This window comes from Anastrepha ludens, chromosome 6 (genome assembly GCF_028408465.1).
Source record: "Anastrepha ludens isolate Willacy chromosome 6, idAnaLude1.1, whole genome shotgun sequence".
NCBI lineage: Eukaryota > Metazoa > Arthropoda > Insecta > Diptera > Tephritidae > Anastrepha > Anastrepha ludens.
In genome coordinates this window covers 117,395,688-117,467,776 of record NC_071502.1, presented here as the reverse complement: position 1 = coordinate 117,467,776, position 72,089 = coordinate 117,395,688, and the positions used below count along the sequence as shown (strand labels likewise).

The 72,089-nt window shown below is 34.8% G+C and overlaps 1 protein-coding gene and 3 non-coding genes across 4 annotated transcripts; all 4 read right to left on the bottom strand.

Annotated features, from left to right (window-relative positions):
* Nucleotides 1-24,761: 24,761 nt before the first annotated feature.
* LOC128867264 (uncharacterized) lies at nt 24,762-25,637 on the bottom strand. Its single transcript, XM_054108374.1, has one exon. The coding sequence runs from the start codon at nt 25,635-25,637 to the stop codon at nt 24,762-24,764; it is 876 nt and encodes a 291-aa protein (XP_053964349.1).
* Nucleotides 25,638-51,125: 25,488 nt separating this feature from the next.
* Trnae-uuc (transfer RNA glutamic acid (anticodon UUC)) lies at nt 51,126-51,197 on the bottom strand. Its single transcript has one exon. It is a non-coding gene; the product is annotated as a tRNA-Glu (tRNA).
* An 8,662-nt stretch (nt 51,198-59,859) lies between these two features.
* On the bottom strand, nt 59,860-59,931 carry Trnae-cuc (transfer RNA glutamic acid (anticodon CUC)). Its single transcript has one exon. It is a non-coding gene; the product is annotated as a tRNA-Glu (tRNA).
* A 7,105-nt stretch (nt 59,932-67,036) lies between these two features.
* LOC128868986 (small nucleolar RNA U3) lies at nt 67,037-67,250 on the bottom strand. The gene has a single exon (XR_008455192.1). It is a non-coding gene; the product is annotated as a small nucleolar RNA U3 (small nucleolar RNA).
* Nucleotides 67,251-72,089: the final 4,839 nt, after the last annotated feature.

The window sequence follows — 72,089 nt, the reverse complement described above, 5'->3', positions numbered from 1 at the left end:
GTGGACGATATGTGGTTTCAACAGAACGGTGGCACTTGTCACACAGGCTCTTTTGCGCGAAAAATTTGATGGCCGAATAATCTCACGTCGCGGCGATGTCAATTGGCCGCCAAGATCATGTAATTTGACACCGTTGGACTTCTTTCTTTGGGGTTATTTTAAAGAACAGGTGTACGTCGATAAGCCAGCAACAGTTCAAGAGCTAAAGGATCAGATAATTCGGCATATTAACGGCATAGAACCTCAGTTATGTCTCAGCGTCATCGAAAATTTGGACCATTGGATGGAGGTGTGCCGTCGAGGCCGCGGTAGCCATTTGGCCGATATTTTGATGCATACGTAATTGAGCCATACCTATATTATCATAATAAAGAGAAACAACAACAATTTCCTAAAAGAGTTGTATTTTATTCAAAATCAACACCGGTCCTTGAAACTTTACCACCCTTTAGTATAAAATGTATATTTGTATATTACAAAAAATAAGAAAAAATTGCCTTGAAAAATATAAAATGTAATAAATTTGTCTAATGCTGTATAAGATTTTAAACCTTTACATTTTTTTCAAAAACTATTAAAATATTAAAAATATTTCGAATATTGTATATCAAAACTTTCTTAACTCACTGTATGTCTTGTCGAAAACAATTTTTACCTGTTGTGGTGTCTGGAAGACTCATAATACATTTTTGAGGCTTATAGAAATCAGGTCTTTCGAACTTCCTTATAATTTATTTATTTATAGTACAAAACACAAAAGTAGTCGGTAAGAACTTTAGTAAGAACTGATTTAGTGCTAAAACAACTGGTTCGAGTTTCTAAATAAAATGGCTAAGACTAAAATACAACTTTTTCAATAAAATCATAAATGTATTAGAGAATAATTTAGAAAATGAAAAATCGAATGAAGTGAAATTCGGGAAAAGCACAAGTAATAGATGCACTGTGCCGGAATTGCCTTTGTTTGAATATCGTTTTGAACTACAGACTTCATTGAAGACATATTTTGTGCCTCAACTCTGAAACAATCTGGCGTATTTTAAACCGTAAATCTGAACTATTATACAACAAGAAAAATCTTTCATCTTCATCTTCTATATTAGAGCACTATGTTAGTCTAACTACTTGATCACAAAATGTATAATCGTTTACTTTTACCCAAAATAGACAAAATTCGCTACCTACCAAAATTCACCTATGAAATTTATACTCATAAAGCACCTACATATAAAAAATTTAATCTCTTTATCTGTTTATTTTATTTCATAAATTTGCTGCCTCACTCCATTGCAACATGTCTGTGAGGCAAGCAGACATAAATGAGACATGTACGCATTGCCATGTGGCAAGTGCTTCTGCCACATTTGCCATTTTCACTGTCAAGTTTGCCAGTGTCAGTGTCGGGATATACTCGAAAGTCATGTAAAGGTGCATTTAAATTTGTTGTATTTGCTATATATGCACTCGTCGGTGTACTTGTATATGTGTCATGTACATATAAGCGCATTTGTACCGTCATCACTGTCGTGTGTCGGATGGAGTCGTCTGTTGCAATATGCAAAATGTCGTACACCATAAAATGTGCCATATTACAGAGTGCATGTGCTTGCATAACATTGGCGGCGAGCTCATGTGTCCGTTGAGGACATAAATATTACAAGAGGAAGCATATTTATGTATAGGAAAAATTTAATGCTCTTACAAGCGTCAAAATATTTAACAAAAATGGGAGAAAAATAAATTTAAGTGCGTATAACTTAAGTTGTTATGCATTGTCTTTTTTTTAAATAAGAAATGGAGGAATAAAATGTAGAAATGTAAGATTGCAGTGCAGAATGGAATAGTTGATGTGTAAAAGTAAAAATCCACCGAGGAGTAATGATTGGAAGGGTATTCACATATGTTTTAAAATTTTTGGCTTGCACTCGGCATTACTTTTTTTTAATTGTGAACTTCATTTTTGGCTCTCTTTTGTTAGCTTGGCAAATGAGGCTTCGCAAAATGCAAAGTAAATGCAACAGTAAGGCTATTCACACTTACTGCGATACTTTTTAGTTCGTATTCGATAATTTTTGCAGCTTTAAATTTATTTTCTGTCTTATTTTTGTTAACCATTGCAAACGTCGTTGTGTAAATCAAAAGGAAAGCAACTCAGTAGGGGTATTCACACACATTGAGATACTTTACTTGGTAGTCTATATATTTTTTTAACTCTGTATGCTCTTTCTGGCTTATTTTTGTGATCTTGAAAAATAGAATTTTGCAAAAGTAAAAAAGAAATGAGGTTTTTACTCACGCTTGAATGCTTGAAGGGTAGAAAGTGAAATATGTTATAGGAAAATGATTGGAAAGAAAGACGAATTTGCAGTTATTTCATACTTATACTATGTTACACTTAAATAAAATGAACGAAAGTAAATTCTGAGCAAGAAGCTCAATATTCTAATGAAAATTTTAAGAATTTTTTTTAAGTTTTGGACAAGTTTTAAACTTCGAATTATGCGACTTTTACAGAAAAAATTATATTTTTATGCAAAATTAGCAGAATTAAAGTTGAATAGTTAATATTAGCATGAAAATAGCATATAATTTCTTTATATTTTTTTTAGTTAATTTAGAAAAAAAACACTGTACCTGAACTTTTTTGACTGACTGTATGCAAAAAATGTTTTCCCTTAAAATTGATTTTAGAAATTATTTCAATACTATTATTTCAGTAATATTTTATAAAAAGCCTATTTCAGGCCGAATTAACGGCAGCTAAACAGCCCACTTTTCGGCTTTCGTTAATGAGCGACCCATTACACCGTGCAATAGTAAAAGTTACCCAGGTAAAATTGGATATGCACTTGAAACTAAAGATTTTAAGTGGTAACCCTGCATACTCAGTTTTTTTTATTTTGAGATCAAATAAATTTTTTAACCTTCTATTGAGCACCCGGGTTTGACTTGACTGGCTTTTTCGACTTTCGACGTGAATTTAACTATAAAAATTTAATTTTCTATTGATTTATAAATATAACCTTTTGAAAAAAATCTTCGAACAGAAAAAAAGGCCAGAGCCGCATGCCCAACAGGTTAAGGGGTTACGAGTAGTCAGAGGCCCGAAAAAGTGATATTTATCAATAATTTTTTTTTTTTGCTAGTCAACTTCCTTATTTTACAAAAATAAAAACAAAGCATTAATACATCATGTTTCGACTTGAAAAAAAAAATTATTAATTGTAAAAGTTATCGCTGTTTGTGTGGAGCGTGTTTCTCCAGAAGTCCCTTGCGGTGATCATCACAAGTCCTTGGAGATTCATCTAAAATCAATCGGACGAGAGAAATTAGTTTTTTTAATGGATAATCTTGTGCCTGATCGAAGTTTTTTTTCAGGAAAAAATTTCAGGCCTCAGGAAATATTTTTCAGATTTTCGAGAAAAAAACCAACAAATAATTGTTAAAAAAAATTGAAACTTTTGAGAAAAAAAATCTTTCGATCGGGCACGAGTTTTTTATGTTTTTCAAAAGCAGTATATATTTTATTGAAATCTTCCAAGCGGTTTTTAAGTTACAGTGATCACCAGTTCAAGAAACATAGTTTTGAGAAAAACGCATTTAAAGGTTCGCTATCGATTCCGGAGCGCCCGAGCGCCCTTTGTTAATTGTTAAATAACTCGAAAAGTATTTGTCGGATTCACTTCAAATTGTCACACAATTTATACTTTAAGAAAATGCAAAACAAAATCAAATTTTTTAAAATTCTGACTACCCCTAAGCTTCAAATGTTAAAAGAACAAAATTTTCAAAAAATAGTTTGAAGTACTTACGCTCACTCTAAGAAATCAATACGAATATCAAACGAAAAAGTTTATATCAAGCTTTTAGAAAAAAAAATTATTTACTTTACTATACCGAAAAGAGTGCCCGATATTTTTTTATATGTGAACGACTTGCATTTTACTATATCAAAATTTAATGAGCTATGAAACTGCATACCCGAAAATTTTCACAAAATTCTGAATACAAAATAAAATTTGGATGAAAGTATATTGGTTTTTTTTATTTTATTTTTTTTCATTTTGTACAAAAACTGAAACTTTCAGCTATAGGATTTTGGGAGAAAAATGAGCTATATTTTTGTCAAAATATATAAAAAATTAAAAAACAAAATTTCAAGACTTTGCAATATGTCACGCTACTATTATTGTGAACACAGGTGTACTTATAAGCACATAAGTAAATAATCTTCCAACTTCCATATTCACTTGAGTACACCTCATTTACGCCATAATGCATGTCCTTGCACTTGCCGTTTAATGCAATAAATTCTAATTGGATATCTGTGCGTGTGGGTGTGGGCGCTGTCATCCCCTCGATAATCATTCGTAAGCGCATAACTAACTACATAAATGCATATGCCTGTCTGTCTGTCTGCCTACCACTACCAGCCAATAAGTGCCTAATGCAATAAATATTTTATACAATTTATTTTTATAAATTAAATTATGACTTGTAATGCGCGCTGCGAGCAGACTCTCTAAGTGCGACGCTGGTAATGTGCGGTTTGTCGACGATCGCTGCCGCTGCACGCAGCAACCCTCGCCGGCGCAGTAAAACTTGCGCTATCGCTGTCTCTGAGCTGTAAATACTCTTATCTGCCACTTGTAAGTCTCAAACGATTGTGTGGTCTCATCGCATTTACTATACAACTGCATACTAAATAACTTTCGAGGGATTGAAGCTGTACCCTCGACCCTGCCGACGCTGGGTGTAATGCGCGTAAATGCGTTACGGCTGCATGGCTTTGATGTTTCTTGTTGTTACCTCCATTGCCGCTCGCTTTTCACCCTCGCGTACGCATTCTCATTCGCTCACTTGAGGCAGGGTTGTTGCGCCTTCAAGTATGCACTGGTGTATTGTTAGTTTTGATATATTGCGTGGTATGCCGTTATTCAGCCGCCGCGGCTGCTGCTGCTGTTGCTGCTACATGCACTTGCCACATGTGAATACACATGAGCGTATTCCAATTTTTGCAATATTGCAAATTACTAAATGTGCCGTTACTTGTATTAAAAGTGTAAAGCGCAATGTTGTTTGACGATGAGCGAAAAAAAAAGACGAAAACAATAAATAAAACTCGCACAGATGTTGTAAATGGCCGTGAAAGTGCACTCATATGAGTGTGCGGTATTTTTCTGGTATGTTCAACCTTTTCTGATTTTGTTATTGAACTCGAGCGCCGACTGTGGCAGAACTTCCCTTACATCACAGTTGTGATACCCCAGCTATTTGTCATCCTCTAGTCTTATGCATTATTAAATATTAGATTAGATTTCATAGGCATATTGCATAAGTGTGCGTGTTACTGTGTTGGTGTTGTAAATGCAGCGAAATACGTAATTTTGGCAAAATGCATGTGATTTTCATAAAGAAAATAAGATTTGAAGCGGAAAGGATAATAAAAGTTGCTAAGTTTCGTTAATTTAATTGCATTAGGCTCAAAAAGATGTATTATTCAGAACTTGAGCTTTTAATATAATGAAAGCTAAAATATTCATCCGCCCCAAAGTATGCTTCCTTTGATTTATTTGTGCCTTTCTGAGTAGCCATTCACTTCCCTGTCCAACCTTGTAACGCATAGCTCGATTAAAAACTGGGACCTCTCAAAGAAACTTAGCACACATTGCGCTCTTGGAGTTAGGAGGGCTGTGGAAGAAGATTTTAGCCACAAAATAGACTTAGAGTAAAAAAGTCAATGCAGTATCAAAGTAATTGCTGATAGGCGGAAGTCTATTTTAAGGGAGCAGTCTACTAAAAGACATTAAAAAATTAATTTGCTCTTACCTAAGCTATACTTTTAAAATATAAAAGAGATGTTTAAAAAAATATATAATAATAAAAACAAAAATTAAAATAAAAATAAAAAAAACCGATTTTCTCGCTTGATTCGATTCGAAGTTTAATTAAAATCGGCTGATTATTTCTAAAAGCTCTTCACCACATTGGATTCGCCATTTTAAATTTTGAAAAACTAAGTAAGTAAATTAAAAAAAATAAATTTTTTAAAAGCAGTTAAACAAAAGCGTTTAATATTTAAAGTTTTTTTTTAATTTTTTTTCTTTTTAATATATATAAATTCAGGTTCTTAATCAGGAATTCAGATTCTGGTTTTTCAAAAAGAAACCAGTAATGGATCAGCCTGTACAGCGATGAAATTATGAAAATGCTAAGTAAGTTAAACATTTTTTTGTTAAAGAATTAAAAAGAAAAATTTAATATATATTATATTTTTTTTTTTTTTCATTTCTAAAAATTCATATTCATAAACAGCGGCTTCAGTAACTCCCATACGTAGAAAATTGAGTTTTATAATTTTTTTTTAATTTTCAAAAGTAAACCTTTATATGGATCCCCCTACACGGTGCTGAATTATACAATTTTGGGTCATAGTGTCTATCTTTGAATCACGTTCCGTGTTTTTTAGTTTCCTTGGTTGGTATTTTTTTTTAATTTAATTAATTATAAAAGTATAATTCTATCCACCCTTTTACATTATCTATACTATAAAGGTGAATGTCTGTACGCGCATCACTACGAAACGACAACACCAAATGACGAAAAAAATTTTATACATTCATATTTTCACCCAATGAAGGTTATAGGCATGTTTCCCTTCCCACAGCCCCCAGACCGCCCCACCACTCTCATTCGTCACTAATAATCGAATATTTGCTTAAATTTAATCTAAGAAATCTTAGTTTTTCGTATTTCCCACTATTTATAGCCCACTCTAGACTCCATAATCCGCATAAGCTGTTCAACTATGACCCAAATGCAAAGCTCAAAAACGGTTTGAGATAAAAAAATGAATAAAAATAATTTTGCTTGATATTTTTCTGATTGGTTTTTTTGATTTTATTCAACGAGGCATAGCAACGGATGCCGGGTATTGTAATATTATGGTTATTAATAGGACTATGAATAAGTTCGTTACGGTTTTACAACAGATGGCGTAACTTGATTATTATTCCATCGATCCACATTTCCAAACATTCATTGGAGAGCTACTGTCGTAAGGCACAAACGTCAGTATAAGTTTTTTATTTGAAGCGTAAACAACAATATTTTTACCACACTTGAAAATGTCGAATTTCGTGCCAAATAATGTGTTTTTGCGGGGAATTCTTCTTCATTATTTTAATATGAAGAAAAAAGCAGCCGAAAGTCATCGTATCTTGGTGGAAGTTTATGGTGAGCATGCTCTATCTGAGCGAACGTGCCAGAAGTGGTTTGCACGCTTTAAAAGTGGTGATTTTGGCTTGGAAGACGAAGAACGCGAGGGTGCGCCGCCAAAGTTCATGGATACCGAATTGGAGGAATTGCTCGATCAAGATCCGGCTCAAACGCAAGAAGAGGTTGCAAAAACTTTGGGAGTTGATCAATCAACCATTTCCAAACGTTTAAAAGCCATGGGAATGATCCGAAAGGTAGGCCATTGGGTGCCGTATGAATTGAAGCCAAGAGACGTTGAACGCCGTTTTATGGCATGCGAACAACTGCTTCAACGGCACAAAAGAAAGGGTTTTTTGCATCGAATTGTGACTGGCGATGAAAAGTGGGTCCATTACGACAATCCAAAACGTCGGGCAACGTATGGATACCCTGGCCATGCTTCAACATCGACGTCGGAGCAGAATATTCATGGCCTGAAGGTTATGCTGTGTATCTGGTGGGACCAGCTGGGTGTTGTGTATTATGAGCTACTGAAACCGAATGAAACGATTACGGGGGATGTCTACCGACGACAATTGATGCGTTTGAGCCGAGCACTGCGAGAAAAACGGCCGCAATACGCCGATAGACACGACAAAGTTATTTTGCAACATGACAATGCTCGGCCACATGTTGCACAAGTGGTCAAAACATACTTAGAAACGCTCAAATGGGATGTCCTACCCCACCCGCCGTATAGTCCAGACCTTGCGCCATCCGATTACTATCTCTTCCGATCGATGCAACATGGCCTGGCTGACCAGCACTTCCGTAATTACGATGAAGTCAAAAAATGGATCGATTCGTGGATTGCGGCAAAACCGACCGAATTTTTCACAAAGGGAATCCGTGAATTGCCAGAAAGATGGGAAAAAGTAGTAGTAAGCGATGGACAATATTTTGAATATTAAATTTGTAACCATTTTACGTCAATAAAGTTTCAAATTTCGAAAAAAAACCGCACGAACTTATTCATAGTCCTATTAATAAAAAATTATTTTCTATTAAATGATTGTTTGTAGTTCTTTTATATACTCGAGCGGGGCCGCGGGTTAAGCTAGTGTTTTTATAAATTCAAATTCGTAATTACCGACACGCAAAATAGCCCTGTTGAAGTTTTTTTATCTATTTGTATTCATTTTTTTTTATTTTGAGTTCCGATTCGTAATCAGCGTTCTCAAAAATCTCTTTATGAAAAGTTTCATTAAAATTAGCGAATGGTTTGATATTTTTGCCACTTTTGGAGGGCTTCTGGCGCATTTTCATTTAATTTGTATACATTTTTTTTTTTTAATTTTCAAAAATTTTGTTTTTTTATTATTTTTTTGCGCTATCGCTGTTTATTTAGAATCTCAGATTCGTATTCAGCGTTCTTTTGAGCGAAATTCCGTTTCATTTTTATAAAATTTTTTATTTATTATTTTCGTTTTTTTTAATATTTTATTTTCTTATGTTTTTTATTTTAATTTTTACAAACTTTTTTTTATTTATTATTTTTTTTATTTTTCATAAATTTTTATTTTAAATTTTTTATAAATTTAGACTCGTAATCAGCGTTCTCAAAAAGCTCTTTATGCAAAGTTTGTTTAAAATCGACGAATAGGTTGATATTTTCGCCAGTTTTGAAGGATTTCTGACGCATTTTTATTTCATTTTTAAATTTTTTGTTTGTTTAATATTTAATATATTATTTCGATAAATTTTTCTATTTTAATTTTTACAATTTTTTTTTGTTTTTATAATATTATTTTATTGACAATCTCAAAAAGACCTTTAAGTGAAGGTTCATAAAAATCAATGTTATTTTCGCTTCTGGTGCATTTTGAGTTCATTTTTATACCTTTTTTTATTATTACTATTTTTTTTTAATTTTTTCAAATTTTTGTATATGACTTCTTTATAATATTTTTATTTTTTTTATTTTTTATAAATTCAGATAATCAGTGACCTCAAAACCTCTTTAAGCAAAGTTTCATTAAAATCGACGAATAGGTTGATATTTCCGACACTTTTCAAAGGCTTCTCGCGCATTTTCATTTCATTTTTATAATTTTTTTATTTATTTATTTTTTCTATTGTACAATTCTTTTTTTTTAATTTTTCCTATTTTTTTCTGATATGCATTTTTGACATGCCTTTAACATGATTTTTTTTCATAAATTTTTTCTATTTTTCGCTTTTGAAGAGCTTCTGGTGCATTGGTAAAATATATAATCAAAACCAGACTATAAATATAATTCATTAAAAGTATTTCGATGCCTCCGCCACCTGGAGAATAACATTTTCAGACTAAAAAGCTTCTTATGACCAGTTTAAAAAATTTCTCCATCTTTCAGTGAAAGTCCCATCAAATCCAGATCATCCGTTCCGGAGGTTGCCACGTTCCAATACTCCAAACGACTGACAAAGCCTTTAGAAATGGTCTTACTTTATACTTTACACTCCATACATCATCCATAGTATTTTTTTCACATTTCCAATAAATACCTTTCATTATATATAAATACATCTTCAATATACAAATATACTCATAAGCACGTCGGCCCTACAATTTTTATGCAGTCGAGATTTTTCGAAAAATTTTACTTTTTAGAAGCTCTAAAAACAGCATTTAACGTTGTCCCAAAAAATGCCTCCCTCACACACGATTTTTTTTCCAAACTTCAATAAATGGTAGCACAAGTAGCGCATACTCTTCTGAAAATATGTATATCAACCAACTACATGAAACTCTAAATGAGTATTTTTCTTCTCGAGTTACTTCATTCAATTTTGAACAGGCGCTACAAAACATGGTTGCACGTATCGAAAAGGCCGTTATATCAACACAGCGCAAGCATTTCGAAAGCAATATTGTCGGCTATTTCAGTCATTACAGCATAATAATCTTTCTAGTAAAAATTTACGACAATAGTCTGGCCTTCCGGTTTACTTCCAAACTTCCTTCTTGTGCCGCATAAAACTTAACGAGTCCACAGGCCTGTTGCCGCAAAAAACCAAAAAAAATTAAATGATAAGCGCTGTTACGAGGGTCGATGGTGAAAATTTTATTGCAAAAACATTTACAAGAACTACTTAAACTACGCATGTGTGCGTGTAAAAATGTACGCACGTAAGTATTTTCATGGAAAAGGGTTGAATGACTCGTTGCTACCGCTTGACTTATGGTCTACTTTAGCGCTGCTTGGAATAACAAATCGCAGAAAATACTTTATGATAGACTTTATTAAAGCAAAATTCCCCCATTTAATTTATACTAAATATAGCAGTGCATAGACGTAATAAAACTAAAGGTTACGCAGTGTAGCCAGTACAAGTTGATTGTGAGCTTTATGTTTGAATATATTTTCTTTTATGCGCAGCATTAAATGCGATTATTTGTATGTAAGAGAAGCATATACATATATATTAGAAGAGTAGCGCATAAAAAATTTAATCTACATAGTTTTCGCTAGCATTAAACCTGTTAATTTTGTTCATTTAGTTAAATATTAATTTCACGTTTTTTGTTGTTTTCTTCCATTTCAGTGGCAGCTGTAAAAAGTGGCCATAAACAGATATTTTAACGAGAGGTTAAATGATTTTTAGTGTAACATGAAAATGCACAGTTAAAGCAACAATAAACCCTGCACGATATGCTATGCAATTATATATTTATATGACATTAAAGTGCGAAAATTGCTGTAAATGCCTTGCAATGTAAGAAAGCGGCGCATGCTAGAGAGGGGAGCCTGTGTGTAAAAAACTATTATATAATCAACATAAAACTTCAACTGAAAAATATATATAATTTATGGAACATTTGTGCGCTGGAAGGTCTTTTACTAAATTATGCACCGTAATTGTTGGAAAGCTCCTGAAAGTGTGCTATAAAGAATACTCTGTTAGATGCATAAGAACATTTGTGTGCTGAATATGCTGTGGGTTAGAGAAAATTTGATCTTCTTTTGGGCGCTAATCAAGAATTCCAAAAAAATGTATAAATTGAGGAAAACAATAAGAAATTGTTTAGGTTTTGTTAAAACTATTTCTAAACAAATTTCTAGATACTTACTTAAGTAAAAAAAGTTACTCCCTCAATGAAATCAAATAAAAAAAAAAAGTATTTTTTGATTAGGTTTACGTTTTAGGTTTAGGTTTGGCAACCGCATCGCACATAGAGAAAACGAGGCCACTTAGACCACGAAATGGGTCCGTTGTGAGCCGCGGGGGCTGGGCTACATTTCCCTTCCATATTAAACCATCCTGAGCTTTTGACAAAGCGTAAAAGGTTGTAGATACCTAAAATGTATAGATTATCTATATTCTTTAAGAAGTAGGATTTTAAAAATCGGTTCCTGCTTTGGCTAGAGCATGAGCATGGGCAAAAAAGGTCTTGAATTTTTTTCCAGTTCCTCCTCATTTCTGCAGCTAGGACCGAAATCATGCGTGTAAACGCCTAATCTCCTTACATGATTTCCTATGAGACAATGTCCTGTGAGGGCCCCTACTAAGGTCCTGATTTGAAGTCTACTTAATTTTGTAAAGCTCTTGGACAGACGTAATTTAGCCTTGGCCATGTTTCCCTAGCAATTTCATACACTAATCCATCTTTGATTTGCAGAACTGATGAGAAGCTTACAAGTTGCGAGAGGTATCTCCATAAAATTACTTATGTATGGCATACAGGTACCTTCTCTTGCAAGTTGGTCTGCCCTACAGTTCCCTGGTATATCTCTGTGGCCTGGAACCCAACATAAAATTATACGATACACACTCCTTGACATTTTTTGGAATGCATCCAGGGCTCTTAGGGCAGCTTAGCAGTCTGATAGAATGCAGATATCCGTTGATGATATTCTGTTTATCTTTAACCATTTTAAAGCTTCATGAATAGCGTTTATTTCCGCTTGAAAAACACTACAGTGATCCGGTAGTTTAAAGGATTCGCTAATAGAAAGCTCTTCGCAAAATAACCCTGATCCTACACCGGTGTCCATTTTAAACCCGTCCGTGTAGATCTTAATGGGTGTCTTGGGTGTTGGATCTTCTTCAAGCCATTCCAGCCTAGAAGGGATTTTCATTAGGAAATTCCTTTCGAAGCAAAGAATGGGAGGGCGACAATCACAGTCAGTGGGTATCTCCGTGTAGATGTCTAAGAAGGTTGAATGTCCATATGTGACACTCCTCCATTGTGAGCTCGCTTTGTGCCTTAAAGCGGAGCAGGCCGCTGAGTATTTGCAGAAGAGATCTAGGGGTGGCAGATGTAGCATGATATCCAAAGCCATGGATGGCGTGGTTTTCATGACGCCACATATTACTAATTTCGCTGATCTCTGCACCTTATTCAATAAATTAGAATAGGTTCTTTTCTGCATAGCACACCACCAGACAACAATTTCAGGCATTATTTAATAAATAAAAAATAAAAAGAGCAATAAGGAAACCTAAGTTTTTGCTGAAAGAGAATTTATTTAATATTTTATATTCAATATTTGGTGGGCTGAGGGTATGCTTTTCATTGAACTTAGCTGAGTATATGAAAACTTTTGTGCGCTGAGCATTAGAAAATTAATAAGTACTTTCAGGCATTCTTTAATGAACTCAAAAAAAAGAAAATAAAATAATATAAAGAAACCCTAGTTTTTACTGAAAGCTGCTTTATTCCGTATTTAACGATATTGTGATCTTTAATTTTTATAAAGTAACTAAAAATATGCTCTCTATTCATCTAGGATGTACTTATAATAATATTTGGGCCATACTCGAAGGCTTGAAGAGATAGGAGTTCATAAATAAGAGAAAATATTCTATTTATTTTGTATTAAACACCTTTCATTCAACTCTCTGTCAATAAAATAGTTCAAAAATTAAAACAAAATTTTTGACAGGATAATACTTAGGCCCTGAGGGGCTAATCTCGATTGAAGACACTGTAAATATCTCCTTATTTTTCTTAGAGGCGACAGAATTCTCCAATTATATCTCTATTATCTCTGCTAGCCTATCGTGGAAATGTTACATATATTTAAATCAATCAAAAACTCCAGGTATACAATTTTATAGTTCATTAAATTTTGGTATAATAAATTGCAAGTCTAAAGTGGTTAAAAACTCGGATTTATTTATTTATTTATTTTGTTTTTTTTTTGGTAGCGGACTTGCGCATTTTCTCCACATAAAAATATTTCGAACATTCGTTATGTGGAAGAAAATTGATAACATCGTCAAAAATAAAATTATGAAAAATCAACGCAAATCAAATTTTTAGGCACCTAAATCACAATTTAATGGCCTACAAAACTACATAGTCACAATTTTTTGTAAATTCTAACCAAAAATTTAAAATTTTTATGAACATTTTTTGAATTGTTTAGAGTTTTGAACAAAGTTTGAAACATTGAGTTTCGTGGTACTTGTTTTTTGAAGTGAAACTTCTTAGGCGGCGATGAACGAGCGAGAATGGAGACTAAAATTTCAAGGCCATGCAAGGTTTTGGGCATTTTCGTTTCGCGAGAGAGATAAAAGATATAACATAGAGGAAATGGAGAGAGAGAGCTTTACCTTATATATATCTGAGATACTCTTTAGGCTATTTTTCCTGAGTTTTTCCTTGTGGTTGCTAATTTCTAGTGACAAATAACACTGCCTACTTGTTGGCGCTTGTTTGTTGGTGCAAACTTGTAGGAAATATATTTTTGGTGCCTACTGTTTGGGGCGTTTTTTGGTCCCAATTTTTTTGGTGCCTACTTTTTGGCGTTATATTTCCTTGGTGCCTACTGTTTGGGGCGTTTTTTGGTCCCAGTGTTTTTTTTTTTTGGCGTTTATTTTCGTGTCCTGGCTAGTGCTTGTGCGTATTATAAAGTGCTATCCATTCCGGAGTCGGATTTATTGGTATTACCTTGCGGTATTTTGAGCCGTTGCTGTGGTCCTGGAATCGCTGCGTTTGTGTGGGTGATAAACGCTCCGAGTAGTGCGCGTTGTTGCCACGGTTTGTATACGGCGTTTACCTACACCGGTCGACCCTTCTCCGTCTTCTTCTGTTATGTTTACTACGTTGCACGCACTTGTTTTTTGTATTTTGAACTGCATCTCTATATAAAAAATATATGGATAAAAATGCATAACCCGTCAACAAAAAAATTATCAAAAATCAACGCGAAACTTAATCGACTTTAAACGGACACATTCTAACCAAAAAGTTTGAAATTCGATTTGATTTGATTTTTTTGTAATTTCATCCACAGTTTTCGTTAAGATGTAAGTTGTAATTAGTAGTAAATAAAAATTTTATAAAAAATAAATGAATAGTCAAAAATTTGCAACATCTCACGCTGCCATTCTTGTGAACGCAAGTGTACATATATGCAAGCACAACGCCTGCCGAAAAAATGCAATTGGCTGCGAAATTAAATACAGCCTGCTGCCGGGATGATCATTAACAATCCTGAAAATAATTGTCCAGCCAATTCCCCTACACAAATTTGTGTTCTCCGTTCCAAACAATTTTTGAAAATTTACAAAAGATTTTTTTTTAAATAGCCTGTCTATTCAGTGCAGTTACGTGCATACAAATATAGGTGCATGGAAGTTTAGTGGTATTCCAAGCCCAATTCTACATCTCTTTACTCGTACAACTGAGTCGCGGAGCCACATCAATAGGCCGCCCCTCTTGCCTCCACCACCCTTCGCCGCCATGTCAGCCAAAAACCACACATACAGCCCGTGGTTCCAAAAGCACTACTTCTCACACCAAAGCACTACTGAAACTTGCCAATATTTGTATCTACAAAAAAATAACAATAACAACAAAAATAAATGTAATGAAACACAAAAGCCGGAAAAACGACACCCAATCAATTTATCCAACAGCTTCAATTCACAGTATGCAAGTTTTTTGTTTAATTCGTGGCACTATTTTTTTTCTTGTTTTTTTCATTTCCTTTTCTCTATTTTTTTTCATTTCTGCTTTTTATTTACCATGATTTTTGACTGCAGCAAACATTTAGCTGCTGTTGTCTGTTAATGCACACATTTGTTGCTCTTACTTTCTTTATTTCTTTGCCACTCTCAGTTGGCAATGAAAATGTTTGCCGGTTGGCCATTCGTTCCTCTATTTGCCATTTGTGCTCGATTGTCTGCGTTGTCTGTGAATTTGCACTCTGCCTGTGCGTTTTATGCTTGTCTGTCCGCATAATTTGCCTGCCAGCTAAAGCTGAACGCGCTTTGTCTGTTCACTGTTCTCTGTTCTCTGTGCCTATCTGTCTGCGTGTCTGCGTGCCTGCCTTGCCAGCCCTTTGCCTGTGTTTGAGTGAATTGGCCTTTTTTGGGCATATCAATGTGAACACATTGTTTGCACCGCCGCCAATGAAGTGCACCACTCATTGCACTCACCGCTTATCTCTTTGCCAATTATTTCAGTTGAATGAATTTGCCAGATTTGGTATTTTATTTCCTTTTTTCCCCCTTTTCTTCCGGTACTTGGGCGGCTGGAAATTTGCAATTTGTGTGCCCTGAAACGTATACCAACACATATTTATAAGGAATAGTGGAATATGTGCGAGTATTTGTGGGAAGAGCAATGCCGATCAAGGAAGTAAGAATTTCAGAAATCATCCGAGAGAGTTCTTGGTCTTTCGCATTTTGATAGAATATTCGTAGTATTTATCCTATATTAACTTAAAGTATACCAAAACCAGGAGGAGATGATTGGAGAAAGACAATCGGTATAGGCAAAATAACTTGGCGCGGCATTGAATAATTTTTTTTTACTAGCAAGGTAGTTGAAGGTATTTTTGTATTTTTTTTTTTTTTCAATACTCGTAATTAATTTATTTTACTTCCTTTTATTTTATTCTTTCCTTTTATTTCATTTAGAGGGGTTGGAGCTTCAGATCTTACTTAGATTCGCAAAAGAGGCAGGCTTATTACAAGAAGCCTACTACAAGAAAACGTAAGGGTCTAGCTCCATCTGATACCACTAAGGACCAATAGGACTATGTGATGGCTTTCAGCCACCCGGTCAACCTAACCTTACCTAACCTTTATTCCAGGTTATTTCAGGATTTTGGTACATACCAAAGACATTATGGACAATTTTTATTTTATTTTTATTTTTTATAATATACTCTTTGCTTTTATTCTTTTATTTTATTTTATTCTTAAATTTTTGCATATTTTTTATTCACGGACGTTTTTTGTTTTAATCCTGTTTCTCTTTTCTTTTATTATGTTTTATTGTAATATATATTTATTTAATTTATTTCATTTTTCATTATTTTAATTTAATATACGTTCTTTTAGTTTTTAATATTTATTAATATATAATAATTAAAAGGAAGAACCAAACCAATTTAGTTCAAATATTTAAAGAATTTGCATTTATTTTCAAACAAAAAAAAATATTTAGAGTACTTCGCAAATAAAATCACATCATCCCAATATCGAAACACGAAATTAAGAATAAAACATTTGATACTCCGAATACCAGCGACGCCAAAAGTGTTGTTTTAAGAATTCAACCATACGCCACCGACTTAATCCAGAAGTAGCGAAATCAAGTAAGTTTTCATCAGGAATATTAAGAGTTGGTTCTACAATTAAAAAATGTCCTGGTGTAAGTGCGTCGCAGTTTTCCTCATCTTCATTGAGCGGGCAAAGAGGACGCGAAATCAGGAAAGCTTCTATTTGATATAAAAGTGTAATCAACTCTTTGAAATTCAAAGCGCGGTCTTGCAAGACACGCTTAAGGTGAGATTTTTTGGATTTTATCCCAGCTTCCCATAAACCACCGAAGTGTGGAGAGGCTGGCGGATTAAATTCCAAGTTGTGCCTTCGCTAGCAAAAAATGCTCTGAGGTTTTCCGGTATTGATGCTGTGTTGCGCTGATGCATGGTGTGCAGTAAACCGCTGGCACCAACGAAGTTTATCCCACATTCTGAGTATAGTTGCGTACATTTTCCTCTACGTGAAACGAAGCGCCGAAAAGCTGTGATAAAGGCCTCGGTAGATAAACTGGAGGCACTTTCCAAGTGGACTGCTTTTGATACCATACACAGGAATATACAAATATGCCCCTTTGATGTTTTAGCATTACGAAGAGCCGATTGGCGTACGTCAATTGGACCAGCAAAATCGACGCCGCTATGCAAGAATGGTCGCGCTGGAATCAATCGCAACGCTGGAATTTGTCCCATAAGTTGTTCTGCTACTTTCGCTGTATATGTAAAGAATATCTGAGCGAGATAATTTTATAATATGTTGTGACATGAACACTTTTTATTATACATTTTTAAGCCTTTTTAAAAAATTTATATTTTCTTTTATACTATTTTGCATAATATAATTTTAATAGTTTTATTTTACTTAATTTTAATTTTTTTTTTTTAATTTTTAATTATTTTTATATTTTATATTAATATAAGTTATTTTATTTTTTATTTGCATGTTGAATTTTTTTATCTACAGTCTGTGTCAGAAAAAAGGAACCGTCTTTATTCATGAAGTATAAAAGATATATATTCAAAATTTTTTTACATGAAAGTATGCACAAAACTACGAGTCGTAATTACTCAATAATCCGTGTAGTCTTCGTCCTTGCCGAGTATAGCCTGGCATCTTCTTCATGCTTTGAACCAGTTTTTCTGCGTAGCTCAGCGACAAACAGAACTAGATTTTGCGAACTTGACGCACGAGTTGCTTTAAGTCATGGACTGGCCTTCCGCATCTAGGCGTTTTCATTGTTCCCCACGCATTCTCAATGGGGTTGGCGTCTGGGGACTGGTAAGGCCAGTCCAATACTGTGATACCATTTTCTTGTTTTGTTGTTTCTCAATGTGTTTTTCTGAGAGTAGTGGTTTTTACTATGTGAGATGGTAGGATGTGTTCGTCGTTTGATGGTGTTGATACTCACATCTATTCCTTTTTTAGCAAGAACTGATCGTGCTTGGCGTAGTCACAAAGAAGGGTCCCGCTTAAAAAGATGGAGGATCACTTTATCCTGCTTTTTTGTCGTCACTCGCTTCAAGCCGCGCTCGGAAAAGTCATCAACATTTTTGTACACTTTATACCGCTGATTCCACATCCCAGCAAACTTTTTTGATTGTTTAATTACTTTTGCAGGCGCGGCGTAAGATAATTTCGGCCCTTTCGAATGCCTGCATAAAAATACCGCCTCAAACGCTTTGTGTACTTCTCACTCATTTTTGTTTGGTTGCGTTTACGGGAAAGCTTCGAACGACATTAACCTGAGTTAGCAGCACTGGCGTCGCAGCCCTTGAGTGGAACTATTATGCAGCAAAAAGCAGAACGAAATATATCTTGAAGTTACAAGAAAAATACCAGTTATTTTCTTCTGACACAGATTGTATGTAATTTTACCTTAATTTAATTTAATTTACATCTTTCTAGTTTTTGAAATTTGTATAGTTTTTTGTAAAAATCATTTGTTTTTTATTTTAACCTTTTACAATTTTTACAGTTTTTTCTTTTTAAATTTTAATTAAGTCATTTTATAAAAAATAGTTTTGTTAGTTTTTACTTGATTATTTGATTTTAATTTTTTTATTTAGAATTTTTTATATTAAATTACTATGCCATTTTTTATTTATTTGCTTAATACTTTTGTATTTATATCTTAAGTGTACTTTATTTGAATTAATTTAAATTATTTTAATTTATTTAAATTAAGTTCTTAAATTTGTTTTATTTTTCTTATGATTATTTTTTTGTTATGTTTTTTAAACTTTTTTTAATTTTAATTCTTTTGCTTTTTATTATATTTAGATTATTTTATAAAACATCATTTTGTTATTTTTTCTTTTTAATGTTTTATTTGCATATTTGAACTTTTTTCTTTTCATTATCTTTTGTTTAATTCATTTATTAATAATAATAATGATTTCTTTTTAATTCTTATATGTTTTTGAAAACTTCATTTTTTTATTAAATTATTTTATTTTAAGCTAGTATGATATTTTCTATTTGTTTTTAATATATTTAAAATATTTTTAAAAGTTTTATTTGCGTGTCTTAAATGTACTTTATCTTATTGTAGTATATTTCATTTCTGTTTTTGAAATTCTTTTCTTTTCTTATGATAATTTTTTTCTTTTGTTTTCAATTTTTTTTAATTTTTGATCTTTTTTTGTTGTATTTTGTCCATTTTATATAACATCATTTTGTTATTTTTTAAATTTGTTAATGTTTTTATTTGCATATTTTAATTGAATGTATTTTATTTAGTTTTTAAAATTTTTATATTTTTTTATTATAATTTTTTGTTGTTGTTTTTTGGCAATTACTACCGTCATTATGTTTCTGTTTTTTTGTTTATTTGCGCATTTTAAGTTTTTTTATTTTATTTCATTTCACTTTATTTCAATTTAATATTTTGCATATAAACATGTCATCAAAACAATTTTTTTTAATTGTTTAAATTAAAAAAAATGGCGAGTATTTTTTATGTTTTTGACTAAAATTGCTTTTATTATATAATTTTGTTATCTATTTATTTTTCTCAAATATTATTCAATTTTTGTATATTTTATTTGCATTTTGTAATTGTGTTTTATTTTACGTTATTTTAATTGAATTTATTCGATTTTAATTATTAAAATTTTTATATTTTTTAATATAATTTTGTTGTTGTTTTTGTTTTGGTTTATTTAAATTATTTCATTATCATTGTGTTTTTCTCTTTATGCGTTGATTATTTGTATGCATATTTTAATTTTAATTCATTATATTTTATTTCAATTTAATTTATTACATATAAAAATTTAATCAAAAACTTAATTTTTTATTATGAATTTTTTTTTTTAGTTTTTAAAATTTTTGATTTTTTTTATATGTTTTATATTTATATGTTTATTATTTTATTTTTATATGTTTATTATATATTTTTGTTACTTATTTATTTTTTATATCTAAGTTTTTTTAATATTTTTTGGTTGCATTTTTTTATATTATTTTATTTTCGGCTATTAAATTTGTTTACTTTATTTCAATAATTAATTATAACTGTTTATTACCTAAGTACACATTGTGATATATTTTACGGTCAATTTAATTTCATATAAATTATTTCTCCGACTGTCTCTCCACTCCATTTGGTTGAAAATTTATATGCCCCATTACTCAAGCAGGCAACAAATTGCTCAGCCACCCTCTGAATACAAATTACTACTAAGTATTAGTATTGCTATTTTTTAATATCATAGAATTCCACACATGCATACATGAATATAATTGCATAGCACTCATGTATGTGTGTGTGTGTGAATTGGTTTTGCTATTGAAGCCGCAGACACATTTATATTAATTTAGTTAAATGCATTTACGCTTAATGCTGTTGTTGTTGTTGTTCTTAGTGAGTATAAATGATTATTGTAATTAGAAGCTTAAATAAATAAATTTGTCAAGACTGCAAAATAAAGAGTGATGGAAAAGTGTTTGCACTTCATGGAGGTAAATAATACTTTCGGGAAATAAAATGTAAAAATTTAAATTATAAATTAGTGTGCGAGAGTGCTTTAGATTTAAATATTAATATGTGCAATAACCTGAGTATTTTACTAGAAATGAAAATAAATGCCTGAAAATGCTGCAAAAGCTACAGCAGCTGGAAAAGCTCTACCATAACAAATTTTGACAACTCAGCTTAGGGAATAACCGAAAATCTCAACCGTCGCATTTGGAGTGCCTGCAACCAGATACTTATTTATATGAACTCGCACACATGTCGGAATATTTATATGCAGTAGGGATGCATGTGTGTGTGTATGTCTGCCTGCATTTTCTTTTGCACACAAAGCACCAACGGCTGCATAAGCAAAACAGTGGTGTTTGAAAACTTTTTTGCGATAGTTGTGCTTGTGCGGCTGTCAAAACAGTGCAGCCTAGACAGACACAACAAATGTTTTCCCTCATTTATCATAAATAACGGCTTTTTGTGTTAATTTTTTTTATTTCAAATTTTGCTTTTATTGTTGGTTTTTACTTTATTTGTAACGAATGTCATGGTCAACATGCCTGACATTGTTTGGTGATTTAAAAAAAAAAAAATGTTATGTATTTTTTTTTTATAAATTTTTTTTTGCCACACATGACATTGCTTGGTTTTATGGCCTTTGCTCTCTACGTTGAGAGGAGCTGCAAATATGTTCGGTAGAAATGAGATAAAATAAAATAAATAAATGAAATACAAAGCGGATTAAAGCAGAGCAGCTAATAAAAATTAAAATTTTTGGTCTTTACGTGAGAATTTGGGAAAAGGAGATTTTTATAATTAAAATTTTTGTTTATTTTTATTTATGTATATTTAGATTTTGCTGTGTTTTATTTTAAGAATATTAAATTTACGTTTTATTAACACGCGCTCGATCCAATAAGAAAAAGTACATTGAAAAAGAAGTAAGTCAAAATGGCGGTTTCAGCCAGTAGCACGGCGTTGCCATAGCTCATGCCAGTAGTACGGCGTTGCCATAACAAAATTAATAATTTGTGAGTTCGCCACATTACTCCCCCCTTAGAAGCATCGCAGCAACAAAAGCAGGCTTAAGACGATCGATGGTAGTTTTGACGTGTTTGCTTCCTATTTGAATTGTATAATATTTCGGCGTTCGACGTAGGACTTTATAGGGGCCCTTGTACGGCGATGAAAGTGATGGTCGAATTGAATCATCTCTGATAAAGACTTGCTCGCAGGACTTCAGTGATGGATGGATGAAGACTTTGGGTGTGGAGTGGCATGCGGAGTCAACAGGTTTCAAATTCTGCATGACTAGGCGAAGCTCAGACAGCATCTCGTGTTCGTTATTCGAAGGTTTGCTGTCTACCCAAAATTCCGAAGGTAGCCGAAGTGTCGTTCCGTAAACAAGCTCGGCAGGGGTAGCCTCTATGTCATCCTTGAAAACTGATCGTAGTCCTAGTAAGATTAAGGGCAGGTACGCCGTCCATCTCTCATGATTATGGCATAAAATCGCTGATTTCAGAGTACGGTGCCATCTCTCAACCATACCGTTTGCTTGAGGATGGTACGGCGTTGTTCGCAGGTGGTTAACTCCCAGGCGTTTTAGAAGTTCTTGAAAAAGAGCGCTTTCAAACTGTCTACCCAAGTCAGATGTTATATTCACAGGAATACCAAAGCGCGAGATCCATACGTTTAGCAAGGCTTTTGTCACCGTCGATGCTGAGATGTCAGGCATGGGAATGGCTTCTGGCCACCTCGTGAATCTGTCGATTATCGTAAGGCAATAACGATTGCCATTGGATAGAGGAAAGGGTCCAACAATATCGATGTGCAAATGTGAAAAACGTTGTGTTGGTGTTGTAATGCGTTGTAGTGCTGCTCTGTTGTGACGAATAACCTTCGATCGTTGACACTGAATGCAATTTCTGGCAAATTGTCTGCTGTCGCGCTGGATGGAAGGCCACACGAAACGTTCAGACATAAGACGTGCAGTAGCTCTTATGCCTGGATGTGCCAAATCGTGTATAGCATGTAAAACGTTTGATCTGAACTTGCTTGTGATGAATGGACGTATTTTGTTGGTGGACGAATCGCAGTATACTTTCCGCAAACTAGAAGGGACAGCAAATTTCGTTAGTTTAAGAGAATGAGTCTTATTACCTGACAGCAGGGACAGAAGCTCATCATCCGTAATCTGGTCTTCAGCTAGACGGTTATAGTCAATTGGTGAGTAGTCGATCGAATTGATTCGCGACATCAAATCAGCGGCGGCGTTATTTTCACCCTCAACGTGACGAATATCTGTCGTTATTTGTGAAATGAAGTCGAGCTGTCTTACTTGCCGGTCCGATGCCTTATCCAGACGCTGATGAAATGCGTACACCAACGGCTTGTGGTCGGTGTAGATGTGGCACATTCTGCCTTCTACCATGTAGCGAAAATGGCGTAGTGACATGTACAAAGCTGTCAGCTCACGGTCGTATGTGCTGTATCGCGTCTCAGCCTTCGTGAATCTCCTCGAGAAAAAACCCAGCGGCTGAATATCACCATCCACCACTTGATTCAGCACGGCACCCGCGGCGAAATTTAAGGCGTCGACCCATAAAGATAATTCCGCATTGGATACGGGGTGTGCCAGCATTGCACACTTCGCCAGCTGTTCCTTGCAGGCTTCAAAATAACTTGAAGTTTCGTCGGACCAAGATAGAGGAGTAGAATCGTTGCGCTTGTTTGCGCCTATCATGTCGAAGAGAAACCTTTGAGTTTCCATTGCATGCGGCAGGAACCTTCGATAGAAGTTTAGCATTGCTAGAAACCGCTTCAACTCCTTTGCGACGGTGGGTCGTTTAAAGTTACGAAGGGCTTCTACGCGACTTTCTAGGGGTCGAATGCCATCCTTGGTAATAGAGTGTCCCAAAAACTCAAGTTTCGTAACCCCAAGCTCGGATTTCGCTGCGTTGATAGTTAAATTATGATCTCGCAATCGTTTAAATACCTGCTGAAGATGTTTTCGATGCTCTTCGAATGATTTCGATGCAACACATACGTCGTCGAGGTACGTAAAAACAAAATCAAGACCACGAAAAACTTCGTTTATTATGCGTTGAAACGTCTGGGCTGCATTTCGTAGACCGAAAGTCATCTTTGTGAATTCGTATAGCCCGAAGGGTGTAGTGATGGCCGTTTTACAGACGTCGTCGGGATGTACAGGGACTTGATGGAACGCCTTCTGCAAATCAATTTTCGAAAAAACTGTGTTACCTGCCAAGACATTTGCGAAATCCTGCAGAAACGGGAGTGGGTAACGATCCGGCACGGTTTGCGCATTGAGCGAGCGATAATCCCCGCAGGGTCTCCACGATCCGTCAGCTTTGCGCACCATATGTAGCGGACTCGCCCAACTGCTGCTTGATGGCCGGCAGATTCCTAATTTCAAGAGTGAGTCGAATTCAGCGCGGGCAGCTGCTAATTTTTCGGGCGAAAGTCGTCGTGGGCGCGAAAAGACAGGCTGACCTTGCGTTATAATTCGATGAACTACATTGGAATTCGTCGTTGTACCCATTGGTAGTGGCCGGGTGATATCAACAAATTCTTGCAGAATGTCAGCGAAATTTGATTCCGCGTTGACAGTTTTTACACTCACCGAAGGTGTCATATGAATTGCGCAAACAGATTTTAATTCGGTTTTACTATCTCGTAAGCATTTCCGCTTGAGGTCGACCAAAATTCCAAAATTACTTAAAAAATCAGCGCCGATGATAGCATGAGAAACGTCGGCAATCAAAAAATTCCAAACGAATTCGCGGCGTAAATTTAAATTTAATTTTAAAATGACTTCACCATACACTCTAATAGGTGAACCATTCGCGGCAAACAATTTTAACCCGGTTGAATTAGCTCTAGCTGCCCTCGTATGTGACGGTATTACTGACACATCAGCGCCCGTATCAATAAGAAAATTAATTTTCGACGAAGAGTCAAAGATACGAAGCCGGTAATTGTTAACGATCTCAGGTTGTTTGCTGGTACCTGAAATCGCTGCAGCTGAGCAGCATTATTGAGATGATTGTTTTTGGGAAAACGCACATGGCTTGCGACACTTCGTTGCTTTGTCGGTAAATGTCCGATGATACCAACAATAAAGTCCCGAAGTGGCATGTCGGTTGTCGCGCCGTACGCTCCTTGCTCGAGAAGGTGACCTTGATCGAAGAGGACGGTCCTTCAAGGTTAAATACTTTTGCATGTTTCGAGTTAATTCTGCGATCTCGCTTTTGAGGTTAGAAATTTCGTTGTGTGTAGACACAACATCCACATGACCGTTTTGCCAATCAATGGATTCAACGATGGAATCAGCAATTTTAGTCTTTTCGTCGAGGGGCACTTTTGCTACTATCACAGCTGCTTGCACATACGGTGGAAGACGCGTTACCCACAAGTCGTGCAATAGGCTGTCGTTGAGCGTGGTGCCAGCAACGCGCTTCATCTCGCTGAAAAGTTCGCTTGGTTTACGGTCGCCAAGCGGCATGTCTTTGAGCACCTTCTGCAGGCGCCGTTGCTGACTATCAGTGAAATGATCCGTTACCTTCTGCTTAATGTACCGATATTTTCCGGTTGCCGGCGCTGTCTCGATGATCGACCTAAGCTCAAGTAGTTTAGGCGGCGAAAGGTTTGCTAAAACGATATGGAATTTTCTGGAGTCTGAATATATGAGCGAAGCTTGAAACCAGAATTCTAAGGCGTAAAAGTAGGCCTCAATGTTCTCTTCACTCATTTGCGGCAGTGGAATTCGTGGTACTGTGCTGTAATTCTCGGTATGCACAGCATCCGGACCGCTATTACCATGAGGGTTTCTTGGTGCTGTGGTATAATTTTCGTTGTGCGCAGCATCCGCGCCGCTATTGCTAATTGCCATGCTGTCGTTCAGAGACATGGTGTGCAAATATTCCACGAAGTCCCACGAAAAGTGTGGTTATGTGGATTTTCGATGTGCGCACTTGCAAACGAGCGGCAGCAATTCCAAGTAAACGGCGAAAATTCAATATAATGTACAAAAATTTGTACGATAGCTTTTTTAAAACGTTCGGGGTCACCAATTTAGATTTTGCTGTGTTTTATTTTAAGAATATTAAATTTACGTTTTATTAACACGCGCTCGATCCAATAAGAAAAAGTACATTGAAAAAGAAGTAAGTCAAAATGGCGGTTTCAGCCAGTAGCACGGCGTTGCCATAGCTCATGCCAGTAGTACGGCGTTGCCATAACAAAATTAATAATTTGTGGGTTCGCCACATATATATCAAGGATTTCTAATTAAAGTCCAACAATTTTTTTTTTTTAATAACAAAAATATATCTTTAAATAATACTAAATAAGCCGACCTGCCAAAATCTCAATTTTAGAAATGCAAAAATTAAAAATTTTGCAAAATAAATCTCTACCCAAACGACAAAATTTTTCATCGAAATTCAGGGTTAAGATAAAAAAATATCCGTTTCCACGGCAGTCGGTTCTACGTGCCCGAAACGACCCGGATTTATATCCGGCCAAGGACTGTCACTTCAGCGGGATTCCCCGTATGTAAGTATGAGGAATCTTTATGCTGCTACAACAACAACAACAGTCAAAAATATCATTAGAAAATACTTTTTAACAAAAAATTACTTCAAAATCTTAAAAAGTTGCAAACTATTGTATTTAAAAAATTCACAGAGGGATTATAAAAATTCAACATGGTTAGACTTTAAAAAAAAATATTACCTGAGCATTAACGGATATTTAAGAGAGCAAATTGGTCGCAAAGGGTAAAGTTTGTAGAAAAAAGGCAATGATTTTGTGCATTGTTAAATGGCTGGCGCGCTTTGTCAAGCCAAAATGACACAGGCGGTTAGGGCGCCAGTCAAGACGAAGAAAAAGAAGGTCGCTGCTGGTGCACAAATTCGGCAAATTCGGTAGTTTTCCAAAAAGTCAGCTCGTATAATTCCTCCCCCACTGTTTACGCTTGACATGGTCTTGACTAAATTTTTTCTCTTTCCAGTAGTCAAACTAACACTTTGAAGCAGCCCATTTTAGTTGACAGAAGGCATGAAAGAGAATTTTTTGCATTTTTTTATAAATTTTTTTTACACATTTTTTTATATTTTTTTTATAATTTTTTTTATCTATTTCTTTTAATTTTTTTATAATTTTTTCTTTCCACACAATAAGAGACACGCTTAGGATGCACTTCCAATGCAAACTCATTCGATTAGCTTCCTTTTTCGTTTTCGGTTTTCCAAATTATCGAGCAGTGAGCTCGTAGCTCTTCAAGGAGAATCACAAAATCCATGGTGCAATAGTTTTTGGCTTTTATTTTTAATTTATTTTTGACCTTAGGCCCGATTTACATGATTCAAGCACTTGAAAGAAAATTTATCGTAATAAAAATTTCGTACTTTCTGTTTACTTTCAAGTTTCAGTTGTTACTGAACGTAAGTTTTAAGTTTCGTTTAAATTTTCAATTGCGGAAAGGAGTTGTTAAAAGCAGGCAAAGAAATACGAAACAACTCAAAAGGTATATTCAACATTCCCTGCTCAGCTTACCCGGCTCGCCTATAATAAAACTTTTTTTATATTTTAGTGCAAGCCTTGAAGGCACGGAGTTTTGGGCAAGAATAATATTTTCTCAAATAAATCTGAGCTACTTAAAGCATATTTTCGAAGGTATTTTACACGGAAAAAAGCGCTCAACATACTAGTAGGCAAGAAAAATTGTCAAAACTCAACGCGTTTTCCGGGTGCCTTCAAGTTTGCACTTCATCGCACTAAAATTAATTGGATTAGAAAACTGCATACCCAAAAAAAATTTAGAAATTCTAATTAAAAAATACAAAGTTTAGCACTTCCTTTTATAAGGTTTTCGCTACACAATAAACTCTGTTTTCGAGAAAAAAATAACGAAGAACTCTAGCATAAAAAATATTGCGAGTGTTGTGAAAAGATCAAAGGAGGTAAGATACTTCTCTAACAGAGTCCTGCAATATAAATCTGACGAGGGAATTAATTTGTATAGAGTAGCTGGAGGAGTCCCACAAGGCTCTGTGATGGGCCCACTTCTCTGCGCAATAGTGGTTTGTGCCTTGCAAACCATAAAACGGAAGCAGTTCTTATTAGTAGCAGGAAAATAGTTGAGACGGCAAATATTACAGTAGGCAACCACGCACTGGAGTCTAAGCTGTACATCAAATATCTTGGAGTAATGATTGAGCGAACGTTGAGCTTTAAGCAGCCCCTAACATAATATACACCAGCGGTAAAGAAGCGAAGGCTGTAACTGCATTAACCCAGCTTATGATGTACACGAGAGGTCCGAAGCATTGGTACGTGGCAGGAAGAGTGGAAGAACTCTATGAACGGACGATGTACGCACCGATTGATTCCGAATATCTCCAAATAGACGAATCGAAAATGTGGACAGATAGACTTCTCCCTGACCTAAGTACTTAGTGTTCATGGATGCTTTCATCCTTATCTGCATAGACTTAAGCAGGAAGACGACCCGTACTGCACCTTTTGTGTCAATATAGCTGACCTGGTTTTGTGTTCGAAAGTGAAGAATTGAGTATTAAGTAACCTAGAAGTTGGGATTTAACCTTCTGGATATTATGCTAGACTCAGAAGAGCATCGTTCCGCTGTCAGTGATATGAGAAAAATAGTAATTACGAAATTGCGCCGCGCTGAACAACAGCGCAGATCTTCATGAAGAGGCAATAGGCCACCACTCCTCCCTGAAATAATACTTAACGGTTGTCTAGCGATGGAGAAACTGAGCTGGGGTGGGTTTTTAGTGGGTAAGTCGCAAGATAATTCTCACATTTTTCGGCTTTCAATGCTTTTTGCCACCTCCATAAAAGAATAAAAAACCTCTGTAGGTATTTAGCAAACGTAATTTAATAATTTTTTAAATATTGTATTTTTTTTTTTTTGTACTTTTCATATTCAAGAACGATTTAACAATAAAGGAACAAACTAAACTTATTTTTGTTTTTATTTTTGGATATTTCGAACAAAAATACAAGTCATCTTCATAGGTAGTAACTTTGGCTTTGCCTGATGGATTTTAATTTATAACAAATGAAAGTGAAGAATTTCAGATTTCTAATAATGCAAGCAAGAAACGCGTTATTTTTACCAGTTTTGACTACTTTTTTTAGTCTTATTTTTATTTTTAAAAAAATTGTATAAAAAATATAGCTCATTCTACCGCAAATATCATATTAATTAAAGATTCAATTCCTTTAATTCTCAAAGTTTTCATTGATTTTTAATAAGTTTTCCCCAGCCAGCGTTGCCTATTTTATCCATATAACGAATGCACGACATTTTTGTTATAATTAAAAGGTGGAATAACAAAGAAAAATTACATGTTTCTAGTGGTTTGATATTAAAAATATCGCAGAGTCTTGTTCGAACGTGTTCTTCTTTATTTGAACAACCAGGAAGTGAAAAAATGTGTATTTAATGAATTGACATAAATGACATTAAGTCTAAGTAATATGGGTGATGCCAGATTTGTGATATATTATCCATTTCAACACTTTCCCTCAAATCTGTCATCGCTTACAAATTTATTTTATAAATACTCAAGTGTGTTAAATTAGTAATTAAATTAAGTACATATTCCCGAAATATAAATCTTAAATCAGTTTCATTCCGAGATTTTGTATACAATGAATGTGCTTGGTTGCTGACAAACTTTTTGTCAAAACGTCCGCTGGCATCTCTTCAGTGCTAATATATTTTATAATAATGTCTTTTCTATCAACAGCTTCACGGACAAAGTGATGACGTATATCGACGTGCTTGGTGCGGTTATGGAAAATCGGATTTTTGCTTAGCTTACCGGCGCCTTGGTTGTCATTGTAGATGATTACTGTTCTGTCTTCGCCGGTTATTTCTCTAACTAACCTCTTCAGGTGTATTGCTTCTTTGGTTGAATCAGAAAGCGCCATGTACTCAGCTTCGGTGCTTGACATAGCCACTGTACGCTGTTTTCTGGACTCCCAACTTATGTCGTCAATATTTGACCCCCCGTCAATATTTGACCCCCAATCGGCATCGGCGAATCCCCTTAAAGTGCTGTTTTTGGTTGAAGTGAAAGTCATTCCAAGATTCGGTGTACCTTTTAAATAGCGCAATACTCGCTTTGCTGCCACCCAGTGTGCACTTCCTTAGTTGGTGTTAAATTGACTCAATACGCTTACGATGTGTGCGATGTCTGGCCTTGTTGAAACAGCCAAGTACATTACTGAGCCAACTAGATTCTGGAATGGCAGTTTGCTTGCAGAATTACGTTCTTCTTCGGTTTTCGGAGACATTGCCTTAGACAGCTTTATGCTTGCGTTTGCAGGTGTGGCGACCGGTTTGCATTCTTCCATGTTAAATTTTTTCAGTAATTGACTTACGTATTTCGATTGACACATTGTAATAGTTTTTGTGTTTATACATTGATTAAATTCAATTCCGAGGCAAAACTTTATCGGGCCTAAATCCTTCATTTCAAAAGTAGATGCCAGTTCATTTTTTATTTCTTCTAATTTTTGCTTGTTGTTCGACGCTACGATTATGTCGTCAACATATATGGCAATAAGAGCAATAGTGCTTTTGCTTCTGTACATATATAAACACGGATCACATTTCGATGCTGTCATGTTCATATTTTGTAGCTTCTGATCTAGCTTTTGGTACCACAATCTACCTGACTGCTTTAAGCCATAGATTGCTTTTTTCAATAAACAGGCGTTGTCTTTCGTGTATTGAGATGCTTCATCATCGCTCAATATCTCATGCAAATCGCTGGACAAAGTCATGTATATTTCGTTTTCTACAGTTCCGTTTAAATATGCGCTTACAAAATCAAGCTGGTGGACCTCTAAATCCATTTCTGCTGAAAAAGCCATTAGCAGCCGTATAGTGTTTAGCCTGGCGACAGGTACAAAGGTTTCATTATAATCAATTCCAGCCCTTCGAGTGAATCCTTTTGCTCCCAGTCTAGCTTTTCTGGTGTCAACACTGCCATCTGATTTGTATTTAGTTCGAAAAGCCCACTTAGATTGGACAATCTTGTTCCCAACCGGTCGATCTACGATTTCCCAAGTATTATTTGACATAAGCGTTCGGTATTCTTTTATCATGGCTTTCTTCCATTCGGTTGCTTCAGGACTTGAGAGGGCTTCTTTACTGGTTTCTGGGTCGGTACTATGGGCTAATGCTGTACTGTGATGTTCATCTTCGAGAACCGCTTCCGGATCACTGGTGGAATTTTCGTCGCTTGTTGACATTTCGAAAACTGGTACCATATTGTATTCCAACCGTGGTGTACCGCGGGACTTGTTCTTTATTTTCTTTCGGCGGCCTCTACCTCGTTTAAGAGCTCGTGGCGCTTGAACGCCCAAATCTCCAGTTGTTTGGGGTTGTTGTTTGGTTTTCGGGAAAATTTACCGGTGCCTTTCCTTTCGTTTGTTCCAACTGCGAATGTATTTCGGTGTCTTTCATTAAAAATTCTTCGTATGTGTTTATATTCTGTTGCGGGACAAACACGACGTCTCTACTTCGACGTATTTTTCTGGCCACGGGGTCCCAAAGGCGGTAACCCTTCGACGTGTCGCAATAACCTACAAATATGCATTTTATGGACTTCGAATTGAATTTACACTTACTTGCAGTTTTGTCTAACATGTACGCTGTGCAGCCGAACTTTTGTAAATAGCTGACATGTGGAGTCCTTCCCATCCATATTTGGTAGGGAACTTCACCATTTAAACTTTGTGACGGACAGCGATTGCGTAAATAGTTTGCGGTATTGATAGCTTCTGCCCAGTATGCTGGAGGAAGTCCCGATTGTATGAGCATGCATCTGGCCATTTCTACGATGGTTCGGTTTTTCCATTCGGCTACTCCATTTTGCTGTGGAGTGTATTCGATGGTAAACTCTTGTCGTATACCTTCGGCTTTGAGGAAACTTCTCATAGCATTGCTTGTGTATTCAGTTCCATTGTCACTTCGCAGACATTTAATTTTCTTACCAGATTGATTTTCCATTAAACGTTTTTATTCTTTGAACTTTTCTAAAACTTCGCTTTTATGTTTTAAAAAGTAAATTTCGCACCATCGACTCTTGTCATCAATGAATGTGAGAAAGTAACGTGAGCCAGCAAAAGATTGCGTTTTCATCGGCCCGCATACGTCACTGTGTACTAACTCTAAAATGTCCATGGCTTCACGAGTCGACTTCTGGAATGGTTTCTGTGTCTGCTTTCCCTGAATACAAGTACTGCATGAAGTTAAGTTTGTTTTCGTATTTGCGTTTATTCCAATAACTTTTTTCTTGTCAATAACTGCCTTTAGATCTTTTTCGTTTAAATGGCCAAAAGCTTCGTGCCAATCTTGAAGTGATGTTGGTTTCAAGTTGGCGATCGCTGTAAATTCAAAGGGTTCTTCAACGTAATACAGATTCTCTTTTCGCTCCGCAACGAAGATTCTTGCGCCTGTCGAAGCATTTTTTACAATAGCTTTGTTTCCGGTAAATGTCACTTCAAGAGCATGCTGAGTCATTTTTGGCACTGACAACAAATTTGTTCGGAGGTCCGACACATACAATGTTTCGTTAAGTGTAACATTACAACCGGTATTCGATTTGATTTCCACTATTCCGCGCCCTTCTATTTTCGTAAAGCTCTCATTCGCTAACGCTAACGTTTTGCCGTTTAAGGTTTTAAAATGTCGAAATTTTTCACGCAATGCACACATGTGCGACGATGCCCCTGAATCTAGACACCATCTGCCACTCATATTTACGCTGCTTGCACCTAAAACGATTTCTTCAACTTTGCACGACGAATGGTTTTGTTCTTGCCTCTGTTGTGGCTTTCTGTGCTTGAAATTTTTGGATTTACAATCTCTTGCTTTGTGGCCTATCTTTCCGCATGTGTGACAAGCGTATTTGAAAGATTGTTTCTGTTGATCTTCCCTTACTGTGTTTGGTGGTCGACCTCTGTTTTTATTTAAGTTACGTCTATTCGCATACAATACGTCTTCGGGATCTGCTTCTTCATTTCGTTTCCGTGCTTCGAACTCCTCTAATAATTTCACTTTCAGCATTTCTAGTTTCGGTAGTTTTTCTTGCGTCTCAATTGCAATTCTGAACGTTTCGTATTCGTTAGGAATACTATACAATAGCAGGATGGTCAATAGTTCATCTATGACGACCATATCCATTTCTACAAGCTTATCAACAATGTCGAAAAATTTTCGCAAGTGTTCGTGCATATCATCACCGGGTGTCATTTTGTGCAATATGAGCGATTTGAGCAACATTGCTTGACGTGCTGGTCCGCGGGATTGATATACCGAATGAAGTTTACCCCAAATATCCTTCGATGTACGACATTGTTTAATTTGCTGTAATTCGGTTGGAGAGATTGATAATACCAAATCTGACCTTGCTTTGGCATCGCTATCTATCCATTCGTTCACTGCTTCGGGTGGCGCTTCTGCCATTCACGTATTTCCACGTCCCATTTTTTATTAAAATGGCCTCAACCTGTATTTTCCAGGTATCAAAATTTTCCTTATTCAGACGTTCAATATTAATTGCTGAAAAACTCATTTTTCAGTTTGCACTTCACTTTTTTTTCGTTTCTATGGATTTCTATTTTCTTCTGTTGTCAAGTCTTTTCTTTGTTTCGCAGTTGTGGTTAAATGGGAACTATCCAGGCGCAGTGGAAGCGTGCTGGGCCCATAACCTATTAAAGATATCGCAGAGTCTTGTTCGAACGTGTTCCTCTTTATTTGAACAACCAGGAAGTGAAAAAATGTGTATTTAATGAATTGACATAAATGACATTAAGTCTAAGTAATACGGGTGATGCCAGATTTGTGATATATTATCCATTTCGACATTTGAATTTTTCATTCATTTTTAATATTTTTCCCCCTGACAGCGTTGCCTATTTTCTCCATAAGAGGAACGCACGACATTTTTGTTATATTATAATTAAAAAGCTGAATAACAAAGAAAAATTAGATGTTTGTAGTGGTTTGATTTTGTCATTGATTTTTAATCATTTTTTCCCTGGCAGCGATACCTAATTTCTCCCTATAATAAAAGCACGGCATTTTTGTTATGATTAAAAAATTAAAAAAGCAAAGAAAAATAGTCAGAGCTACTCAAAATAGCACGTTTCTAATTAGCTGACCAAAAGCATAAATATATATGCACATTTTTTTAGTAAAAAAAAGTTGGTAAAACTTTTTTTTTTTTTTTAATTTTAGGTGACTATTGCCCTCGTTACTATACACGGCAGACTTGCTTTTCCTACACTTTTAATAAAAAAAAAACATGTCTATTACTCACAAACATTAAAAACATTCACACGCACACACACTACCAGGCCAGCAAAGACAACTTGGCTGCAAAAAGAAAAACAAAATATTACCAAAGAAATTTTAATTAAATTGTCTGTTGGGGACATTTTCATTCCAGCCAGTCAGCCAGAGCCAGCAAACCAGTAAAAATATTGCACAACACTTGCAACTTCAACACCAAACTAACTGCCCACAAATAAGCGAACATATGTACGTACATCGGTGTGAACATAGTTATGTAGCATCCAAACAAAAAGCATCCGTGTAGCAATTTTTTTCTTTCAAAAGTAGCTGCACCCCCACGCCCACTCTCCCCATACCAACGCCTGCATTGCACAAAATTTAATTCGACTGTAGTGTATTCTAAATGAAAATGTGCATGCATGCATATACAATAAATACATGCACACACACACACATGCGCATACATAAGTGCACTGATTCACATGCAAGGGGCAGTGTGGGCATTAAAGTCAACCAAAGCAAGTGGACATTGTTTTTATATTCATTTGAAAGCATGTATGAATGTATGTATGTATGTGTGTTTGTATGGATGTATGTACGCATGCATGTATGGGGAAGTGTACAAGTATATGTGCCCTTTTGTTGTGCCCGCTGTACTCACACTAGTAAGCTGATTTACAGCAACACTGCGTGAAAGTGTGAGTAACGAGACACGCCTTAGTCATTTATAATGGCAAACTTTTTGGACAAGCGACACAGCACCAAAACACTACACACAAATATCTGTAAGCCACATAAAAAAACTGCAAAAAAGTAATCGTTCATTTGCACACATCCTTTAGATTTAAATCCGGTAACTCTAGACATTTAGCTTTATGTCAACTTGTCTATAGAAATTAAAAAAAAACGTAAATGTATTGTAAGAAATATACTCTTCCGTATCCATGTATAGAGGCCATACATTTCCAACCATGTGGAAAAATCCTCTGGTTCTGAGCGCATACCATTTTAGGCAACTTTCACCGTAGTTGGCAAGCTCTCATATGGAGCTTTGGCGCAGTGAAAGCTTACTCATAATAGGACTATGAATAAGTTCGTGCGGTTTTACAACAGATGGCGTAACTTGATTATTATTCCATCGATCCACATTTCCAAACATTCATTGGAGAGCTACTGTCGTAAGGCACAAACGTCAGTATAAGTTTTTTATTTGAAGCGTAAACAACAATATTTTTACCACACTTGAAAATGTCGAATTTCGTGCCAAATAATGTGTTTTTGCGGGGAATTCTTCTTCATTATTTTAATATGAAGAAAAAAGCAGCCGAAAGTCATCGTATCTTGGTGGAAGTTTATGGTGAGCATGCTCTATCTGAGCGAACGTGCCAGAAGTGGTTTGCACGCTTTAAAAGTGGTGATTTTGGCTTGGAAGACGAAGAACGCGAGGGTGCGCCGCCAAAGTTCATGGATACCGAATTGGAGGAATTGCTCGATCAAGATCCGGCTCAAACGCAAGAAGAGGTTGCAAAAACTTTGGGAGTTGATCAATCAACCATTTCCAAACGTTTAAAAGCCATGGGAATGATCCGAAAGGTAGGCCATTGGGTGCCGTATGAATTGAAGCCAAGAGACGTTGAACGCCGTTTTATGGCATGCGAACAACTGCTTCAACGGCACAAAAGAAAGGGTTTTTTGCATCGAATTGTGACTGGCGATGAAAAGTGGGTCCATTACGACAATCCAAAACGTCGGGCAACGTATGGATACCCTGGCCATGCTTCAACATCGACGTCGGCGCAGAATATTCATGGCCTGAAGGTTATGCTGTGTATCTGGTGGGACCAGCTGGGTGTTGTGTATTATGAGCTACTGAAACCGAATGAAACGATTACGGGGGATGTCTACCGACGACAATTGATGCGTTTGAGCCGAGCACTGCGAGAAAAACGGCCGCAATACGCCGATAGACACGACAAAGTTATTTTGCAACATGACAATGCTCGGCCACATGTTGCACAAGTGGTCAAAACATACTTAGAAACGCTCAAATGGGATGTCCTACCCCACCCGCCGTATAGTCCAGACCTTGCGCCATCCGATTACTATCTCTTCCGATCGATGCAACATGGCCTGGCTGACCAGCACTTCCGTAATTACGATGAAGTCAAAAAATGGATCGATTCGTGGATTGCGGCAAAACCGACCGAATTTTTCACAAAGGGAATCCGTGAATTGCCAGAAAGATGGGAAAAAGTAGTAGTAAGCGATGGACAATATTTTGAATATTAAATTTGTAACCATTTTACGTCAATAAAGTTTCAAATTTCGAAAAAAAACCGCACGAACTTATTCATAGTCCTATTATTTTCATATTTCTCATATGAATTTTTTCAGCAATCTTTCATAAGTGATTTGAGTATGTGAAAGCTCCAGCAGAAAAGGGAACAGCAAATTTATAATTTAAATAAAATTATAATAAGTAAAATTTTTTTTTTTTTTTTTTTTATTATTTCTTCCATAAAATATTACACCTGTCGTTAGACAATAAGTAATTTGATTTACAAAAAGATGGAATGAGAGTGATATTGAAGGGTCAATGCCCCCAAGCTCATTTAGAAGAAATATATACATATTATTTAAAAACAAGTGGTTAACAATGACATATACGATTAGTTGACAATTGATTACATGGATTTTGCAAGATCTGTTGGTGTTTGACGGTTAAGCCGACTTTGGGTAGATTTTTCTTTATTTGGTAGTCTTCTCATTATAGGATTTGTGTGCGTTAATAATCTATTTATGTGTCTTCTGCTAGCGCTTTGTATTGTTTCATCAATAGTATCGATGTCAAGGTCGCGATGAATATCTGCGTTAAGTATGTACCAAGGTGCATTAGTTAAGGTCCTAAGTATTTTAGACTGGACTCGTTGAAGTATACTTAGATTACTTTTTGCAGCAGTGCCCCAAATCTCAATTCCATATTTCCAGATCGGAGCAATTATCGTTCGATAAATAAGTACTTTATTTTGCAATGATAGATTGGACTGAGGTCCAAGTAGCCAGTACAATTTCTTAAAACGATTTTTAACTTCATTTCGCTTTTTCTCTATATGCTCCTGCCAGTTTAATTTCGAGTCGATCGTAATACCCAGGTATTTCGCTTTGGTGTCAATATTCACGTCAGAATTACCAACGCTAACTGGTTCAATGATTGTCCTTCGGTTTGTGTAGTTTACTTGTATTGTTTTGTCAGCGTTAATTTCGATGTTCCATTTTTTGAACCAGTTTAATGTCACACTTAATTCGTTTTGTAAATTTTGTTTTGCGACTTTTGTATCTTTATGAGATACCATGAGGACTGTGTCATCTGCAAATGTTGCAATCATGCTGTTTTCTGACTTCGGTTCCGGTAGATCAGCCGTGTACAATAGATACAATGTTGGTCCTAAGACACTGCCTTGGGGAATGCCTGCGTTCATAGGTTGAATGTCTGAACATGCGTCGTTATATTTAACATAGAATTTCCTGCCTTGGATGTAACTCTTAAGCATAAGGTAAAAGTCATTAGGTAGTTGTGTTTTTACTTTATGGAGTAACCCAGGGTGCCACACTTTGTCAAAAGCTTTAGCTACGTCGAGGTATATGGACATGCACACTCTTTTTTTATTCAGGTCGTCATTTATTTTGTGAACTACTCTATGAATCTGTTGGATTGTTGAATGGTTTTTCCTAAATCCAAATTGGTGTTGGGGTATCAGATTCATGCTTGTTATAATAGGATTTATCTGGTCAAATAATATTTTCTCGAAAATTTTTGATATTGTCGGTAGTAGACTGATTGGTTTTCGGGATCGCTATAATTTCAGCTACTTTCCAGGTACTAGGGAAATATTTGAGACTTATAGCAGCGTTGAAAATATTTCTTAGATAAATTATTGCCTTGTCAGGCATATGCTTCATAATTGTTCCCGAAATTTGATCGTATCCAGGCGATTTATTGTTCTTTAGAGTTTTTATTAATTGTTTTATCTCCGTAAGTGTGATTTTTTTAATTTGCTGCTTATTCTCGTTTGCTGCATAAGTAAGATTTATGTCGTTATTATTATTTTCAAAAGTATCTTTAAAATGTTGAGCTAAGACCGTTGCTTTTTCTGAAGAGGTTCGGGCCCATTTCTTTAGTTGTTTTTATTGGTGGTAAATGTATTGTGGCGCCCACCACATTTTTTGTCGCCTTCCAAAGTGTGTGGTTTGAGGATTTTGTTGCGTCAATATTTTTGAGATAATTGCTAAGTTTTTTGTCTTTTTCCTTTTGAAGTAGGTCTCTTATGTCTTTTCCCAATTTGTTTAGCTTTTTCTTGTCGTCTGGAAATCTTGTTGTCTGACATTTCTTCCTTAGCTTTCTTTTTTGTTTTAGTTTCTTTTTTATCGTATCAGGTATGTAGTCATTCTTTACTTTAGTTGGTGAAGAGGGTGTAGATTTACTAACTGCCTTAATAGTTTTGTCGTTAAAAAAAGCTATAGCTGTCTCAATTTCATCGCCTGTTTTCAAAGATACTTTTGTGTCTAAATATGATTCCAAAAGCTCAGTAAACACATTCCAGTCTGTACGATGAAGTGGTGGATTTAAGTTTTGTTGCGGTGGTTGTTGGGTTCTTGGTATAATTGGCGAGTGATCAGAAGAGAGCTCAAGACAAGATTCAATTGTCAGTACGTTTGGATTAATTGATTTCATGATAAAAAAGTCAAGTAAGTCAGGTACTTTCTTAATGTCAGAGGGCCAGTAAGTGGGTTCTCCGGTACTTATATAATTACAATTACGCGCTCTGATGGCTTCAAGTAATGCTTTTCCTTTCGTGTTTGTTAATCTTGAACCCCACATCATATTTTTTGCGTTATAATCTCCTCCGGCAATAAATCTGCTTCCAAGTGTTTCAAGGTAGTTAGCGTATTGTGTTGTTTTGTTGTTGTGTTTCGGAGGGCAGTAAGCAACTGATATGGTAAGCTGGCCTAGAGTGTCATTTATTTGTATCGTCGTTGCTTGCAGATGGTCCATTTGATATTCTTCCATTTTGTTAAACATAATATTTTGTCTCAGTATAATAGCTGTTCCGCCGTGTGCTCTGTTGTCAGGGTGGTTGGTGCATATTATTTTGTAGCCGGGAATACTAATGTAGCTTTTGTCATTAAAATGAGTTTCTGACACCAATAGTATATTATGTCAATGTTGTATTGGTCTATAGAAGTTTTAGTTTCAAGAATATGTTGATTTAGTCCGTTTTCATTCCATAAGGCTATTGTCATTTTACTTTGCTTGTCCATCGAATTTGGTGACCAGTAGTGTGATTATATTCATCATGTTAGTCATTTGATTGATGAGCTGGCTCATCATTTTTTTAAGTTCTTGAATATCATCATTTTGAGGGTTAGGCATACCTGTTTTATTATTTGTAGCTTGTGCTGCTACTTGTGCATAGGTTGATAACCCGATTCTAGCGGGTTCGACTGTGTTTTCTTGTTGCGGCGGGTTCAGTATCGGAGTCTGGAGCTTTTTGCGTAAAGCTGGAAAGTTAAATTTAAAAATTAAAAATTTTAAAAAGCTTACTATTTTCATGCAGATTTAGTTAAAATACGTGGTAACTACGTACTTCATTTCAGAATTCTGGAAGTGGAGGCTATTCTAGAAAGAGAAATAAATAGTAGTAAAACAAGAGAGAGAGTGATGAGATTGAGAATGATTAAATGCAGATTCAGTTAAAATTAGTACGTGAGAACCGTACCAGAAACTCCATTTCACTGAGATGAAAGCTCGCTTTTGAAATTTTTTAGCAATATTCCAGGAAGAAAAGCTTTCTCAATTAGCTTTGATTTAATAACATCTATGTACGCTGATATATTATAAAAACGCTTTTCCACTTACATGAATACTCAATTTCAAAGCAGTGGTAAGCAGATCTAATTTATTAGATTTAAAAAATAATTCCGATGCTCCAGTTTAAAAAGAGATACATTTTTCTGAGAAGCAAAAGCTTAGAAATTATAAACTTACGCCATTTTCGAATATTTAAAGTGTTTAATTGGAGTTTCTCATATAAATTTTTGGGGAAGGTTTCGCAGGTGAACTAAGGAAGTGAAAGCTATTTTAGGAAAAGGAAAAGAAAAAGTTTTCCATTATTTTTAATAAAGAAAAATAAATCCAAATGAAAGTCTTTTTTTGCAATTTTAGTTAATGTTAATGATAAATGTCTTAAAATATTTTCTCAAAAGCTTCTTAATACACCTTTAGTTTATTTACACTCGCCTGTCCACTGAAAATTAAACTCTTTTTCAGTTGGATGAAATCTTTATGTTGAATTTATATCAACTGAAAGAATGTCTTCCGACATTCTTTGCTGTATAATTTTTTAAGTTGCTTATAAGTTTTTTAGCTCTTTTTTTTTTAATGAAGTTTCTATACACAGCTTCCCAGCAAAAATGCGTTGGAGCTGGAATGGTATAATGAGGCGATATGCAGATGTCAGTGAAACTCTAATAGAGCTGAGCCTACTTGCATATACTACATTAGTAAGTCATCGGTGGTCACTGTGTTCAAACCCTGCTTCAGGTGGGTAGCATAAAAATCTTAGAAAAATGAGTAAAGCGCTTTTGTAGAGGAAAGAAAAACTTCCAAACGTATGTCTACCATTGAAAGATTCCCATAAAACGTATACAGATTCAAAATGGAAATCAATAGAATTTGACCAAAGTTCAGCTTAAAATTTTTAAATTCATACTTTTCCTTCTATTACTGCTAATTTAGTTATGTATGAGATGATAATTATTAAAGCTCTTCTTCATTGAAATGAAAGCTTTTTTTATGTTCCATAAGAGAACTCTCTCTCACCGTTTCAGCAACTTAGTAAAAATTTTGATACTGCTTTTCAAATTACTAGACTTTTTCGAAGTAAAACTCAGTGTGAAAGTTCTTTGGTACAAATTGTGGTAGTACTGAAAGCTCTTTTGTTTCAGTTTTTGGTTCAAGTTCTTGCCCAGCTAAAGCATTTGTAATAAATTTGGTTAGCCTTAATATCAAACAAGTAGTCTCAAAACGAAAGTATTTGAAACAGTTCTGATGTGAAGAAAAGTATAAATGAAATGTTTGTGACAAGAATGCGGGCTCGTGGAAAATTTTGAAAAGAGGGTTGTTTTACAATTTTACAAGATTCCTACCAAATTTAATTTCTTATTTTGATTAAGAATTCATTAAATATTTTTATAAAAAAAATAAAAAATAAAATAAAAAAACGAATATATAAAAAAATTAAAAAAAAAACGAATATAATAATAAAAATATTTAACGAATTCTTAATCAAAATACGCAATTAATTTTTTTTTTATAAAAATATTTAATAAATTCTTTCAAGTTTAAATTAGACTTTTTTTATTTCTTATTCTTATTATTTTTAACTCGTTAAGGCAAAACTCATAATACCTTTTGTTTTCATTCAAGTCACAAACTCACACAAGCTCGTGCAAATCAAAGTACAGTGAACAGGCCTACACTTATGTTCACAATAATAGCAGCGCGACATATTGCCACGTTTTGACTATATAATTATTTTTTATTTACTTTATTTCAATTTTGATTTTTAAATGATTAGTTTTTTTTTTGTATTTATTATTGTTTTTTATAAAAAAAACCAAACAATTCAAAATTTCAGAGTTTGTACGATTTTTTAAAAATTTAACAAATTTCCTTCAAAATTTTAAAAAATTTTCAGAATTTCTAAAAAAATTCTAAGAACACAATTTTATTATTTTTCTTTAATTTATATTGAATTTATTATTTTTATTTAATTTATTTGTAACCGGTGCTTTTTTAGCTATTATCATTTTAAACAGTGGTTTAAACGGCTGACGCACGTTTCGTGTTTTGCTTCATTGTCAAACATCTTCAGTTTGGTCTACAATTTAACCATGAATCGTCTTACAAACGAACAACGCTTGCAAATCATTGAATTTTATTGTATTATAAAAATGCCTGTTCTGTTAAGAAAGTTTATCGCGCGCTTCTTCCATTTTACAGGTATGGTCAGTTTAATCGACCCACTGAAGCGGCTATTCGAGCTATTGTGACTAAATTTTGAACCAAATTTACATTATTGGACATCAAACCACCAACCCGCTTATGTAGAGTGCGAACTGAAGAAAATATCGCAGCACTATCGGCCAGTGTTAATGATGACCATCAGTTTTCGATTCGTCGCCGTTCGCAGCAATAGGGCCTCTGTTACTCAACAACGTGGAAGATTTTGCGAAAGGATTTAGGTGTGAAGCCTATCAAAATATAGCTGGTGCAAGAATTGAAGCCGAACGACCTACTGCTACCCAGAATTTTTGGTGACTGGGCTCTTGGAAAGTTGGCTGAAGATCCACTTTTTTATCGAAAAATTGTGTTCAGCGACGAAGCTCATTTTTGGATCAATGGGTACGTAACTAAGCAGAATTGTCGATTTTGGAGTGAAGATCAGCCAGAAGAATTGCAAGAGCTACCAATGTATCCATAAAAGGTCAGAGTTTGGCGCGGTTTATGGGCTGGAGGTATCATTGGACCGTACTTCTTCAAAGATGCTGCGAATCGTAACGTAACTGTGAATGGTGAGCGCTACCATGAAATGATATCCAACTTTTTTTTGCCCAAAATGCAAGAGCTTGACTTGCATGACATGTGGTTTCAGCAAGATGGTGCCACATGCCACATAGCACGCGTAACAATGGACTTGTTGAGAGGCGAGTTCGGTGCAAATTTTATTTCACGTTCGGGACCTGTCAATCCGTCAACTGGCCACCCAGATCGTGCGATATAAGGCCTTTGGATTATTTTTTGTGGGGCTATGTTAAAGCTCATGTCTATTCAGACAAGCCTGCTTCAATTAACGCATTGGAAGACAACATTAAAGCATTTATATGAGAGATACTGGCCGAAACATTGGAAAGAGTATGCCAAAATTGGACTAAGCGGATGGACCATTTGAAGCGCAGTCGCGGTCAAAATTTGCATGAAATAATCTTCAAACATTCAATTATATGGACTGTACAATCGATTTAAATAAAAATTTCATACATTTTTTTTAATTGTACGTGTGTTTTTTGAAAAACTTTTCTATAGCTCTTAAAAAAACACCCATTATATTTTTTTTTATAAAAAATATAGTTCGTACAACAACAACAAACATATATTTCAAAGATTCAGACTTTGTGCGAATTTCAAAAAATTTAACAAATTTCCATCAAAATTTCAAACTTTTTCAGATTTTCTAAAAAAATCCTAAGTAAATATTTTTCTTTATTATTTTAAACTTATTTTTATTTACTCTATTTTTTTATTGTTTTTTATAAAAATATATTTCATGCAACAACAAAAGCCATACAATCCAAAATTTCTGACTTTGCACGAATTTTAAAAAATTTAACAAATTTCCATCAAAATTGCAAACTTTTTCAGAATATCTAAAAAATATTACATTTGGTATACTAAAGTGCAGTTTCAAGTGGCTCTAAAATCGCGTTGATTTTTGATAATTTTTTGTTTGTTTTTTTTTTTTGATGGCGGTCGTGCGCATTTTTCCCTCAGAAAAAAATTAACTCGAAGCATTCATTATATAGAAGAAAATACGTAACACCGTTAAAAAAAAAGTGTTTAAGTCAGTTTAAAAAAAATATTTTGTATGAAATTTGAAACTTTCAGTTACATGGTTTTTGACGTAATATGTACTTTTCTGAAATTCTAACCAAAAAGTGTGAAATTTTTGAATAAATTTTTTTATTATTTTTTTTTAATTTTGTACACATTTTCAAACTTTCATGCTTAATGGATTCGCTTGTAATATGAACTACATTTTTATAAAAATTAAAAAAAAAATTGTAGAAAAAAAAACCAAATAGTCAAAACTTACAATATGACGCACTGCTATTATTGCACGCACAGGTGTACGTATTTGTAGTTTAAGCGCAGTAAAGTTTTAAAAGGATTTGACAATTTGTGTAAACGCCACGTTCGCCAGCACAACAAAAAGAAAAACCAGAAAAAAATGCACACATCTCGTTGTAAATGACTAAACAAAGCCAGTTAGCGAACTTTCTCGGACACGATTTTACCACACCTCTACCTTAATCCATCTTCTATTTCTCAATGTTTTTTAATAGCTTTTACGCTGCATACTCATGCATGCATATGTGCCAGCTCGTACGTGCATTTACATTTCCACAAGCTCCGCAAAATATGCTTGCGCTTAAAACACATGCAGCAGTTGACCAGGGCTCAGGATCTCGCTGCGTTTTGCCGGTGCTGCACGTTTTTGCATATTCGTGTATTCTATGATAGGTTTTTTTTTTTCTTTTTGTTGTTTTACTACACATACCAATTTCCTTGTTTTCGAAATTTTAGTAGTTTTTGCTTTGTCCGCGCTTGTGCTAACGTGATAATGAAAATGCTTGCGGACATTTGTACTCATATCCACTTTTTAATCCTTTGAATGCCAAATGTGTTGTCAAGTTTAACTCGACGAGAATGCGGCGTGAATTTTTATATGTGGCTGTGTGCTTATTTATTTAGTTGGAAAACTTTTTTTCATGTGACTTTACCTTTTCTGGAATAGTTGTGTTGGCATACAACCAAAAAATATTTCATCTGCAGATGAAATAAATATCGGCAGATGTTCAATTCGAGACAAAAATGTACGCCTATACAAAATTTACTTTACTTTGTTGCGGAAGTTAGCAGCTAAAATTTAAGCTTAGGTAGCCAAGCAGGAAAAGACGGGTTACGAGTATTTTACAATTGATTGATTTTGATTTTAGTTTTGCATGCGGCATTGAGAATTTTTTCCCACCTAAAGCACGCGTCGCGAAGTCTTTTCTTATAAAAGATAAAACTCAACAACTCAGCAAAAAAATATCTCAAAAAGCAAGGAGAATTTTGCGCCACTTGAAAATTGCATTTTGTAATTGCTACGTATCGGCACCCACGTCACTGTTGACAGTTATAATTTTGAGGTTGTAAAAGACCTCGTGTATTTAGGAACCAGCATTAACACCGATAACAATGTCAGCTTTGAATCTCTCTAGCCAACAAGTAGGGACACGAAAAAAATATCGATACTTATTGGTATCGAGTATATTCGTTATTGATACCGATATTTTATACTTGATACTTTTGTTTCGATATTTGTACTTAACAAGTATCTCTGGAGCAGTATCGAGTAAAAAAATTACGCGGGACTACGTGAACCACGCCACTCAATTTGCGACGCCACTTCATAAACGACAGGAAAAAAGTGAATTATCAATTAAGTAAATTTGATTTAAAGTTAAAGTAAGTATTAAAGCTATTATTATGTGCACTTTATTGAGATTTGTGTCGTTAGAAGAATGCCGCCAAGCCGAAGCAATGTTTGGGGTTATTTTACCAAACTATCCAACGACGAAGTGAGGTGCAAGACTTGCTTCAAAACTATCAAATCATCAGGAAACACCTCAAACATGCATAAGCATATAAAGAGCCACCCCGATGTATATTGTTTCCTCATGGTACATATGTGCACAAAACAAATTATGTTATGTTTTATATTTTTTTGTGCAACAGAAACTGGAAAACAACAAACCACTTTTCCAAGAGATCTTGATCTGCTGAGTCCATCAAGACATGAAACTGAGCCGCAAAAATTTGTAAAAGCTCATACACCACTTGATGCCGAAAATGACATCTATGCGGAAGATATATGTGAGTCACCTAAAAAAAAAGGCAACTGTCCATTACACAATCAATGGAACGCAAATTTTCGTATTCGGATGGCGGAAAATATCATTCAAAACTCTGCAAGTTGTTGCTTTACTCTATTTGCGCCGACAAAAGACCATTTGATATCGTAAAAGGGCGTGGATTTAACAAATTGATGAAGAAAGCCTGCCCATCATTTAAAATTCCAAGCGTTGATACACTAAGAGCTCAATGGGATGATTTTTATACTATAATGCATTCTAAAATTCAAAGCACATTTGAAAATGTAGCCTACGTGGCACTAAAATGTGATGTTTGGACCGAGATTATGACTGTTACCAGTTATTTAGGAGTTACTGCTCATTTTTTGCATAATGATAGTCTTATATCTCGTTGCATAGCCACCGTTGCTCTAGATAAAAGGCATACTGGTGAATACATAGCTGCAAAATTGAATGAAATTTGTACAAGCATGCACATCAATACAGAAAAAATATCTGCGATAGTGAGAGACAACGGCGCGAACATAACAGCAGCTACAACAATTTTTCTTGGGAAAAACCATCACTTGCCTTGCTTTGCCCATACACTAAATGTCATCGCTGAATCTGCAATGTCAGTTAATGACTTCAAATTATTAATAAGCAAAGTGCGTGACATTGTAAAATACTTCAAGAGCAGTGTAATTGCCAGCGATGCGTTACGAGAAAAGCAAGCTCTCTCTCAACCTCTTAAACTGGTTTTGGAATTCCGTTTATTATATGCTCCAGAGATTTATTGAGCTAACGCCTATAGTATATCAAGTCTTAATGTTGAATGTTCAAGCACCGCCCACACTCTCAGCTTTAGAAATTCAAAATATTAAAACATTGATGAGTATTTTGAAACCACTAGAATATGTTACCAAAGAGCTGTCGGGTGAACGGTATGTGACTATAAGCAAAATTATACCGATTGTGAATTGCCTGAAGGCGCAGCTTAATGATGTATATGTGCCTGTAGGTGAGGACTACGATGATATGACAGTACTACATGCGGTAAAAAAAGAAATGATTAAACAAATTGAACGCCGATTCGGATGCATTGAAGAAAACTACTTAATTTCAATTTCTTGTTTACTGGATCCGAGATTCAAAAATATCCCTTTTAAAGACAAGTTAGCTTGTGCGAAATCAATTAAGTTAATATACTAAGATAATATATAACATCCAGTTCAAGTGTTCACTCGAGTGAAAATGAAAGTGATTCTTCCATAGAATCAGATTACGATTTTTGGAGTCACTATAAGAAGTTGGCGCACACAGAGAATCTGCATAAAAAATCATGTTCTGCAATGAACGTTACAAATAATGACGAATTAAGTCGGTACCTTTCTGCCCAGGTTTCGCCGCTCTCTATCGACCCTTTAAAACAATGGGATGACATGAAAGTGGTATATCCAAAACTATACAACATGGCAAAAAAGTATTTGGGAATTCCTGCGACATCTGTGCCCTCTGAACGTTTGTTCTCTAAAGCTGGGAGTACTGTGACAAAAACTCGCAACCGACTTTCATCGAAAAGGCTTGACAAGCTGCTGTTTCTAGGGGATTGTACGGAGGAGGAGTGGGATATTTAAAAATAAGTTAAAAAAATAGATTTGGCGCAAATAAATAAATACTCGATACCTTGCAACATCGATACTTAAGTTCCGATATTTTAATGAGTACGATGCTTTTCTTTTGATACTACTCATGAGTACATTATCGATACTTTACATTCGATACCGTGTCCCTACCAACAAGTACTACTTTGGACTAAGTAGGCAACTGAGCAGTAAAGTCCTCTCTCGACGAACAAAACGAACGCTCTACAAGACTCTCATCATGCTCGTCCTAACGTATGGCGCAGAAGTGTGGACGATGACAACATACGATGAAGCGACGCTTGGAGTGTTCGAGAGAAAGATTCTGCGTAAGATTTTTGGACCTTTGCACGTTGGCAACGGCGAATATCGCAGACGATGGAACGATGAACTGTCTGAGTTTACGACGACATAGACATAGCGCAGCGAATAAAGATCCAGCGGCTACGTTGGTTGGGTCATGTCGTCCGAATGCATACGAGTACAAACGCTCCGGCTTTGAAAGTATTCGATACGGTACCAGAGGAAGAGGAAGGCGTTGAAGAGATCAGGTGGAGAAGGACTTAGCTTCACTTCACTTCAGAGAAAGAGAAAAAAGCGGTTATAACGCCAATTAAGAAGAAGAAGAACTACTACTATTCAATGGGCTACAAAAGTGCGTACCCAGCGTAAAGAGTTTAAATTTTAGTTGGAAATTTCTTTAATTTTTTGTGAATTTTGTACAAAGTTTGGAACTTTATTTCTGTTGTAGAAAATTAAACACGAAAAAGTAGTCAAGAATTTTCTAAAAATTCTAAATAAATATTTGAAATTTATTATATTTTTTTTTTTTTTTGAATTTTATACAAAGTTTGGAGCTATGAGTTATATGGTTTCTGTTCTGGAAAATCAAATATAAAAAATAGTTAAAATTCGTACTGCGACACTCTACTATTATTTTCAACACAGGTGTATGTTAACTTAGTTAATTTCTTTTTGCATCTCTGAGAAAAAATTTTCAGAGATGTATAGAATAAAAATCAAATCTCGAAATAGACTTCATGTGAAAATAGTGAGTAATTTCATGTTCGTTTAAAATATATCATATTTACCGATCAAGTGATTCAGTTTATAAAAAAGGATTATCTTCTTCAGGGAAAATATATTGCAAGCAAATGAACTCCATAGACAGAAACATTTTTCGACATCTTGAAGGGTGGTTTTTAAGAACTTAAGAACTTAAAGTAATAATAAATATAAAGCACAAATGTTGTTGGAACGATTTTTTTGAAGTGAAACTTCTTAGGCGGCGATGAACGAGCGATAATGGAGAGTAAAATTTCAAGGCAATTCCACGTTTTGGGCATTTTCGTTCCGCGAGAAAGAAAAAAGATATAACGTAGACGAAAGGAAGAGAGTGAGCTATACCTTATATATATCTTAGATAGAATTTAGGCTATTTTTCCTGAGTTTTTCCTTGTGGTTGCTAATTTCTAGTGACAAATAACACTGCCTACTTTTTAGCGCTTGTTTGTTGGTGCAAACTTGTAGGAAATATATTTTGGTGCCTACTTTTTGGCGTTATATTTCCGTGCCTACTGGTTGGGACGTTTTTTGGTGCTTACTTGTTGGCGCTTACTTGTTGGCGCTTATTTCCGTTTCGTGGCTAGTGCTTGCGCGTACAATAAAGTGCTATCCATTCCAGCGTCGGATTTATTGGTATTGCCTTGCGGTAATTTGTGCCGTTGCTGCGGTCCTTGAATCGCTGCGTTTGTGCGGGTGATAAACTCTCGGAGTAGTGCGCGTTGTTGCCACGGTTTGTGTCCGACGTTTACCTACACCGGTCGACCCTTCTCCGTTTTTTTGTAAATTTTGTGTATTTGTATTCTCTGCAAATGTTGTGAACCTATTTAGATATACTTATAGTCATTCATTCTCTCTCTCTCTCATTCTCTCTCAGATATCTCCCTCTTTCTTTGTCTGCCTGTTATGTGTTAATTTCACGGCATTTATTTTTATTTAAATAATATCCGGCAAAAATGGGATGCAAATGGTGATCATTTGGCTTCAATTCTTGCGCCTCCTGTATTTCATAGGCATGTAAGCTAGATCCTTATGTAAAATGTTTCACGTAGTCAAAGGACGAAGGCCAACAAGCTGACAACGACTGGGAATAGACACTGTGGCCATTGTATATATCCTCTCTCAGTTGATTGTCAAAAAATGCCCACGACTGAGATCACCTTATTCTAAAACGCTCCTTTATAAAACGTGGTTGCATAAAAAGTTATTGAATTTCCTAGAAAGTATTTAAAATTACGTAAAAATTCAGATATTACTCAGTAAATAACATTATTACAAGCTAAGAAATATATTTAAAATATTTTTTATTGTAAAATTTCCAAATTACAGATATTTGCATTTTTTCTATTATTTTTAATGAATTCTAATTTGGCATGCAATCCCGCCAATACGCTCAAAGAAAAATACCAAATATTCACACTATCCCACACTTGGATGCCTGTCAAAAAATAGGAAGAAGAAGTGAGAATAAATTTTTGTACAATGATTTCATCGTTTTCTTCAACACTTCGCGCACATATTTTGTTTTTTCAAATTAAATTTCTACAATTTGAAAGGTTGCTCTGCGGTTGAACGATTTTCATAATGGCTTGCCAAGCTTTAACTGAACAGAAATGTCAAAACAGTAGCCATTCTTAGCTCTCAAACAATAGAGTTATCGCTATCGACAGTTCTTCATTTAGCTAAAAAAAACACTCTTTGCTATCTTTCTGTAAGCCACTAAACTAAGTACTTTCTAAATTTTAATGGAACATTTCAATTTTTAAACAGAGCGAAATTAATTAAAATTAGTTGAATTAAAAAAGAAAAAACAAAAAGATTAAGACGAAAAACAGCTTCGAAGCTTTCAATGTCTCCCGAAGTATTTTAACGTCAAAAAGTTAGTACAAAAACACTACACACACAAGTGAATTCTGCTAATTACGTACTTACGTATTTCGACAACCATAATTAGAGCAATTTAATTTATCATCTATATAGGTATACCTTGGAATTTATTTTATATGAAGTTGGTCAATTGGGGCCATCAGTTCAGTCACTAGTCCCAGGCAGGAGCAACCCCGTCGGAACCGTGAGAGTGACTCTAATCACGATTGAATCATCATCCTGAAACATCATATGACCTTTTAATAGGGTAGAACGTCAGTTCACCTCTACTAAATGACAAATTATCCACAGTTATGCTACAACTCTTAATATCACCAGTCAAATGAATGGTATGAGAATTGCAAGTAAGCAAATAACAAGGAAAAAATTTGTATTAAGATTAAACAACAAATAAATAACAGCAATACTGCATGAAAAAATGTAATAAATAACAAAGGTAATGGGCACGCTGATAAGTTGTCAAACACAATACAACAAAAATTCAGGTAATTATCTCTAAAACTCAACACACTTCAGTTATTGTTATTGTATAGCAGCGACGATCGTTATTGTTCTCGTTTGTGTGTACTGTGAGCACGTGTTCTCACGATAGCAGCAATAACGAAGCGTTCGCTTATTTCATTCATGTAGTTGTTGCTAAGGGCACTTTTACACTTCTTAACTTATTTAGATGTGAAAAGTATAAATAACAAAATTAGGAAAGAATAATATAAAAACATATTACTTCCCATACCGGGAATCGAACCCGGGCCTTCTGGGTGAAAGCCAGATATCCTAGCCACTAGACCATATGGGATGAGTAATAACTCGGCGTTATTTGCTATCAAGTACTTATTACAAGTGTGTGAATGTCTTCGGTGAAACTTAAATGGAAAAAACGTTAATTGGAATCAAATTATTTATGTTTGCTTGATGGTAAAGAATTTAAATTTGATTAATAAAATAACGTTGAACAGGCAAATGTGTGAATTTTACTGAAATAGAAAAATTACTATAAAAAAGTTTAAATCTAGTGTCCACTTTTTCTTTGAACTTAAACGTTTAAAACTCTCCTCACAAGCATATTTTTGAATTCATTAGCTCGAACTTAGTCAACTTCATGTAATTTTTTGAAAAATCCGGCCTCACGATTCTGTGCTTAGCCCATGTTGCCAATGTTGTCGAAGAATAAATAGCAATGGGACGGCTTCAGCTGCAACATATGGTGGATTGAACAAGCAAATCATATTTTAAGCCATAATTATTTATTTGTCATTGATATGTATTCAAACCAATGCCAGAAGTATTAAAATTATTAAATTTCTGTGCAAGATTTCATAAGCTACTTACAAAGTTTTTTCAAAAACCATTTAGATCCCAACTAGTTATGTATAACAATTCAAATACATAAAAGAAACTAATAACTTAACTTCTGCAAAGGCAAGAAGAAAAAGTAATTTACCAGCTACAACATATTAAAATTCTTTCTAACAAATATACATATACTTATATGATTTGCTGTATTCCGTCATCGTACGCACTTTGAAATTCCAGGCCATCATCCGGCTTTGAGGGAAAAACTTTTACCAACTGAAAACAAGTACACTCCACAGGATGACCGAGTCCATATGTTGTTTACATATCCTTACAAGCAACGACAACCAAAGTGTGTGCATACAACTAAATATTGAAGTACAACTAACAATTGCTAACCAGTCCACACGTACATACCTACATATACATATAAAAACGACTATTTATCCTTTCAATGCAGCCTTAATCGTCCACTAGTGCCAGTTTTGTGCTCAGTGCTTTACTAATAAAAAGTACAACTATTAAGCAAGCAACAACGAGCGTCCACATAGGGATGACAAGCATACAAAAGAGGTCATTGATGTTGTGCTGACAATTTGTGATGACAGCCATTGCATTGAGCTTAGGTGGGAATGGATGTAAGTGTGGGTATGCGTTTGGATGTAGGTGGACACTTGAATTACAGAGAGCGTGGAGTGGCGCCACTGACCAGCCTGTGGACATCATTGACCAGTAGAGCAAAAGTTGCAGTTTAAGTTGTTGTTGCTGATAATGTTGAAGCTATACGACTAGCATAGGATGTTAGATAAAATGTACTATGATATATGTATACATATGTATATATGTTTGTGTTTCGCTTGTCAGGATATGAAGCAAAGTACGATTGCCTGTTATTTGTTTTTTTTTCGCTTTTGTTGCTACGTAACTACAAGAAATGTTTGATGTGCGTAGGCAGCACTTCTGTTGGTAGAGTAGCAATTGCTTTTGTGAGCTTTCAAATTGAATACGTGCCTCTGTGTGTGTGTGTGAGAGTGTCTTTGCCCCTTACGCACTTATTTAGCATTTGGTGCTATAGGCGACATTGTGCTGCTGCTGCACTTCCTCTGTCATCTGCTTTCGCTCAGTTGCACTCAAAGTGGTTGTTTCTTTTAATTCGTGTGCTGTTTCGGTTTGTTTTTTCTCTCTGTATAGCAATTGACTGCACTTAGCTTGTAGCACGCTTTTATTGTCTTATATGCCATGGCCGATTTTTTTTTGTTTCTGTCGCTTACGTTTGGTATAAAATTCAAAATAGTAAAACAAGCTCGGTTATTCGCATTTAAACCAATTGAGCACAAGTCCTTTGTATGTCCATAAATTGGTTTCTGTTTTTTTTTTGTTTTTGTTCTTTCGTCATTTACATCGCTTTCCAATTCCTTATTTATGATTAGCTTCTGCTCTCGATTCATAATAGATTTTCAATATTAAAAGTTTGTCAACTTGTTATACAAAAAATGTGGCAAAAATCAGTTACTTTTAAATTACAACTGGAAATTGGTCGTAATGAACGCCTAATTTCTAGCTTAGTAGCTTCGGGATTTTTTAATGAATAGAATATTGCTTGTTTTTCAATTTTTCAATCTTTATTTATTCTTTAACTACATCCAATATTTTCCCCACTACTCGAAACATTAAAAAAAAATTCAAAGCAGCTTTCAGTTCACGGGACAATTTATATTGAATCTCCCCTAAGACGATGAACGTCATCTGATTTTGGGAGACTAAAAATGGAGCACCAGGTTATTATTGGACAATGTGGAGCAGAGCTGAGAGGTGAGTAATATTTTCTCCGCTCTTAGGTATTGACCACTCAGGTGCTCGTATAACATTTAGCCCCACATCCAAAATGAGAAGATGGGTATTAATTTACATATATTATTTAACAGTCAAACAGCTATAAAAACAGCGGACTCGCGTGTGGTGAGCAAAAAGGTTCTCAAAACTTCTCACTGCCAAAGGTCTTTAACGCAGACATAGTACAGATTTAAGCATCCACCTCATGTGCATGTCTATAAACTGTAACTTTAAGAACTCTTTTGTAAAGCAGACGCCTTTCCTGCAATATTTTAATTTTCCATTTGTCACTTTGAAACAGAATCTTGAGATACATTCAAGCCGCATAGCAAAGGCATGCTAAAGCAAGTTTTACCCACATAGCACAAAGAAACTGAATGATTTTTCTTTTGCTGAAAAGGCGCACATATACCCTCTATGAAGGGAAGGAAAGTGAGATTTCTATATTAACAGGGTTATCTCTTTATTTAGCACAGAGGACATCAGTTTAGGGTTGAACTCACGAGACTACTATCAAAGCTGTAGATGCGTTGGAGAAAAGACGTCTTCTAACTACGTTAACTATCTTTACCTGCGGCACAGTTGAATGACGTAGCATATCATAGGTCAATTAGTTCTGTGAAACCTTGAGCAGATAACACAAATGCGCCATTCCATGTCAAGTAATACAAGTATTTTCGACTTTGTCGTCAATTAATATAAAAATTTATTTATTTAAGTATGCCTAAGTAAACTAATAGTATATAAGAAGTAAAGTAAAAAAATTTTGGAAAAAATTTAATAATTTTGAGATTTATACAATATTCGCAATTCTTGTATAGAGCTTTTTAAAGTGAAGTGTTTACGTAGCATAGATACTTTTGAACATTTTTTGATTTTTTTTATAATTTTGTACGATAAAAAATTTGTTTACGAAAAAATTATATTCTTTTGTTAAAAATATTGCTTTTTTCATATTCCAGGTGATATGGCTTTCAGCTTTCAAATCTTATTTTGAGTTTTTGATATGGAGTTCTAACTTTATTCCGCTCTTAATGACACCCTTGGTCCAACCATTTTAACCTAACCAAGACTGGGATTCAAAAATTTCGTTACACATAAAAATATATTTAATAAAAGAAATATTTTTAAGTGGAAAAATTAATATTGTAAGAATTAATAAATCATACCACATGAAAAACTCACCTAACTATGCATGCACCGAAATATATTTATTTTTTCTCTCTCTATTTTTTCATGCCAAAACTCACCCCAAATTTACACGAAAACCACAAAATACCCACTTTTGCCAATTACCAAATTTATTGGCTGGCAGTTTGTCTATTGACGAGCCCTCGCTTTCACTTTTATTTTGCGTTCTACCTTTGGCGTTTTGCGTTTTTACCCTTCACATTGTCTGCTGGCTTTTTCTTTTTTTGTTGCCTTTTTGCTGAAATTAAGTAGAAAATTCGCTTTCCTTGTTTTAACACCGTTACAATTCACATTCTCACCCCTAAAGTTCTTCGAGCTCGAAATAATAAGAAAACGCAATTTCCTACTTACGATTTGTACTTCTCCTTCTCGAACGTATCAATGCTCAGCAATGATACTACCGTATATTCCCAGGTGATTTAGCACTGTCTGCGGTGAAAGTACACAAACTGCTATTTGAAGAGGGAATAGTAGAAATTTTGTGGTTAATTTGAGGTGGACTATTTTCGTAGATTTTTATACAAAACAGAGAGCTAGCCTAGAAATTTAAAGGAATGATGGTAAAATATTAACTAAAAATGAGCTCACAGACAAAATTTGTGCTAAAGATTCAAGCATAATTGGCTGAGTTACTAGAACTTTGGACTAATCTTTTATTTCTATTCAGGGAAAAGGGTACAAAATTTACTGTGGCATTTGAGTTCTGGTACAAAATTATAAAAAAAATGTTGTGCATTAATTTTATCCAAAGTATCTGCCTAATTGGAGAAGTTATAACGCAAAACCCCTATCTGAACATATAGCTATATAGAGGCTACAAGTTATATAGAACCGATTTCGGAAATTTTCAGAATAAGATTAAAAAACAGTCACGAACAAAATCTTAATAGAATAACTTTAAAACTGAGGGAGTTATTTATAAAAAAAGTGACAATTTAAGCAAATTGGGTAAACTGGAGCCGATTGGCAAAACGGGGAACGTCATTGTTAGAAGACCCGAATTAAATGAGATTAACTATCAAACCACTGCCAAAAAATGTTCAAAATCCGAGCACAGTGTGACTAATTGTTCACCTGTCTGAAAAAAAGGTGGATAAATGAAAAAATAATACGGTAACAATTTAAAACAAATAAATAAATAATTAGGTGTTCCTTGGGTTTGGAAGACTAAAAAGGCTTTTTGTCTAACATTTTTTTGATAAAAGGAATTTGAGCTATTAATTTTTTTTTACTCTAACAGCTAAAACAATACTCATAATGTGAAAGAAACTAAGTTTATGGCTAAATATTTACAAAAGGGTTTGCTTTTCTCTCCGAAGAAGTGGGAAAATACTCGAAAATCGAATAATCAGCAGAACTGGTTCCTTCAGTTAGCTGCCTGGAAACCACGATTTAACTTCATTCGACTATTTTTTGTCGAAGGCTGAGAAGAACAAAGCTTGAGCCAATCATGCAGAGCCTATTTAAGACATTAAAAGTGGAATCGAAGCTGTCGCGAGTGAGATAAGCTTTGAAACTCGCGAAAATATACTGAAAAATTGGATTAACAGAATGGGCCAGCGTCAGAAGTAATTTGAATGAAATTTGTTACCATGTTAAATGGCAGGGTTTCCCCTTTCAAATTAAAAAAAAAAAAAAAAAATCATTAAAAAATAATCACACGTCTATGATTAATAGTTGAAATAAATTAAATCCCTTACGCTAGATGGATCACCCTGTGTATCATACCCTTTTTGTGTAATTTGGGATTTTTTGATACATTGGAGAAAATGAAAAAGACCCCACCAGTTTTCCCACTAGCTTGTGGGCATACCGAGAACCACAAAGTGTAATTATTCTAACTGTGACCCAAATCGTACTAGTCCTGCTTAGCCCGCAGCTGAGACAGTTCCATGTAAACTATGCTATGTAAACATGTAAGCCTCAGTGAATGGAAGAAGAAACATTTTAATGTTTTTTACACAAGTTTGCTGTGTTCAGCCTTTAAGCTAACTGGCTAACAGAAACATACTCACACTATATACATCTGTGTTCACACTAATAGCAGCGCGACATGTTGTGAAGTTTCGAATGTTTGTTTAAAAATAAATAAAAAATAAATAAAATTATGAAAATATAGTTTATACTAGAAAAAACCGTTTAACTCCCAGTTTCAAACTTTAAACAGAATTTTAAAAAATTCAACAAAATTTCATTAAAATTTTTAAATCAGAAATTTGAGAAAAATGCAAATAATCGGTTTTATAGCCCATTGAATTTAGTTACAATAAATAAATGGCTGAAAAATAGCGTTGGTTTTTTTAATTTTTTTTGCTGGCGGATTTATGCTTTTTCTCCACACAAAACAAAATTTCAAGCATTCACCATGTGAAGGAAAATGAAATCACCGCCCACACAAAAAATTATCAAAAATCAACACCAATCTTGAGTCACTTCAGACTGGCAGAATGTCATAACAAAATTTATTTATTTATTTATTTTTACAAGAGTTACAATTATAAATAACTGTCACACGTAAGTAGTAAGCACTGGCTGCCAGGGCCTTCGGCTTATGATAATATAAACTTAAGTATCTATATACTATACATACATACTAATATACTAATTTGTTTTTTTGGGTGAGGTTAAAGTTAAGGCGGGAGTAACTAACAAAATTTAATGGCCTAAAAAATTGTTTAGCCCGAATTTTTTTACCTTATTACAAAAAAGTTGGAAATATTATGAAAATTTGTAGAATTTTTTTAATTTTATAAAAAATTTGAGACTTTGAGTAATATAATTTGTTTTCATATAATAATAACAGTTTAACAAAGCGCGCCAGTCTTTTCTTTCTCGTGCTAATCGACGCCAGTTGAGCACACCAAGTGAAGTCAAGCCCTTCTCTACCTGAAATTGCCAACACAGAGCAGGCCTTCTTCTGCTACCACCAGCTGGTGCCGCATCGAATACTTTCAGAGCGGGAGTGTTTCTATCCAGCCGAACGATAAGACCTAATCCACGAAGCCTTGAAGCTTTAAGGCATAGGTACATATTATATGTATTATAACATGAAATGTATGACTACGCCGAGCAACTGTAACACCTTTTAGTCTGCTTCTCATAAAATTAATCAATTTTTGAGCATTAAAATACTGGGGTATCTTGTGGCATTCCTTAAAAATAACATTTTTGAACTCTACTCGACCTTTTTCAGTGTTTGTTTTTTGCAACTTTTTCTCAAAATATTCAAAATTTTGCCATATGACGCGCTACTATTATTGTGAACACAGTTGTACATACAAACGGGTATAAATACGCGATTATGCCTCTTGAGTTTAGAAAGATAATTTGGTGAACCAACAAAAACACACATGATGGAAAAAACACATTCCAAACTAGGAAACAAAGTAAACTAAGCCCGCGGCTGAAAAGCTCACAAACACAAGAAGAGACCATTGAAGCTGAAAAATACAAAGGCAGCAGCAGAACAGGAAAACTAACAGCAAACCGAAGAGGACACAAGCGAGACGTGGAACACACATGCAAACATGCAGAGTTATTTATTTTTGAGCAGAAGACTTAACACAAAATTGGGTGAGTGAAATTGCGAGGCAGCATGCAACTCACTAGGATTAAACGGCCAGCAACCCCACATCAAGTGGAAGGCGGCAGGCAGCCAGCCGAGCGGGTGGTTGAATAGCCGACGCACACCTTGGGGAGCTGGCGCTGCCGAGCTGCAACCTGTAGAGCACTTACCTGCCGCGCTGCCAACCATTTGTACTCTCTTAAGAAATTTTTCCTTTTATTGCCACTTTTTTTTTGTTGAACACTAGACATTCACTTTTCTTGCAAGTCCGCTTGCACATAGACTTTGCCCTGTTTTATAGCTTGCGGTTTCTGTGCCTTTTTCCGGGTGCCAACAAAACATCCCCGTCTACGGTGGAGCAGCATAGTTGTTGGAAGGGGTTTGTCTACTTACAACTTCATTTTGGTCTGAATGTGTCCCTGAGGAGCAGGCAGCCGACGGCAAATGGGCTAACCAAGAAACATGCGAATGCAATTACGCATTTCGCTTTTTGTGCGGGGGACATGTGTGTGTGTGTGTGTGTGTGTGTGGGAGTGAGTGAGTGAATGAGTTTGGGTCGCGAGCGCCACTGCCTTTAAGTCCAAAAGTTCAAAGCGCTGTTTACTCAACACAGCTCCCTTGTTCTATGCGCTTTCGCTAGCTCCAGGTGCGCTGCTCTTTAATTTCCTTGGCGCTGCAGTTGTGCTTGTAAAAGCTACTTGTGCGTTGCCCTGCAGTGGTGTATTTTTAATTTTTTTTTTTGTTTGGGGGTAGCAAATGAAAAATACTATTAACTTAAATTATTTAACATAAGTCACTTTTCTATTGTTGTTAAAATTATTTCGGGGTTTCGCTATTTTTACTTTCGTGCAAGTTTGTGCGTTGTTGAAAAAACAATAAAAATAAAAATAACTGTTTAAAGTTTTCCCTGTGCGGCCAATACTAAAGTGTAGAAATTGAATTAAATTACTTATTCAGCCCGCAAAACCCTCTAGTGCAACAAGTTCACTTTGGTTTTTCTTTTGTATTTTTTGGTATATTTCTGCACTTCTTTGCAGTTAACAAATTCAATTTCGTGTTTCATTGTTTCCTTGGCGTAATATTTGCTTAGCATTCATATTTTTTTATTAAAAACCGCAGTGGGGTCAATAGCACTTCAAATCACCTAAATTTGTTACAACTGCGGGGCCAAAAAATATCCCACACAATTTGTAAGCTACATACAGGGTGCCAAGGAAGTGTTTTGACATCTAGTAACTTAGCGAAATTAAGATATTTTTATGGATTTATTTTAATCTTTGGTTTTATTTGACTAATTTAAATAATTCAATAAGCGAATAGAAAAAAAAACACACACAAAAAATAGCAAAAACAATATATGTAGGTATGTATTTTGATTGCTTTCTAAATGCCTTTACATATATGAAATGTGTTAGAGTAATAATTTCAAATATTAATGTGCATATGAAAGACTATGCGGCTTAGTTGTACAAAATATGTAACAGTAAATAATTAATAAAATAAATTGAGCTGTACCACAAAAAAAAAATCTAGCAGTAAAAAATTAATAATTATAAAAAAGAAGGCAAAAAACAGTTTCCCATACCGGGAATCGAACCCGGGCCTTCCGGGTGAGAGCCGGATATCCTAACCACTAGACAATATGGGAGTATTGAGGAAAATGTGGCAAATCAGATACATTAATTCAGTATTTTACAATACCTAAAACTTACCATTTTATTCACCACCTGTCTTCAACATATTTTTATACACCACGTAACGGACGTTGGTGGTGACAATTTAGAGAATGTTGAGTTGTTGCTGGTGAATATTTATTCATATATATACATATATCCATACATATGTACATGGCTGAAATTTGATTTCTCATGCATTATTCATACTGTAGCTAGCAAATGAGTAATTCTTTCACAGTATGATAATTTTTTTTAAAATTTGCCATATGCCCCATAAAAAAAGTTTCTTTTTCTTCATTTTCCACGTTGAAGAAATGTTAAAAGTTGCACACGGCTTCAGTGAATTGAAAAGAAAAAATAGTTATTAAGCAAACGGAAATTGTAGCAGATCTCCCTCCCTTATTTGCAGTAGTGAGGGAGAAAAATTTGAAAAATTTAAAGTGGTACTACTAAGTCAGCCAAAAATGTACTTTTGAAACCGTGCAAAACAATTTTTTTTTTATATTCGGTCAACAAACATGCCCATCTCACATATAATGGTAATTTTTGGAAAACAAAGAGAAAAAGCAACGCGATATCTCTGTTAGAAATGAAGCATAATTACAAATCATGAAGAATTTCCATTATTAATTGCAAAAGTAGCAAAGAAATATTTGTTTTTTTTCAATACGCTCAGAGAAATATAGCTCAAATTTGATACACCCCCGAAATTTTTGCAACTGGCACCACATATTGACAAGTTTTGGCTATTTACTTATTTTTTTATATAAAAATTTAGTTTATTGTTTAAAAGATGTCGTAAAATTCCAGTTTCAAACTTCGCGATTTATAAAAATGTAAAAAAGTTTAAATTGCAATTTTTAGAAAAAATAATTGGGTACGCAGTTTAATCGTCCATTAAATTTTACTATAGTAAAATTTTGTTGAAGTGGCTCAAAATTATTGTTGATTTTATATAATTTTTCACATGAATGTGTTGCGAATGTTTCTATTAATTGAAATTAAAAAATTAATAAGCTCAAAGCAGACAAGATTCGTCAATATGAAAATAATAATCGTAATATAATTTTAATTAAATTGTTTTCTACAATTATTTCTTTTCAGTTTGCTGCTACTGCTTGCATAATTCTTCGGGGGGATTCTGCTGTTTCCGTGGCGCCGCAATCTTATGGCGGATTCTTATAGAACTCGACAAAAGAAAACGAAATGAAGGAGTGAAATTTTTTCGCTTAGTTTTCGAGATATTGAATAAAAAAAAGGCTGGAATTTAAAATAATGTATATTGAGCAATTTTTGGCAAACTATTATGTCTTTATTAATGAAACTTGGTGGAGATATTAGTAAGGTGTTAAGGAACACTCTTTATAACTCCAAACTATTCGGGAGATAATAATTTCATAATTAGTTGCCTTCAAAATGCCCTTTGGAACTTCACTATAATTTGCCACATTACACTATATATTTTTTAACACTTCACTAAAATTCACGAAATATACACTCACACGCGTGTTTTTACTTATTTTTATCCTTATATTCGAATTATTTTTATTAAAATAAAATGCAAATGCATTTGTCTATACAGTCACTTTCCAATTTTAAACGCGAATAAGAAGAAGATTGGAATGACAACAGTATGGTGTTGCCGGATGCCTGCAAATGAAAATACAAAACAAAATATGAACAAAAATTAAGTATTTAAGTTTAGTGTTAATGTTGGGGATGGGGGTTATTGTGCCTCCTTACTACATACACGCATATGATGTTTTAATTTTGGGTTCAATGGTTCTAACACGGAAAGGAGTTCTACGCAAAAATACTGTGGATTGCGTAGTCGGAGTTGGACTGATGAGGGCTATTTTTTTGAGGCGCGGCCGAAGGCGGCCCACGCGAAAAGAAGTACTACCCAAAAATACGGTGGATTGAGTAGTCGGAGTCGGACTGATGAGGGCTATTTTTTTTAAGCGCGGCCGAAGGCGGCCCACGCGTCAGGTGGTACGAAGCATTAGAAATTGACGCAATCAATAATGGAAATGGTTGTAATGGACAATTTGCCATTTTCGCATGTGGAAGGTATTCTTTCATATGACTATTATTTCTGCATTTTTGCTGATTCCTCATAGACATATGGATGTGTATCCATTTCAGGGAAAGGGTTCTTGCAGTTGATGAAACATCAATATCCGCATTATAAAGTTCCGACCAGGAATACAATAAAAGCAGAAATAGAAAAAATGTATAATAGAGAAGTGCAAAAATTTAAAAAGATGTTATCGCATGTGTCTAATATCTGTTTGACTACTGATATACATGCCCAAATGAACAGCATGCTCGGTGTGACGGTACATGATTTGTTTGAAAGTAAACAATTTTATGGAACAATTGGTGTATTTAAACTAACTGAAGCCCATACAGCTGCACACATCTCAGAAGTACTAAAAGGTTCGCTTTCGGAATTTTCCATAAACAAAAGCAATATTTATAATACTTTTGGGAAAAATCACCATATTCCATGTTTCGCGCACACGCTTAACTTAATTTGTGACAGTTCATTAAATACGCCTGAAGTCAGCGATATCATCTCAAGCTGCAGAGCAATAGTGACTTGGATTAAACGGCATGTTAAAGCCAATGATAATTTGCGCCAACTGCAAATATCTGCTGGAATACCTGAAGGCAAACAGTTAAAACTCATTTTGGAAGTTAAAACCAGGTGGAATTCTACATATTATATGCTTGCTCGCCTCATTCAGTTGATTCAATATGTCAGCCAAATTTTAATTAGCTTTTCTGACGCACCTCCGATGATTACAACAAAAAAACAAGGAAGAAGTTATTGAAATGATCGGCTTATTAAGACCCCTGGAAGCGATAACGACTCAAATAAGTGGAGAAAAGTACGCCACATTGAGTCAAGTTATTCCACTTGCTCATTGTGGGCGCCAACAAATTATGAAAATTTCTTTCACATCTGTGGCGGCAGATAAATTGAAAACGAATATTTTAAAACAATTTGATAGGCGATTTGGAGAAATGGAACACTCATTTTCACTGGCGGAATCTACTTTACTGGATCCTCGTTTTAAGAAAATCCATTTCCAAAATCCAATTGCTCTATCTAAAGTTATGCGACATATAAGAAGGGAAATGGCTGAAATCGAGCATATGGAAGACAACATTGGAAGTGGAAGTGAAACTTCCACCGCCGGTGATACCGAGTTCGATTTATGGGCTCCCCATAAGTCCTTGGCCCACAAGCGGAAAAGAAACGAGAACGACTTAACGCAACCACAAGATGAATTAAAGTAGCTTAATTCTCCGGTCCTCGAATTGAAGCGTGATGTGGTAACCGCCTGGGATGAAATGAGCTCAGTGTATCCAAAGCTTTACTCACTTTCACAAAAGTATTGTTTCTTAATAGTAACATCAGTTCCTTCGGAGCGCCTTTTTTCAAAAGCAGGAGCCACTGCTACAGAAAAGTGCAATAGATTGACAACCAAGCGTTTATCAAGACCGTTGTTTTTAAATTCAATCCTTAATAAATAAGTTTCAATGGAATACGAGTATAAGTTCAATAAATATTTAAGAAACTCTTTCAATTAACCGGCAAATTTTAACACATTGTAAATTCTGATTTTTTTGTCTTTATGATTTTTTAATATTACCTGGAAAACATCGATTAGTAATCGGTTATTTGAAATTGATTTCGATTAATTGTAATTAATAATCGATCGCCGCAATTAATCATATGATTCCATTAACCGATTAACTCATTTTTTTGTCATCTCTAGCCGTATATCCAAAAGTATGTTGATCACAATACTTCTAAGCCATGTACAGATAGTGCAAAACAGTATCAAGGAATAGAGCAAATGTTTTCTTCCTCAACTGTTCATTTGCAGACAAACCATAGCAAAGGAGAATTTGTGAACAAATCTGATAAGACAAATACGATCAATGATTTGGAGAACCAAAACAAATTGTTGAAAAAAAGTATTAAATGCCGTAGAATATGAGTAATATTTGAGTTTATATTGCTCAAGGAAGAATGTTTTAAACAAATTTGATGATAAAGGTTCCAGAATCATTCCTTTTAAACATCAAAAAAGTGTATCCAGGAACTGTGGACGGCGAATTAAAAGATGGATTGACTCTGAAAGAAATCGATCCTCCTACATTACAACCAGAAGTTGAAGTTTTGCTTCCCCCAGCAAAACGGCCTCGCCTGGAAACTAATGTAGAAGAAGACGATGATGAAGATATTGATGCAACATTTGAATTAGACTCATCTCATTCTGAGACATTGCCAGATGATTTTTATTGAAGTCTGAGAACAGTTTTAACACGCGTCAAAAGAGTTGACAATTTTTCATTGGATTCATGGTAAATATTTTTATTCTTCATTACAACAATGATAAACTAGTCGTCTTTTTCCCCCATCCATATCGTAAAGAAAGATAAAACAATAATCGATGATAAAACACATCATGAAAACTAAACGAGATATCGAAAAATTTTACTCCTATATTTTGTCTTATCTCGCCGAATTCTATCGAAACTGAAGAAAAAATTATTACTGTTATTATTTTTTTTTTTTAATTTAATATCCCGAAAACTAAGCGAGATATCAACAAATTTTACTTTCGTTTTCTTTTGTCGAGTTCTATAAGAATCCGCCATTAAATTGCGGCGCCACGGAAACAGCAGTATTGCCTTCATCAGGGTTGCACTGCTCATTATTAATAAATTCTTTTCACAAAGTTTTATCTGAAAATTTACTAATTTCGGTAACAAATCGCCAAAGTGGCAATCGAGATCTTTAGAGAATATTGAGTCCGGTACCACACGATACGATTTTACGCCCACTTTTTATCATGGTGAAAAGAAATTTAGTATCTGTCATCCGTGAGTTTTTATGTGTAATACATGGATGGTTTGGCCATCAGCAATGGTGAAAAACAAAATAATGCGAGGGTAGATACCAGGTTTCCCACAACAGCATACATATATGGGGAATGCTTATGCTGCTACAACAACAACAACCAGGTTTGCTCGTTAGTTATGGCGAAAAAAAAAATTCTTTTGAGGAGAACTTTGGATTCTACGTCATTCGTTCTGGGTTTCACTAAGCTAAAGCTAAATTTTGAATGACATCAGCATATCTGTCAAGTTCGCTCAGAGCCGAATAACGGCCTGCTAGGTAGTACACCTCTAAATATCTTTTCACCATGCGAGTAACCCCTTGAACAGAACTGCAGCTGACAGCAAGTTAAGGCGAAGACAGTCTCCGTTTCCGAAGAATTTGTTCTGGCTGAGACCTTCAACTTTGAAGGCTGGCTTTTGCAAGAGAAATACATTCTCGTTCGTCTCTTTCTAGCTGGTTGACTTGGAAGCTTCGCGTTCAACTACCGTTATATTCAAAGCTTCTCATACTTTCGGACGCTGCATGCATGCTTTTTCATCAGCGTCTTACCTCGTGTGGAGAGAAATTTGGGTAACGTTTGCTTAGTTTGTCAAAAAACTTGACTGACCGAGCTTTTGTAAGCCGATTTTATTTTCCGCTACAAGGTTTTGTCTGCCGCAGGCTTTTTTGGGGCGTCACCCGATTTAGTCTAGGATCAGTGATCTTCGGACCAGTAGCGAGTTTTGCAATCTGGTCCTAGTGGGCACTGCGGATACGGCAAGTATATCCTCCCTTTCTTCGTCCGTGGTGTAAATCAACGTTTGCCGACTATTTTCAACGCGCCAAAAGAAAGTTGCATTTATACTTATGATGGAAAGAATAATGAGATGGCGCCTATCGTGGTCCCGTCACTTTCCTCTCAGCGAATTTGACAACTAGTTACGTGATTTTAGCTCCAGTATGGCCAGATTACCATTTTCGTAACTTGATTTAGCATTCCTTTTTTGTTATTTTTTGTCTCGGAGTTTTAGTTCTTTCTTCATGACATTTTTCTAGCTGTTCTAATTAAAATGTCATGTTTATAATTTTGTAAAATATACATTTTTTAAGAATTAGTTAAATAATTCACTCAGTTTTTTTAGCTTTACTTTTTTTTAGCATCTGGTGGCATTGCCCGCGATTGCCGGTGTTGTTGGTGTTCTTCTGCTTTCGGCAGTCAAATCTCTCTCTCGCTACTGCAGAGTTGCCTAGCTTTGGATATAAAAACACACTTAAATGCCCATTTAAAGAAAATAACCCAACAAATTTTTATTGAATCACTTAAAGAACTTTGTATGCGTGACAAATTGTCTTTAAAATGTGCGTATTTTTAAATAAATGTGTTATGCTTATGTACAATTTAATTTATGAGTGTTTTTTGTTAAGCGAGACTCTTTTGTTAGGGGAACGACTTTTTTGCTATATTGGAAGTTATGTAACTAGATAAGGTACTCTTTTTGTAAAAATGTCAGTATGGTTTCTTTAGTATTTTCTGGTATTTTGTTGTTTATTTTTACAATGAATATAACTCTTAATGTCCTATGTCTCACTAAGGATTGATGACCGGAAGAAACGATTACACCTCTATGGTTTTAATTCGCATTCAATAAATTCAAAGGCTTTTTAAAATGTGTAAAAAGGTTTTCAATCTTAAGAAGAGTTGAGAGCCATTTAATATTTTTGCATAACCTTAAATGGAGCCAAAAATTAAATTTGCACTTTCAAATTATCAAATTTTATAAGAGTAAAAAAATTTTCATTAGCACTAAAATCTTCTCAGAGTGACCTTTTTTTTGTTTAATAATATAGTTTGTTTTTTAACCTAAAGTTTCGGTAGCCTTAAATTAAAACCAAAAAGAAACAAACACCAAACTTAAAAATTTTCGCATTTTCGGTATAAAAAAGCACTAAATTTATTGCGAAGAGCAAATGGTTGGCAATACTGCACAACTCAGCAAACGTGACGTCACGTACGCTCTGATGGGCGCAACCTTGTTTCTATCATTCTTGGGAGGAACACACATTTGGGTTTCTCGGCAATGACTGATTTGATAAATCTTAACTGTTTGGCATGGCTATTTAGTGATCCTTTCCAGTACACTTCCTATATAAACCTTGAAATTTATTCTATTAAAAACACCACTCAGAAGTCGTTTTATCCGTTTGAACCGAGCGATCATCGAAGAAACAACGTCTCAAATATACCATAAGACAAAATTAGAAACGATGTTCATAAACCTCACGCTGCCAGATAAAACGATATAACTCCTCATCGCGGGTGGAGAATTTTTCAATTTGCATTGAAAGTAAATGAAGACTGACTACAGAAATGATCCTGTGAAGTATAGTCTTAACTTTAACAGCGTCAGTATGAAATTCTTAAGTTAAACTGCTTATAAAACGGTTGAGAAGTGAGAATAGACTGAGAAACGCTAATGCTAGCGAGCAAAATATTTTCGTATTATTTAAAAATAACACATCAACTAAAGGCCGTTCACTACCTGACCAATGGCAGCTGCTACTTTGTCCCAACGCTACACACAACTTATATTAGCGCGCTACTAGTTGAGTGTGCAGAAAAGCAACAACACCATGCTTTGTGAATTGTGATAAGTTAAGAATTTAAGTGGCAGCCAGTGTGCGGCCGAGATATGTATGCGTATGTATGTACATATGTATACGCATAGTCGTATGTTTGTATGTACATATATATATATGTACATATCAAGGCACATTGATCACATGATGCAAAGAATAATGAGATGGCGCCCATCGTGGTCCCGTTACTTTGCGCTCAGTGAATTTGACAACTAGTTACGTGATTTTAGCTCCAGTATGGCCAGATTACCATTTTCGTAACTTGATTTAGCATTTTTTTTTTGTTATTTTTATTATTTTTTGTCTCGGAGGTTTAGCTCTTTCTTCATGACATTTTTCTAGCTGTTCTAATTAAAATGTCATGTTTATAATTTTGTAAAATATACATTTTTTAATAATTATTTAAATAATTCACTCAGTTTTATTTAGCTTTACTTTTTTTTTTACATCTGGTGGCATTGCCCGCGATTGCCGGTGTTGTGGGTGTTCTTCTGCTTTCGGCAGTCAAATCTCTCTCTCGCTACTGCAGAGTTGCCTAGCTTTGGATATAAAAACGCACTAAATGCCCATTTAAAGAAAATAAAACACGAAATTTTTATTGTGTTAAGTAAGAACTTTGTATGCGTGACAAATTGTCTGTAGAATGTGCGTTTTTTTTAAATAAATGTGTTATGCTTATGTACAATTTAATTTATGAGTTTTTTTTGTTAAGCGAAATTCTTTTGTTAAGAAAACGACTTTTTTGCTATATTTGAAGTTATGTAACTAGATAAGGTACTCTTTTTGTAAAAATGTCAGTATGGTTTCTTTAGTATTTTCTGGTATTTTGTTGGTTATTTTTACTATGAATACACCTCTTGATGCTCTATGTCTCACTAAGGATTGATGACCGGAAGAAACGATTACACCTCTATGGTTTCAATTCGCATTCAATAAATTCAAAGGCTTTTTAAAATGTGTAAAAAGGTTTTCAATCTTAAGAAGAGTTGAGAGAGGGGCATTTAATATTTTTGCATAGCCTTAAATGGAGCCAAAAATTAAATTTGCACTTTCAAATTATCAAATTTTATAAGAGTAAAAAACTTTTCATTAGCACTAAAATCTTTTCAGAGTGGCCTTTTTTAAACTTCTTTTGTATAATAATACAGTTTTTTTTCAACTTAAGTCTCGGTAGCCTTAAATTAAAAACAAAAAGAAACAAACACCAAACTTAAAAATTGTCGCATTTTCGGTATAAAAAATTTATTGAGAAGAGCAAATGGTTGGCAATACTGCACAACTCTGCAAACGTGACGTCACGTACGCTCTGATGGGCGCAATCTTCTTTCTATCATTCTTGCATTGATCAGGTAGCAGCGGTTGAGCGAAAACAGCAAGAGGCATGTACATACATACATATATTGTTTTTGCTTTTGATCCCTAAATTGTCAAAATCTAAAACCACAGATTTGATAGTTAGGGACTAAATGAAGAGAATAAAATCAAATTAGCTTCGCTACTGCTACTACCATTTCTATGTGCCTATGTGTGCTATGTATGTATCACGCAACGTGATACTTGGCTTCTATATTACGATATTGCATATTTATGCTAGTGTAAGAATAAAAAAATTTTTATAATTTTGAAAAAATAGCGTAGAATTAGGTTAGTATTACTTACATAGTATGTAAACCTACTCGCTTAGAAGGAGCACTGCTTTGATTTTCCTTGCCAAATCACGTGCATACTACCCATTCTGATCAAATTGTTAAACATTTCATGCCTTTCACTAGCATGGGCAGTGTTGTTGTTTTTCGTATAGTTGCATGCATAGGTGTAGTTTAGAATTTTTTTTTATACCTCACGAAAATTCTGTTTATATTCTCACATTGTTTGTTAGCTAAGTGGAAAATTACTAATAATAGTAGTGTTGAAACTAAGCGCCACCAAAACAACAAAGACAATAGGAAAATTAAAAAATATTTGAAGGCGGTAAGGGTAAGAAATATTATATACATATGTATGTATGTATGTATGTACATACCTGCATATCCCTACTACACACAAAAACAAAAAACAATAATAATAAAAATCAATTACTAGTTAACGGGCTGGCCTATTCACGAATTCAGATATTATTAGGTTTTTTTTGTGCACGAGCACGTGCATTCAGGTCGTTAACGCTTCGGTCAGAAGAAACCAACAGCTGGGCTTATTGATAGGCGGCAGAAAGTGAAAACGAGGATTATTAATTTTGAAAGGATTTTTTGGAGATGTTGAGGGATAAATAAATAAAATTAAGTAAAAATAAAAATATACCAAAAAAACTAAATTAAAGAAAGTTAGAATTCAGAGAAGAGTTTTTTTAAGCAAAATAAAAGAAATTAAAAAATAACAGAAAATAATTGAAAAGAAATAAAAAAATCAATTAAAAAGTGTAGGAAAAAAGGAAAATAATACATAAAAATATTAAAAATAGTACTATCAATAAATAGTACAAAAAATATAAAAATAAAACAAAAAAATAAAAATTTTTAGAAGAATATTAAAAATAATAAAAAACATTAAAAATTTGAAGAACAAAATTGCTTTAAAATATATAAACATTAAAAAATATTTAAAAGTGTACTACAAATTAAACAGAAACAGAATACAAAATAATAGCAAAAATAAATCATAAATAAAATAATATAATTAAAATAAAAAAAATGCGTGTAGCGTAGAACACATAACTAAAGTGAAACTTTCAAGCCACAAACAGAAAGAGGGAAAGACCCGAGAGAGAATGAGAGAGAGAGAGAAAGAATATATTATATAACTAAATAAATTCACAACATTTGCAGAGAATACAAATAGACAAAAATTACGAAAAACGGAGAAGGACCGGACACAAACCGTGGCAACAACGCGCACAACTCCGAGAGTTTATCACCCGCACAAACGCAGCGATTCCAGGACCTCAGCAACGGCACAAATTACCGCAAGGCAATACCAATAAATCCGACGCCGAAATGGATAGCACTTTATAATACGCACAAGCACTAGCCAGGAAACGGAAATAAGCGCCAAAAAGTAGGCACAAAAAAAAAACGCCAAAAAAATGGGGCGAAAAAACGCCCCAAACAGTAGACACCAATGAAATATAACTCCAAAAAGTAGGCACCAAAATGAAACGCCAAAAAATTGGGACCAAAAAATGCCCCAAACAGTAGGCACCAAGGAAATACAACGCCAAAAAGTAGACACAAAAATATATTTCCTACAAGTTTGCACCAACAAACAAGCGCCAAAAAGTACGCAGTGTTATTTCTCACTAAATATTAGCTCTCTCTCTCCTTTTCCTCTACGTTACATCTTTTTTCTCTCTCGCGGAACGAAAATCCCTAAAACGTTGCATGGCCTTGAAATTTTACTCTCCATTCTCATTCGTCCACCGACGCCTAGGATGTTTCACTTCAAAAAAGAAAAACAAAAAAATAGTATATAAAAACAAATATTGTTAATAAAACAGTTACAATGGAAGTATTAAAAAAAAATTAGATATAAAAAGTTACGAAGAATAAAAGAAAAATAAAAATGCATAAAAATTTAAATGCGAAAAAGTAAATCTAAATTAAAAAAAAATATATATATAAAAAAAACAAGAAGGTGACTAAAATAAAAAAGAAAACGGAAACAATAACGTTAAAAAAACTACAATAACATAAATTAAAAAAAAAGCTATGGCGAAATAAAATGATATAATGTTAATAAAAAGCGAAAATAATATTGAGTATGGGAATAAGTTTCTGCCTTCGCTGCTAATACTATTTTTGTGTTCGCTCTAGTAATATACTGCTGATTTGAAGTTGTACATATGTACATATACATACATATATGAGGTCTCGATCGCAGTAGTTGACATTCGTTTGAAGCGTAAAGATTCTTTTTACTGACGTCAGAAATGTCTACGTTCGTCTCGAAAAAACAGCTTTTGCGTAAAGTCACGCTTCATTATTAGCTTTTAAAAAAAAATAGTGCAGCTGGAACGTGTCGTATATCGATCAGTATTTACGGTAATCAAATACAACTTTGACGGTTCCATCAAATACAACTTGTATGGAGTGGTTTCGACGCTTCCAACGTAGCAGTTGCGACGTGAGTCAGTCGAAGATACTGAACTACAAAAATTATTGGACGAAAACGCATTTCGAACCCTTGATGATATGTCTAAAGAGTTGGATGTTGACAGATCAACCGTCGGTAAAATGGCCATAAAGCAGGCAATTGGGTGCCACATCAAGGAGAGGTATGTCGAGAGACGTTTGTTCACGTGTGAGATGCTTCTTGAACGGCAGCAAAGAAAGGATTTTCTGCACCGCGTCATCACTGGCGATGAAGAGTGGATCTATTATGATAACCCTAAGCATCGAAAATATTGGCGCCTACCAGGTGAAGCGCTGTCAGGTCCATCGACAGCGAAAAAATATTCATGCTTCAAAGGTTATGTTGTACATCTGGTGGGGTCAGAAGGGTGTCATCTATTATGAACTCCTTAAACCATCTGAAACCATCACTGGCGATTGTTAGCGGCTGCAGGTAATGCGTTTGAATCCAGCTCTCAAAGAAAAGCGG

What these genes read in the sequence shown, in the direction of transcription:
- LOC128867264 (XM_054108374.1), bottom strand. Translation starts at nt 25,637, where the DNA reads ATGTCTCTGAACGACAGCATGGCAATTAGCAATAGCGGCGCGGATGCT.